Source organism: Lithobates pipiens, unplaced genomic scaffold (genome assembly GCF_037356315.1).
Source record: "Lithobates pipiens isolate NorthernLeopardFrog02 unplaced genomic scaffold, aLitPip1_a1.2 Scaffold_22, whole genome shotgun sequence".
NCBI lineage: Eukaryota > Metazoa > Chordata > Amphibia > Anura > Ranidae > Lithobates > Lithobates pipiens.
Window position 1 is genome coordinate 271,806,075 of NW_027507784.1, and position 72,089 is coordinate 271,878,163.

The following is a 72,089-nucleotide window of genomic DNA, read 5'->3' on the forward strand; positions in this document are numbered from 1 at the left end:
GTCCTTACAGAACAGCAGACTGTACTGCACTCAGGCCTATGTACCGTAGCACCCTATACCAAGTTACCAGTCCTTATAAGAACTTTTGTGGACCAAGCAGGTTGTGTGTTAGTGTTTAGCAGACTGTGCGTCAGTCCCTATACCGCTGAAGGACTGCTGCAGTATAGGGCAGCGGTCAGCAGTAGTGCACGGCAACCCTATGTATTGTGGACCGATAGCGGTCCTTACAGAACAGCAGACTGTACTGCACTCAGGCCTATGTACCGTAGCACCCTATACCAAGTTACCAGTCCTTATAAGAACTTTTGTGGACCAAGCAGGTTGTGTGTTAGTGATTAGCAGACTGTACGTCAGTCCCTATACCAATGAAGGACTGCTGCAGTATAGGGCAGCGGTCAGCAGTAGTGCACGGCAACCCTATGTATTGTGGACCGATAGCGGTCCTTACAGAACAGCAGACTGTACCGCACCCAAGCCTATGTACCGTAGCACCCTAGACAGACCAAGTTACCAGTCCTGATAAAGAGCTTTGTGGAACAAGTGAGTTGTGAATGATTAGCAGACTGCAGCAGAAGGGCAGCAGTCAAGTATAATATTCTTTCTATATTTGGAAGAAAGAATATTATACGTGTACAAGCCTATTACCGTACCACTGATACCAGTCCTGAAAAGAACCTTTGTGGAACTAATAGTAACAGCAAGTCTTTAAAATTATCCTCACTGCCTGACAACACTGCTTCCTGCCTGTCCCTATACAAATTGGCAAAAAAGAGTAGGCTGGAACGATTAGCTGGAACAGCTCTTTTGTGGACCTGATAGTAACAGCTAATGATGATGATGATGATGATGATGAAGAAAGACTAATCTGGCTGAGCTGTCCCTAAAATAGCAGCATACAGCGCTCTGTCCCTTTATCTAAACTGACAAAAGAAACTCAGGCTGCTGACCTAACACCTATACCAGTCCTGAAAAGAACTTTTGTGTACCAAATAGCTAGCGTTTTCTCTGTCCCTACTCCACACAGGATCCTTTCCCTACAGTGACAGAAGAAAGAATGTAAAATGGCCACCGGATCGGGTGTATTTATAGGTTAGGGGGAATGTCCAAGTGTCCATGAGCTGTCATGTCTCAATTGGTTGTCCTGTAACACATGATAAACGTGTCACGAAAGGTTAAAGTTCTTGTATACATTAAACACGTAAGTCCGCCGGGGCGAACGACGGAAAAAGGCGTTCGAACCCGCGGACGGCGAAAGTCGGAAATTCGCCGCGAAACGACCGCCGGGCGAACCGTTCGGCCATCACTATCCAAGAGGAGGTTACTGGGCAGATTACAAACATACATAATGTGGAGGCACGGAGATGACGTACATATTAGGGATACGATACAAACATAGCAAGCTAAAAAATATAAAATACATAAAATCGCATCAAATTATTTAACCTAAAATTAGGGACATAATCTTAAAAAACGCATGGTATTAAGATGTAGATAAATCGTTTTAAAAGATATAAGAAAATTTAAAATATTGACAGAACATAAAAGAACCATAGCACGAAATCGCACATAAAAAAATATATATCATTAGGGGGCTAAAAATCGCTAATGAAGCAGTTCAAGTCGAACTCTATATTTAATCCCCTGGGGGCAAAGGTATCAAGGGTATATATCCATTTGGACTCTATCTGACTTAGAGTCCTCACCTTGTGCCCTCCCCTCCAATGTCTGACATAAGGGACAATACCCCAAAATTTCAAATGCTTGGGGTCTCTATTATGGTAAGTAGCGAAATGTTTAGAAACATTATGTTTATCGTACCCCTTCTGTATATTTTTTATGTGCTCTTTCAATCGAGTTTTTAAAGGCCTTTTTGTGCGGCCTACATACTGCAGACCGCAACTACACTCTAAAACATAAACAGCACCTACTGTGTTACAGGAAATAAAATCTTTAATCTTGTGAGTGTTACCGGTACTTGAGGCTAAAAATTCAAAAACTTTAGTAGGTTTACTCGCTCTAGTGCACGCTAGGCATCTTTTACAGGGGAAGAAACCTTTCCCAGTGAAGAACGTGAAATTATTCACAGGAGGATCAGGTATGTTTTTGACTAGCATGTCTCTAAGGTTAGGGGCGCGTCTATAGATGAACTTAGGTTTAGGAGGTAGAACTTTGTGCAAATCTTTATCGTTCAAGAGAATGTGCCAGTGTTTTTTGATTATACTTTCTATTTTTTTGTATTGGTTGTTATAATCCAAAATTATTGCTCCTTCTACGCCTTTTTTGTCTTTATGTTGCGTTTTCGTATCTTTAAGGAGATGTTCGCGGTCCATCTTCTCCACTTCTAATATTTTTTCTTGAATTACGCACTTGCCATAACCCTTCTCCTGGAATCTATGTCCCATGGATTCGGCTTGTTCAAGGAACACTTCTTTTTTGCTACAATTTCTCCGTAGGCGCATAAATTGCCCCTTGGGGATATTGAAAAGCCAATTTTGGTGATGGCAGCTTGTCAGCGGGAGATAGCTATTTTTATCTACACTTTTAAAGTGTGTCTTAGTTTCTATTCTCCCGCCATTTTGTGCAATTAATAAATCTAAGAAAACTATCTCCTTCTCATCTGAATTCCAGGTAAGTTTTATGTTCAAATTATTCTCATCTAATTTTTGTTGGAACAAATTAAGACTGGCACTACTCCCTTTCCAAAGTATTAAAATATCGTCAATATAACGTCTATATAGCGCTAGTTCTTTAGGTGGGTTTGAAAATACTGCATTCTCTTCCCATCTAGCCATGAATAAACCTGCCACACTAGGGGCAAATTTAGCCCCCATAGCGACGCCTGTAGTTTGGTGATAGAACGTTTTATTAAACCAAAAATAATTATTTTTTAAACAAAAGTCGAGACATTTAACTAAATATTTTCGTTGAGAGCAAATGAGGTCAGAGTAGTTTCTCAGACCCCACTTCACCGCCTCGCATGCTTCATGGTGGGGAATTATGGTATAGAGTGAAGTTACGTCTGCCGTGACCAGAATAAAAGGTCCATCATGTGTGAGCTCTTCTAAAATCTGTAGAACGTGCTTAGTATCACTGAGATAAGCCTTCGTCTTCTGTACTGTCGGCTGTAGAAAGTTATCTATGTAGGATCCCATCCTTGAAGTAAGGGAATCTATCCCATTTACTATGGGTCTAGGTGGAGGGTTGGTCCTGTCCTTGTGAATTTTAGGTAAGTAATAGATAATTGGTGTTCTTGCTGCTTCTGGTATGAGGTATTGGGCTTCTTTTTTGCTCAAGATTGCTTTTTTTAAACCCAGATGGACTACAAGCTCAAGCTCCTTTTTTCCTCTAAAGATAGGGTTTTTTGGTAAGATAGTGTAAGTCTTAGTGTCGCTCAGCAATTTTGTCATAATATCGTTATATTGTGTTTTGGACAAGACTACAATGCCTCCACCTTTGTCCGCTGGGCGGATCACTATATCTTTCCGCTCACTGAGGCGTTTCATTCCACATCTCATATAATTTGGCTCTGTATGTTTCTTAGTGTCAAGGTCTTTTAAATCTTCTGCAACAATTTTCTTAAAAACATCTACAAATTTGTTATTACTGATTTGCGGGTTAAAAGTAGATTTATTCCTAAAAGTGCTATGTTTGATGTCATCAGGTGGGGGGACAGAAGTAGTTCTGGGGTTGTTCAAAAAATATTTTTTCATGTTTAAGCCCCTTATATACTTCTGAATGTTTACGTAGGTCTCGAATTTGTTCAGGTTCTTTTTTGGGGCAAACTTGAGGCCTTTATCTAATACTGCCAATTCTTCAGTTGTTAGCGAGATGCCACTCAAGTTAAATACACCTTCTCCTTTTACTCTCTTTTTCGCTTGAGTTCTCGCTCCTGCTCTTCTTCCTCTCTTCTTTTTGGACTTCTTTCTCTGTCTCTCTGCACATCCCTCACCCTCGGAGCATGATGATCCGGGCCTCTTCCTAAAAAAGCCCTGTTTGCATTTGGATCAGGATAGTAAGTTTGATAGTACTCATCTTCCCTTTCATTCTCTTGATAGTCCCTTAATGGTGCATAATGATTGTAGGTGGGGACTGAATAATGATCATAGGGTCGGTAATAGGGTTGTGCTGGACCCCAATCATCTCTCTCTCTTCGGTTCTGATCGTAATATGGAGCAGAATTCCTTATTTGAGGAGGATAGTAGGGGGCTCGAGGCTGTTCATAAGAGGGGTGATGCCATTGGTCATCCTGATTCGCCCTCTTGTTCTGGGCTTTTTTCCAGTGGGGTTTTTTCCACCCCTTTTTTGGCGTATGAGAATTGTGCGGAGGCCTTTTCTCCGGGTATTGAGGTGTTGACTGTTTGGAATAATTCTGTCCCACATTGGGTCTATTCCTCATTGGAGACGCATTAGATACATTTCTTGTTTGTCCACTTGTAGAAAGTACTACAGTGGGGTTAGTTGGAGGTAATAGAGACTCTATTCTTACAGGTCTCTCAGGTGTTGAGTAGGCAGAAATGGGATCTAACCGTCCCAACTGGCCCTGCCACCTGAACACCTGATCGTTTTTAAAATCCCCCATGTCTCTAGCATATTTTTTGCTCTTCCTTGTTTGGACCTCTTTGTCTTTTTTGATCAGGTCTTTACTAAGCTGTGTTGTCAATGTGAGGAATTCAGCAGAATCTTTGTGTATCTCCAGATCATTTTTGATTTGTTCAATATTATGTTCAACCATCCTGATCTTTCTCTGTTTTCTTTTGATCAAGAATTGTAATAGCTCCAATCCTTTTTCATTAAAGAATTTGAACCATTCATCTATTGACTCCTGGTCCATCAATCCATCATTGGGTGGTACATCCCACCTTAGCCGTCTAGGGACTAACCCATCCTTCAGGTATTGTTCGAAGGTAGTGGTGTCCCACCATAAGCTCACTCTTTTTTCCATATTATATCTCAGTTTTTTGGTAAGTTGCTCAACACTATTATTCTTAGATTTGGTCTCTATGTTGGTGGCATTAAATACTTCTTCTAAATTGATCTTTCTTTTTTCTAGAAAAGAGAAGACCTCCATATTTGCAGCGGAAGTGAAAAAAGTTTATGTAAACGTCTAGTATGTATATCTAAAAACTTCTGCGCTCTATGGAAAAATGGAAAGTAACTCATAGAAAAAAGCAGCAATCACTAAAATGAGTTGTCTCTCACTACTGGAAAAATAAAAATAAAAATGTGATGCGCTAATTTCAAACCATAAATAATCGTGATAAGCCACAAATATGCAATTATAAAATACAAAGTGCAACTGTGCATAAATTAGTCAGATAATGCTTCTGTGCATATATAAAAGTGATAGCTAGTGCATAAACCATAAGGTGACTCTATGTGCAAACAAACGCAAATTTGTCATATAGACTAAAATACATACACATATATAAAGTGCGTAAACTTATTGCAAAATGTATATAGTGAAACAAAGACAAGTTCGGGGTATACGTTGAAGTGATAGCTAGTGCAAGGACCATAAAGTGACTAAATGTGCAAAAAACGCAGATTTGTCATATAAAACCTAAAAAACAAAAACATATAAAGAGTGGATATACTTAAAAAGTGTATAAAATGAAGCAAAACCAGGTACTAAAAAAATTAAACAAATATGAAATGTTCAATTCAAGTGACCAGCGTGATTGAAGATAAAATGTCCCATACACAGTCAGATCATGCAATTCGGTAAATGCACTAAGTAAAACGTGCAACGTGCTGGGCAATCAATCCATCCGTGATGATCCGTGCAATAGAGTGCAAATAATATGCAATTACCTCACTGCTGTGAGTAAACAGCAATATAAATGATGAACACCAGGATGATTGCAGAAAACCAAACTTTAGGAGACTTCTCTAACTTCCTCGTGAATGGCAGGTAAACTCAAAGGAATAGATTAAAGGAGACCGCCATAGTGTAGTATTTAAAACATCTAAGTTTTATTAAACAAGTTTTAAAACTACTCACAAACGAAGCTGATATACACACATCAGACAGACAGCATTAGAGTAAAACCGGATATGGACGTCACTTCCGGGTTCCTACGCGTTACGTCTTGGAGACTTCAACTGGGATAGTTACACAGGGTACAGGAAGTGACTTATAGGTGTACTGGGCGGGGCTACGCCGCCCATTTCATTAATATGCTGATGCAACGCTGTGTAGCCATAGTAATGCTAATGGGGGGCGGGCCGAATGAGTTTAGATGTTCTGGGTGACCTCCCATCTCAATAAAACATTAAACAACAGCGCAGCGGGGAGAGTGAATACAGGGGCAAAACGGAAGAGCGGGGGAGGGGGAGGTTTGACCGGACATTATGCTGAGTGTGGCGAACTGCTTGAGTTATAACTGCGGACTGCGCTATGTCATAGATCCTGCTATATGTTACTAGACTGCTGAAAAGCAATAGAGCACGTCCGGCGGCCATTTTGTTGGAGCTCAATTTTGGATATGCAAGTGGCCATGTTTTTGGTGGTTTAATAACGTCTGGAGCATTGAATTAAATAGCCATAAAGCTAAAATTAAAAAAATAAGGTACGGAACCGCACCAGACACGGGAACCTCAATAGATATCAGTATATCTTATTGGGCCAGCAAAGAGAGGTAGAGAATGGCTAAGGAAAAATGTCTTATATTAGTGGGTATAAAAAGCTATACATAAACAGCTGTATTTGGGAAACAGGAAAGATAATTAAAAACAATTTAAAAATATTGTTCAATTTTAAAATAAAGTAGTGTCCAAGAGGAGGTTACTGGGCAGATTACAAACATACATAATGTGGAGGCACGGAGATGACGTACATATTAGGGATACGATACAAACATAGCAAGCTAAAAAATATAAAATACATAAAATCGCATCAAATTATTTAACCTAAAATTAGGGACATAATCTTAAAAAACGCATGGTATTAAGATGTAGATAAATCGTTTTAAAAGATATAAGAAAATTTAAAATATTGACAGAACATAAAAGAACCATAGCACGAAATCGCACATAAAAAAATATATATCATTAGGGGGCTAAAAATCGCTAATGAAGCAGTTCAAGTCGAACTCTATATTTAATCCCCTGGGGGCAAAGGTATCAAGGGTATATATCCATTTGGACTCTATCTGACTTAGAGTCCTCACCTTGTGCCCTCCCCTCCAATGTCTGACATAAGGGACAATACCCCAAAATTTCAAATGCTTGGGGTCTCTATTATGGTAAGTAGCGAAATGTTTAGAAACATTATGTTTATCGTACCCCTTCTGTATATTTTTTATGTGCTCTTTCAATCGAGTTTTTAAAGGCCTTTTTGTGCGGCCTACATACTGCAGACCGCAACTACACTCTAAAACATAAACAGCATTCATGTAGTAGAAGGGCCTGCCTGATTGCATACACATTGAAACTCCTAAGGTTTGACCTCATATTATATGGTTTTGGTAAATCTGAAGGAAAAACTCAGCAGACAATCTGATAGTGTGTCGGGGCTTTAGGGCACCTAATAATTCTCAGGCAATTTATTGTTAGGATATCTGCACTTTGATTTTTGGGTCTGCGTGCTTGTTGTGGCCATTAAATGGAGTTTCCACTCTACCTGTTTGATTTTTAAAATTAAATTTCATGGAAAAGGAGCTGCTATAGCACGCAAAGGTGGGTGAGAACAGCCAAAACTCAGGAATAGGAACAGAATAGAAAGTTATGGTAGAGACATCTCACTGTTGGAATATCCAAGACATACAGTATAATAATTTAGGGAATAGCTGGCCCCTGCCTGTTATTATATTATCACTTTTGTTTAGTCATGCTAAAGTGTATGCAAGTGTGTATAAAAAAAAGGCATGCCACATGCCTAAAGTGTATCTAATCCCAAAAAGATATACTCTAGTGTAAATTTTTGGATTAAAAGTTGCCTGTTGTTTCCCACAAAAATGCCTAAATGCCGTCTATGGTCTTCTATACAATACTGTCTTTTCTGGTGAAATAATACACTCTAATATTGATTCCCTCATTAAAATTGTCTTTTCTGGTGAAATAATACACTCTAATATTGATTCCCTCAATAATACACTCTAATATTGATTCCCTCATTAAAATTGGTCTGTTGTCTCTCTTTTAATGAGAATGTTACACTTTTGAATAAAATCTACCTGGTATTTTCCACTAAAACTGTGTCCTATGAAAGGTGCTTACATAGTGTGCATGAAGTCTGTACAATATTTCTGACTGATATCTCTGAAATAATACGTTCTATTTTTTATTTCATGCTGACATAGTGTGCATGAAGTCTGTACTTTGTTTTTGGTGTTTCACAAAGAAATCTGCCCTGTCTTTCCCTCAACTGAAACCTAGTAATACTGCTTATATAATATGCAGAAAGTCTGTGCAATATTTCTGGCTGTTGTCTCAGAAATAATACACTCTAGTTTTAATTTCCTGATGAAACTGTATCATCTCTCCCTCTCACATTTCAGCCCAAACACAAAGCTTACATGCACTCTGGCCACTGTAAATATATGTTGTGGACATTAAATGTGGTACTGCAAAAAAAGAGGATCACATGCTTTATTATGAAACAGTTTTGCCACTGGCCGATTGGTATGAAGCTGAAGGCTTTCCTACAGCTTTTAGATCTGTTGTGTTGGCTACTTCCCTTAATCAATTCAGGCCTATTACAACTGGATATAAAAAAAAAACAGGTGTCACAGACAAAATTACCTAAAAAATATTTTTTTCAAGTTGAAATGATTCAGGTATGTGATGCCAGAATACAGTGTCACAGATGTTGTCTTAAAGGTCTTCAATTAAGCATATAATAGAAAGGAATGATGTTTTTTTCCCATGTTTCTTTCAAGATCATTTATTGTTCCATTGATTTACAGTATGTCCCCCATGGTAGTGCCAAGTTCTCTATGCCCTTTGTTTGACAAAACATAACTGATTTTCAAGAATTGTTAGTCATCAGCATACATAATAAAGACAGGTGCATTCATGAGAATACGAATATGAAGTGCTACAGGAATATCCATGGATGCAGTCACTTCCAAAGTGTCATCAGGTTATGAAAACACAGTCACCTCTTCCATGAATATAAGACCACATTTTGCATCCTTTTTTTAGTTGTTACAGAAACCAATCACAAGTGACAAAAGTATAACCAAAACATTTTTCTTGCCTAAAAATGGACATACATGGAATGGGCATAAATTGACTGCATCCACTTACATATGTTCAGATCTGTCTAAATTGAATAGGGTGCAGCCTTGTTCCCTTAAAAAAAAAAAAGACAGACCTGAGTGGACACAGATGTAGGTAGATGTAGATGGATGATCACCCATTTACATATGCGCACCCATAGACATATGTTTCAGACTTAACACCTGTGTGAAAGGACGCTTAAGCTACAGAGATTTAAAGTTCCCTTCTTTCTCAACCTTTCTCCCAGCCTGTTGAGAAATGGTAGATTTTTTTTGAGGGGTGGAGTACCTTTTTTTGGTAGTACCTGCTCCTGCTTCCTTGTTCCTCACCTAGGTGAGGATGATATCACTTTGGACTGCACCTACAGATAGTCCGAAAGGCCTATTTAATGTCGCTGTAAGGGACTGTTGGAAATACTGTATAAATGTATAAAACAAAGAGTTGATATTTTGATTTTGTCACAGTAGTCATTTAAATGGCATTAAAGAAATCATGAAATAAATACATAAATTAGTACAGTGTCATTGCTGACCTTTTCTTGCAAAAAAAATTTAATTACCTGGTAATGAAGCTATCACTTTTGCTTAAAAACAATCTGAAACACTGATTTGGAGCAAAAAAAGAGATAAGGAATTTTGTCTGAGTTTTCATTTGCAGTATACTGGATATTTGTAGCATACAGGCTATACACAGGCAGGCAATCAATGACCAGGAAACAATAGCCATAGCAGCCCACAAGGTAAGGTATGGTGATATAAAAGGGTCAGATTAGAGGCTCAGTTGAGGCATTTTAAAGTGCCCCTAAAGTCACATTAAAAAAAAAAATGTGTAAAGTAGCAGCAGGCAGCCTTTAGCACCACTCATCTTGTATTAATCCATCAGGTGCTTTTTATACTAAGTGATGTCACAGATGCTACAGATTGTACTGTTTTATGAAATTTCTAATCCCGAAGTTTTTTTTTTTTTTTTTTGCTTGGACAGAGTGGAGATGGCTTAGAATAGTGAGGGCGAACCTTGGCACCCCAGATGTTTTGGATCAACAATACTGCAGAGTGCAAGAGCATCATGGGAAACGTAGTTCTAAGCCCTTGTACACACGGTCGGACATTCCGACAACCAAATCCGTCTGATTTTTTCCGACAGATTTTGTCCGAAACTGTTGCATACACACGGTCGGACAAAGTGGTCAGAAAATCCGATCGTTCAGAACGTGATGACGTAATTTCGTTACGACGGGACTGGGACTACGTTCACGCTAGTAGCCAATAGCTTTGGTGTAGGAATTTGATCTGAGCATGCGTGGCACTTTGTCCGATCGGAATTCTCTACACATGATCGGACAAAGTCCGATCAGATCATGTTGTCGGAAAATTTTACCGACAAGTTGGAAAACTTGGTCCGTCATATACTCCGACGGAAACAGTCCGATGGAGACCACACACAGTCGGATTATCCGACAAAACGGTCCGATCGGACACATTCCATCGGAATCTCCGACCGCGTGTACAAGGGCTAAATCATCTGGGGTGCCAAGGTTCGCCATCATTCCCCTACTCTATCCAAAATGAAAAAAAAGGAAAACGTTTTGTCTATATTTCTACTTTAACTATAAGTAGAATGTACCTTCTACAGCTGTCTCTTTCTTTGTTTTATACAGTATATATATCATATTCAAGCTTTCAAGCCAGGTTGCAGAACACTTTACAAAATAAAAGGAGGCAAATAAACATCTCTATAATTACCTGCACTGTGCAAAGGAATTGCACAGAACGGCCCCCAAACCTCCTCTTCTTGGGTCCCCTGCTGGCACTCCTGGCTTTTCATCTCTGTCCAGTGCACTCGCACGTGCATGCTCACTCCAAGCCCCACTGCTGTGTCCATTAACATTGGCTTTGATTGACAGCACTGGGAGCCAATAGCTGCAAATGTGCACAGCACTGGATCAAGAGTGGGGGGGGGGGGGGCGAGGGGCCAAATTCAATGCATTATTTGCATTAAGGTAAAAAGTGTTTAGGCTTCAGAACCACTTTAAGATCAAAGAGCAACATCAACATTTTGCCATGGGGTACCATGATCTGTAGCTTTACCCCTGCAGGCAACTAGCATGTTCAGAAGCAGTAGCGACTCTGATATTTTTGTCACAGCAACTGTACTTTAACTAAATAATATTACAGTTTTTTTGTTTTTGTTTTGTTTTTATACTGATTTGTATTATAGCTGCTGATACATGAGTTATTTAATTATATGGTTAGTATAGGTTTTTAAGGACTTTTCCTACAGTACATACAAGTCATACTTAAAATTCTATCCAGCATTGCTGAGAAAAACAGTTAAATCATCCCAGCTTTGGTTGTAATGAGTTGTAAAACTCATCCAATTGGAGCACCAGAAGACGTAGGCTTTTAAGAGGTAACAATGCCTGCATACATAAACAGAAAGCGAAGCTCCTCTGGGAATCCTCAGTAACATCCTCTCGATAAGTAGCAAGGTGCGTGCATGACTGACAGTGCTGAAAAATGGATCTGAGCTAAGAAATACATCTAAATTAAGCATGGCACATGCTTGAAATAGGATGACACATTTCAAATGTATCGCCTGTACTTTCACAAATACTGCACTTTGCATATTACAATAATGGATTCCATGCTAGTGGGACCTAAGGTTTATAGCATAATAATATGTTACAACCTGACCTTGAGAAATGAGGTCAAAATAATATTTTCAGAGAAGGCTAACATTTATTACATGGGATGTTTTATTGCTACAGTACATGAAATCATTAAAAAAAAGTTTTTATATGTTTAAAGCCCAATTAGAGTCTCAAAGCTTTTTATAGTTCTGTACCTTTGCAGATTATAATTTGCATTTTATTTTTTCTGGAAAATGCTTCAAAATACATTTTTCTTTCTGCAAAAAATACAGCTTCTCGATGTCACATTCTAGTGTTCTATGCTGGCATAAATGAGTAACAGCCACACCCCTCAGTGCAAACTTTATCAGATGGCAGAAAGGGGGGAGAATATGTCAGATGAGATCTGCTGCTGCACGCTGATTACTGAGAGCATCAGGTTTAACTAAGGGCCGGTTCACACAGGGGGCGATGCGAGGCGACACCGACTTGCCTCGCCGCGACCTGCCGCGACCTCAGCGGCGACTTGCAAATGACTTCTGTATAGAAGTCAATGCAAGTCGCCCCGAGGTCACCCAAAAGTAGTACAGGAACCTTTTTTCTGAGTTGGAGCGACTCGAGTAGCTCCTCTCAGAACGGTTCCATTGTACAGAACGGGGGCGACTTGTCAGGTCGCGGCGAGGCAAGTCGTGTCGCCTCGCATCGCCCCCAGTGTGAACCGGCCCTTAGTGTCTACTGGACTAAATAGTCATATTTAGACACCATGTAGAACTGCTATTATATAAAAGTGGGTGTAAGCATATCGGTTGATGTTGTTTGCACATATTGACTGCATATGTACTTCTGTGACTTAAATTGGGTCTTAACCTCCCTGCCGGTATGATTATTTCAGATTTTAGGTGCTGAAAGCGGTACCATTATTTTGCATGGAAATTTGGCGTTTTATATTGTAGGCCTGTAGTTCCTAGAAATAATTCACTTAAATCCTTCCAAGCAAGAGTCTAATAGACTCCCTGGGTATGATAAAATATGAAATCATAAATTATAATATATATATATATATATATATATATATATATATATATATATATACCGTATATACTCGAGTATAGGCCGACCCGAGTATAAGCCGAGGCCCCCAATTTACCCCCAAAAAACTGGGAAACCTATTGACTCGTGTATAAGCCGAGGGTGAGATATGCCTGTCCATCCCTGTGTGTGTGTCCATCCATCCATCCATCCCTGTGTGTGTGTGTGTCCATCCATCCATCCATCCCTGTGTGTGTGTGTGTCCATCCATCCATCCATCCCTGTGTGTGTGTCCATCCATCCATCCATCCCTGTGTGTGTGTCCGTCCATCCATCCATCCATCCATCCCTGTGTGTGTGTCCATCCATGTGTGTGTGTGTGTGTGTGTGTGTGTGTGTGTGTGTGTGTGTGTGTGTGTGTGTGTGTGTGTGTGTGTGTGTGTGAGGCCTTGTGTGTCCAGCCTACCTGTGTCCCCAGCCTCCGTCCGGTCCCGAGCCTCCGTCCGGTCCCGTCCCGTCCCGAGCCGAGCCTCTGTCCGGTCCCGTCCCGTCCCGAGACTCCGTCCGGTCCCGTCCCGTCCCGAGCCGAGCCGAGCCTCCGTCCGGTCCCGTCCCAGGATCACCGCTCTTCGTCGGCGCCCATTTTCCTGTTCAAATGCCGCGCCTCCCTGTCTGTGATAGGCGGAACACAATTTCCCAGCAGTCTGTGTTCCGCCTATCACGGCCATCCTTTCATCCTCGTCCGTAGTACGAGGATGAGCGGATGTCCGTGATAGGCGGAACACAGGCTGCTGGGAAATTCAGTGTTCCGCCTATCACAGGCGAAGGCGGAGCCGGAGGCGCGGCTTTTGAATTAGAATAGAATGGCCGCTGTCTGTCTGCTCGACACGCTGATCGAGCAGGCAGACAGCGATGACTCGAGTATAAGCCGAGGGGGGCACTTTCAGCCTCAAAAAAGAGGCTGAAAATCTCGGCTTATACTCGAGTATATACGGTATATATATATATATATATATATATATATATATATATATATACACAGTACATATAATAAAATAAATAACTATAAATAATTATAACAAATAATAATATTAAAAATGATTCAATAATGTAATCAAATCAAAAACACTGAAATTTGCTGAGTTGCAGAATTGTCACTGTCATTACTTTTAGTGGTTGATGACGAATTTCCCCACAAATTATAATCGCTCAATTCTGCGAGTGATTCTAATTTATTATCGCTGTTTTCTAGCTGGCCTATAACCACTTTTGGTTGCTATGGACAATCTCCAGTTTCCTGGCATAAAGAACAGTATTTATAATATAAAACAGCATGCAGGACACTGGACAAACCACTAGGGACAAAGGGGGTGTGCAATTATTTGGTACAGTACTATAATCTGTAAGATTACAGTATACTGTATCTATACTGTGTTTTTTAATTTTTGAATTTGGCGCCGAACTCCGTCCCCATGCATCGCAACGCTCGCAGGGAACTGAGCTCTGCTCTGTCACAGATCGAGTGAGACACGGCGGCTCGCTGATCACAGCTTGGAGACATTGCTGGATCCAGGGGACAAGGTAAGTAACCCTTACATGGATCCAGCGATGCGATCCCAAGTCTGGCTCGGGAATACCGCTTATGGTAATTAAATCTCACCCCGAGCCAGACTCGGGAATACCGCCAGGGAGGCTACATAATTCCACTTCTTTCCTCTTCTTGAAATCAAATCAAAACACTTAGGCTAGGTTAACAGATGTCCGGTGTGAAATTCCCCTCAGTTTTCACTGCATTTTTCCAAAGCAGCTTTGATTTAGATGTGATTCTGAGCTGGTGGACACCAGTATTAATAACATTAGGTGATTGTTAAGGAGCAGGCCGGGAAACTTGCCATCATATCTTTAAATGGATGACTCCTCATGTGAAAAAAAATATTGCTGGCAATAAAAAATTGTGAAAAAAAAAACAGTGTGAGGGGCCCTCTATACATACCACTACCTTTTGGGTCTGGTGCAGATTTAAAGGGGAACCCCATGCAAGAACAGAAAAAAAACAATGTGCTCCCCCCCTCCATCCCTTAGGTCTGGTATGGATTTTGAGGGGAACCCCAACGCCAAAACTGTAAAAAAAAAAAAAAGGTGGGGCCCCCCAAAATTCATACCAGACCCTTATCCAAGCATGCAGCCTGGCAGGCCAGGAAAGGTGTGACGAGCTAGTGGTGGGACAGCGGGAGCCTTTGGCACAAGCAAAGCTTTTTTTTTCCGGGTTGGCAGTGGCTGTTAGTGTCATGATTGATGGTGGATCTACACAGGGGGGCATTGTTTTTGTTATTTTAATCAAGGAATTGTCAAAAACTCTGAACTTTTTATTTCTTTTTGACACTTTTTTTGGTGAATGAGTAGGGAGTCAATGTACCCCATACTCATTCACATGGGGGGCGGGATCTAAGGGGGCCCCCTTGTTAACCACTTAAGCCCCGGACCAATTGTCAGCCCAAGGACCAGAGGTCTTTTTACAATTTCGCACTGCACTGCTTTAACTGGTAATTGCGCAGTCATCCAATGTTGTACCCAAACGAAATTTGCGTCCTTTTCTTCCCACAAATAGAGCTTTCTTTTGATGGTATTTGATTGCCTCTGCGATTTTTATTTTTTACGATATAAAAGGAAAAAGACTGAAAATTTTGAAAAAAAAAGATATTTTCTACTTTTTGTTATAAGAAAAATCGAATAAACTAAATTTTAGTCATACATTTAGGCCAAAATGTATTCAGCCACATGTCTTTAGTAAAAAAAATGTCAATAAGCCTATATATTGGTTGGTTTGCGCAAAACTTATAGCGTCTACAAACTAGAGTACATTTTCTGGAATTTACACAGCTTTTAATTTATGACTGCCTATCTCATTTCTTGAGGTGCTAAAATGGCGGGGCAGTACCCCCCCATTTTGGAAAGTAGACACCCCAAGAAAATTGCTGAGTGGCATGTTGAGCCCATTGAATATTTTTTTTTGTCCCAAGTGATTGAATAATGACAAAAAAAAAAAAGTTTACAAAAAGTTGTCACTAAATGATATATTGCTCACACATGCCATAGTTATATGTGGAATTGCACCCCAAAATATATTCTGCTGCTTCTCCTGAGTACGGGGATACCACGTATGTGGGACTTTTTGGGAGTCTAGCCGCGTACGGCACCCCGAAAACCAATCACTGCCTTCAGGATTTCTAAGGGTGCAAATTTTTGATTTCACTCCTCACTACCTATCACAGTTTCGAAGGCCATAAAATGCCAAAATAGCACAAAAACCCCCAAATGACCCCATTTTGGAAAGTAGACACCCCAAGGAAATTGCTGAGGGGCATGTTGAGCCCATTGATTTTTTTTTTTTTGTCCCAAGTGATTGAATGATGACACAAAAAAAAAGTTTACAAAAAGTTGTCACTAAATGATATATTTCTCACACATGCCATAGTTATATGTGGAATTGCACCCCAAAATATATTTTGCTGCTTCTCCTGAGTACGGAGATACCACATATGTGGGACTTTTTGGGAGCCTAGCCGCGTACGGGACCCCGAAAGCCAATCACTGCCTTCAGGATTTCTAAGGGTGCAAATTTTTGATTTCACTCCTCACTACCTATCAGTTTTGAAGACCATAACATGCCAAAATAGCACAAACCCCCCCCCCCCCCCAAATGACCCCATTTTGGAAAGTAGACACCCCAAGCTATTTACTGAGAGGCATGCTGAGTCCATGAAATATTTTATATTTTGTCACAAGTTGTAGGAATATTACAAACTTTTATTTTTTTTTCACAAAGTATTCACTAAATGATATATTGCTCACACATGCTATGGGCAAAAGTGAAATTACACCCCAAAATAAATTCTACTGCTTCTCCTGAGTATGGGGATACCACATGTGGGGGACTTTTTGGGAGCCTAGCCGCGTACGGGACCCCGAAAAACCCGGCAGAAGTTTTTTTTATCTTGATGCATTCTATGCTTTAGGATAAAAAGCCTTCGATGTGCAGCAGCCCCCCTCAGCCCCCCCAATAGGAACCTGAGCCCTATTTCCACCCAGCAATGTTGCACAAGAGACTCGGCTGTCCAGGACTCTCCTTCCTCATTTGCTGAGACAACAGCAAAACGCTGTAGGCGCCTGCTGTCAATCAAATTCAGTGAGCCAATGAGGATAGAGAGGGGTGGGGCCAGACTGTGGCTCCGTGCCTGTATGGAAACAGGGGGCTGCAGCTTGGCTCGGTGCCCCATAGCAAGCTGCTTGCTGTGGGGGCACTTAACAAGAGGGAGGGGCCGAGCTGGTGAGGGACCCGAGTAGCAGAGGATCTGGGCTGATCTGTGCAAAACAACTGCACAGAGCAGGTAAGTCATTTTTTTTGTTAAAAATAACAGGCTTTAATATCACTTTAAGTTATGCTATGTGAATGGGGGCATGTAACAATATAAAGTAGGTTTTATCCTAATTTGGCTGCAAGCATGGAAGTAGACTTTAACCACTTCCCGACCAGCGCACGATGATGTATGTCAGCAGAATGGCACGGGCAGGCAAATTGGCGTACAGGTACGTCCATTTGTATTTGCCGCCCTGCCATCAGGTGGGCGGCGCGTGCACGTGCCGGTCGGGACCCCCGGGAGTCCAGTCGTGGGTCCTGTGGACTCGATCGCCGTGAGGATACCCGTGATTGTCTCATGGGGAGGCTGAATGGGGAGATGCCGATGTAAACAGCATCTCCCCATTCTGCCTAGCAACAAGTGAGACTGATCTCTGCTCCATGTGATTGGAGCAGAGATCAGTGTTCACTAACACACAGCCCAGCCCCCCACAGTTAGTAACATGCCCCTAGGACACACTTAACCCCTACACTGCCATTCCCTGGTTAACCTCTTCACTGCCAGTGTCATCACACAGGAATCAGTGCATTTGTATAGCACTGATTGCTGTATAAATGACAATGGTCCCAAAAATGTGTCAAAAATGTCCGATGTGTCCGCCATAATGTCACAGTCACAATAAAAATCACTGATCACCACCATTACTAGTAAAAAAAATGAATAAAAATGCCATAAAACTATCCCCTGTTTTGTAAACGCTATAAATTTTGCGCAAACCAATCAATAACCGCTTATTGTGAGTTTTTTTAGCAAAAATATGTAGAAGAATACGTATCAGCCTAAACTGAGGAAAAAATGTTTTTATATATTTTTGGGGAATATTTATTATAGCAAAAAGTAAAAAATAATGCGTATTTTTCAAAATTGTCGCTCTATTTTTGTTTATAGCGCAAAAAATAAAAACCGCAGGGGTGTTCAAATACCACCAAAAGAAAGCTCTATTTGTGGGAAAGAAAGGACGTCAATTTTGTTTGGGAGCCACATCGCACGACCGCGCAATTGTCAGTTAAAGCGACGCTGTGCCGAATCGCAAAAAGTGGTCTGGTCTTAAGCCAGCAAAATGGTCTGGTCTGAAAGTGGTTAAAGCCTTTAGAATGCCCTTTAGTTCCAATCTGTGAGTTTTCAATTTAGATCCTAGTACCGGATATAGATTTAAAAAAAAGAAAAACATTTGCATACATGTTAATTATCACCATTTGAGGGTATTGAAGAAGGCAGAGCAGTAGGGCTTACGTACACTCAAAACGGTTTATTATTCATTGCTAATATTAGCAAGCAGATCTTCCACTTTCACTTCACACTCTTACACACAGTACATCAATTTATATTAGGGTAGAGCATCACTTATCAATTTTAAAACTGTCTGCAGTTAGGAGGCCTAATTATCTTTCTATACTGGTATGACAGCTCTTTAGGAACACCACAGGATACTTCTAAACATCATTCCTGTGAAAAAAAAAAAAACTATTTCAGAAATTAGTTTTCCATGATATAAGGAGATGCAAAGCCTAGCTTGCCAAAAAAAAAAAAAAAAGTAATTGTTTCCAATACTGCTGGATCTCAAGGCATGACCATAAGGCAAAGAAGATTGTTGTTGAAGATAATTCACATTTTAAACATTTAGAATCCTCAAGCAATCCCATTTTGCACAACTGTTCAAGGGTTTAATACAAACAATGTATGAACTAGAATTAGATAATTGGTCTGTAGTGCTTACAGGTTTGGTAAATGCCGTTTCCTCGGCTTCTTCCCAGTCATCCTACATGTAAGCACAGAGGCTGGTGACAGCCCTAATCTATCATTATGTCTCACAGCAGAAGATTATTGTGGATCTAAGCAAAGAGTGCTGAATTAAGCTTGTATTGCATAGAATGGAAGGTACCTGTAAAAGCCTTATTTTAACCACTTCAATACCTGACACTTTTACCCCCTTCCTGCCCCGGTCAATTTTCAGCTTTCAGCACTGTCAAGTTTGAATGACAATTACTCGGTCATGTAACACTGTACCCAAAATACATTTTTACCATTTTTTTTTAGACCGATAGAGCTTTCTTTTTGGTGGTATTTAGTCACCGCTGTGTTTTTAGTTTTTTGCTAAATAACTGAACAAAGCCTGAAAATAAAAAAAATAAAAAAAATAAAAAAAACATTTTCTTAATTTCTGTTATAAAATTTTGCAAATAAATAATTATTCTTCATAACTTTAGGACAATATGTATACTTCGACATTTCTTTGGTAAAAATAACCCAAATCAGTATATATCAGGGATATACAATTAGCGGACCTCCAGCTGTTGCTAAACTACAAGTCCCATCATGCCTCTGCCTCTGGGTGTCATGTTTGTGGCTGTTTGTGGCTCTCATGGGACTTTTAGTTCTGCAATAGCTGGAGGTCCGCTAATTGCATATCCCTGGTATATATCATTCAGTGTGTGTGAAAATTATAGTCAACAAACCATAGTATATAAAGTCATGGCCAAAGATATTGCCACCCTTTTCATTTCTGTCAGATAATGCACCACATCGCCCAGAAATTGTTACAATGACAAATGTTTAGACATTCTCATGTTTATTTCTTTTGTCTGTATTGTTATGACACAAAAAAGTGGAGAAACAAGAAGCCAAATCTGACACCTTTCACGCAAAACTCCAAACATGGACTGGACAAAATTGGCGCCTTTTCAAAATTGTAAGAAATAATTGCATTCCAAGTTCGTGATGCTCCTGTAAGTTGTAATTCAACTCACCTGTATCAATTAACAGGTGCTGACAATATAGAAATCACACCGGCAACCAGTTAAAATGGTGAAAAATTGCCTTTCTTTTGTGTGTCTCTATATGCCATACAGAGCATGGAGAAGAGAAAGAGCAGCAACGAATTGTGTGAGGAGTTGAGAACAAAAATTGTGGAGAAGCGTGGACAATCTCAACTCCATCTCCAGAGATCTTAGGCTGCTTGCACACCGGTCATTTGAAGAGTACCAAAGAATTATGGGGTGCAATGTAGGGCCTAGTGGCAGACAGTTGGGTCTTTGTAAAAGGTTCATGTGTCTTACAGCAGGACAATGACCCAAAGCACACATCAAAAAGCACTCAGAAATGGTTTAACCACTTCCCGACCAGCTCATGTATGTATATGGCGGCAGGATGGCTCTCCTGCATGAATCGCACTTATATGTATGACGGCTCCTTTAAGAGCTATAGCAGGTGTGGTGCACCCACTGAATGGCAGGGAACCCACTGCTCGTGACCGGCAGGCATGATCGTTGGTCAAAAAAACATTTGGGATATTATAGCAAAAGGTAAAAATGATTGTGTTTTTTTTAGCAAAAAATAAAAACCACAGAGGTGATCAAATACCACCAAAAGAAAGCTCTATTTGTGGGAAAAAGAGACATAAATTGTCAAAAAATATCCTGGTCAGGATTCAGGAAGGGGGTAAATTCTTCCGGGGCTGAAGTGGTTAAGACAAAGTGCTGGATAGTACCAAAGTGCTGGACAGTACTTAGCTGGTTAGCAATGAGTCCAGATATAAATATCATAGAACACCTGTGGAGAGATCTCAAACCAGCAGTTGTGAAAAGAAACCCTTCCAATCTGATAGACCTGGGGCAGTTGGTGTAAGAAGAGTGGTCCAAGGTTTAAGAATCCCATTAATGGTTACAGGAAGTCATTGATTTCAGTTATTTTTTCCAAGGTGTATGTTACCAAATACTAGATTGAGGGTGTCATACATTTTGCCCAGTCCATTTTTGGAGTTTAGTACTGTCCAGTACCAAAGTGCTGGACAGTAGTTAGCTGGTCAGCAATGAGTCCAGATATAAATCTCATAGAGCACCTGTGGAGAGATCTCAAACAGCAGTTGCGAAAAGAAACCCTTCCAATCTGATAGACCTGGGGCAGTTGGTGTAAGAAGAGTGGTCCAAGGTTTAAGAATCTCATTAATGGTTACAGGAAGTCATTGATTTCAGTTATTTTTTCCAAGGTGTATGTTACCAAATACTAGATTGAGGGTGCATTACATTTTGTCCAGTCCATTTTTGGAGTTTTGCATGGAATGCGTCAGTTTGGCTTGTTGTTTCTCCACTTTTTGTGTCATACCAAAACAGACAAAATAAATAATGGGAGAACATCATATTATTATGGGACGAGCGGGAAGCTTTCAGGGTGTACCCACTTCATCAACCATGGGCACTGCTTAGATCGTAGAAGAAAAGGGGAGACCTTGAAAGCTCTTGAAAACAAGAGTGCAAATAAAAAAGGTATTATGGACAGTACACATATTTTTACAGCATACTCCTTCTAATCTGCACCATCTTGAAGTTTGTAAACCTACTTTGTGAAGTTCCCCACACATTTACTTTCTTGAAGTCTGTGAAACATATTCACTATGTGAGTGGGCACTTCTGTTTCACAGAATTCACAAAGCCTGTCTTTTGAACAACAGAGGCACTGATGGGAGGAGTTTCAGGAGGTGGAGTCAGCACAGGAATAACTGCTTGCATGCAGCAAGGTACCATGGGATATGTAGTCCTTATAAATTAAAAGTCAACAGCAGTGGAGAAGTTGCAAAGCATGCAAGAAATTACAATCAGGAAGTTGTGGAAAGAGATGGCAAGCAAACAGGCAGAGCTCTCAACATTAAAAGATATTTTTAAGAAGGTTATATTGGATTGTCAAAATTATTGTTTGTACTACTTTCACCATGTTGATATTATAAAATAAAGGTATACTGTATCCTGTGACTATAGATCTCCTTTCATTTTTAGTGCTCATTTAAAAAGTACATAAACAATACTAAGATGCCACCTAATAGCACATTTGCAAACCATTTTTCACTACATATAACCTTTACGTCAGTTAAGCTCCCTTTAGAAGAAAGAAATCATTATGTTATCCAGAAAGCTAGGAAATAGCAAAAGAAATTCAGACAGGCCAGCCCACCTAACTCTTTTGAGAAAGATTCTTTCTATTCTGATCTTGCCAGATAAAAGATGTAATACAGAAACTGAATTTATAAAAAAAAAAAAAGGATTGACTATTAAAGATAAGTGCTGATTTAGTATTTAAAGGCATTTGAACAAATATATAGTTTTAAAAGAATACAGTACTTAGTCCTATTAGAGTAAGAGGTAGATTCTTAAGAAACCACAACGGATTCTCCATAAGGAAAAAGGGGGGGGGGGGAACACTGCGCTACCTAACAACTTTACAATAAAGAAATTAAGTGAATAATATAAGCCAGCAGCTGACATAAAAACAAACCAAGTCAAATAACTGTGTATAACAACAAATGCAGCGCTAGAAAAACATAAATAGTGAAATGACCGATACAAGTGACTTTTCAGCCCAAAAAAATTAACAGTGAAAAGAAAAACTATTTAGTGACAGCAAGCACGATTAAAGTCGTGCTGCCAAGTAACAACAACATTTTTTTTTGGTGAAAGTAGTTTGTGAAATAACAGAATGATGGCAGTCAGTCCTTAAACCAATAATTACAAAATGTCCACCAATGAAAAAAGTAGGCAAGATGGATTCAAATATTCCGTTGACCCGGACAGAAAAAGACCTTCAGACCTCAACACAGATTTTGGGTGATTTTTCACAGATAAAGGTAGGTACTCTTACCAGACGTGTTGGACACAAAATACCTTACAGCAAACGTGTCATTCAGGCTTATAGAGACCCCACCTGTCTCAAAGGACACGAACACGCTGAATCCTGGATCACAGTTGAAGCAGTTGGTATCCTCTCTGTTGTCCAGCTTCTAAGCAGAGTTACCAGGGCGTAAAGATTCCACACACTTTAACGAGGTTCCAGTTAATCTCCGATAATTTCAATCCGAAATGGCTCAAAAGGGACTCACCATGTAAAGGAAAGCATGAACACAATGCCTTGCATAGTGAAGTTCCACCGTTTGCATAGTGAAGTTCCACCGTTGAAGGTTTATTTATAAAAAATGTGTATTACATAAAAACTAATCAATCACGTGATCAAACAATTTAAAATATAAAAGAAAAGCAATATGGGGAGCAGGAAATGCTAGCATATGGGGCATATGATTACAATTTTAAATATAATATTTCACAACAGGGCCCGTACCTGCACCCACCAAAAGTAACTGTGAGGGCTTACAGTGTTCTGGTAATAACAACACCTAAGGACCAATTTTCTGCAGAATATATAGGGCAGGCCATATAGTATATATACTGCTGTTCAGAGTATATAGTAGCTGGGGGCCTTGGGGGCCCCCACACCATTTAAAAAAAAATGTGGGTGTCAGAAACCATGGATCAGACTAAGACAGAAGTACAGTTAACTCACACTTGTTTAATAATAATAATTTAAAAAGGTAAACAGAGGAAACATAGCAAGAGTTCAGGAACTGGAACAGATAGCCAGACAAGCCAACATGTCAGGGAGCCAGAGATGAGCATAGTAGAACAGCAAGCAGGATCTGGAACCAGAAGGAACATCAGCCAAGCAAGTCTTTAACAGGAACACGGAAGAGCGTCTCTAGAGATATGACCAAGGTGAAGGCAGAGATCATCTGCACTGGACGGCTTAAGTAGGCAACACTGACGAGCAGGATATCATCAACAGGTGAGTCACTGTGGAGAGAAAGGAGCTGGCAATTTGCCTACAGCTGAGCGGCCAGCTTTGAGAAGAAAGGGCTGAGCCCAGCTCTGACTTTCCATTCCCCCTTAACCACTTGACCACTGAGCACTTAAACCCCCTTCCTAACCAGACCAATTTTCAGCTTTCGGTGCGCTCACATTTTGAATGACAATTACTCAGTCATACAACACTGTACCCATATGAAATGTGTATCCTTTTTTTCACACAAATAGAGATTTATTTTTGATGGTATTTAATCACCGTTGGGTTTTTTATGTTTTGCGCTATAAAAGAAAAAAGACTGAAAATTCTGTATAAAAAGGACATTTTCTTTGTTTCTGTTATAAAATTTAGTAATTTTTCTTCATAAATTTTGGCCAAAATTTATACTGCTACATATCTTTGGTAAAAATAAGTACAAATTGGTGTATATTATTTGGTCTTTGTAAAAGGTATAGCATCCACAAGCTATGTTGCCAATATCTGAATATTGATCACACCTAAAGTATTGACAGCCTAATTTCTTGAGACCCTAACATGCCAGAAAAGTACAAATACCCCTCAATTTACCCCTTTTGGAAAGAAGACATTCCATGGTATTTATAAAGAGGCATGGTGAGTTTTTCGAAGTTGTAATTTTTTCCCACAATTCTTTGCAAAATCAAGATTTGTTTTTTGTTTTTTTTTCACAAAATTGTCATATTAGCAGGTTATTTCTCACACACAACATATGTATTCCACAAATACACCCTAAAACACATTTTGCTACTAATCCCCAGTATGGCAATACCACATGTGTGAGACTTTTACACAGCATGGCCACATACAGAGGCCCAACATGCAGGGAGCACCTTCAGGCGTTCTGGAGCACCCACATTTCACATTTCTCTCCTACACGTAAAAATCATCATTTATTTGCTATAAAATTACATAGAACCCAAAAACATTATATATATATATATATATATATATATATATATATATATATATATATTAGCAAAGATCCTAGAGAATACAATGGCGGTCGTTGCAACTTTTTATCTCGTACGGTATTTGCTCAGCAAATTTAGATCGCATTTTTTTGGGGAAAAAAACAGTTTTGGGCTTTAAAAAAAAAAAAAAAGTTAAAGTTAGCCCAATGTTTTTGCATAATGTGAAAGATGAAGTTACGTTGAGTAAATAGATACCTAACATGTCACCCTTCAAAATTGCCCACGCTCATGGAATGGCACCAAAGTTCGCTGCTTTAAAATCCCCATAGGCGACGCTTTAAAATTTTTACTGGTTACGTGTTTTGAGTTACAGAGGAGGTCTAGGGCCAATATTATTGCTCTTGCTCTAGTTTACAGCGATGCCTCACATGTGTGGTTTGAACACCATTTTCATATGTGGGCGGGACTTTTGTATGCGTTCGCTTCTGCATGCAAGCACATAGGGACAAGGGTGCTTTAAAAAAAAATGATTGTCCATTTTACTTTATCTGTTTTATTTTGATACATTTTTTGATCACTTTTATTCCTATTACAAGGAATGTAAACATCCCTTGTAATAGGAATATGGCATGACAGGTCCTCTTTACAGTGAGATATGGGGTCAATAAGACCCCATATCTCACCTCTAGGCTGGGAAACCTGAAATAAAAAAAATAAAAAAAACATCCTGGCTTTTATCATAGCTGTGATTCGGTAGAAGCACCGAAGGGCGGCGGGAAGGGGGACGTCCACTCTCGCTTTCTGTAAGAATGATCAAGTGGTGGGACAGCCGATATGATCATTCTTATGGTGTAGGGAATCGCTGGCTGAAAAATCTGATATCTGAATTATCCCTGTAGCTGCAGGCATCATTCAGATATCCCAGCACAAAGTCAAGGATGTCATATGACGGCCATCGGGCGGGAATTGGTTAAAACACTTTTTTTTTTAACACAAAGTTGTCAATTTATACAATATTTCTAACACATAGCATGTACATACCAGAAATGACACCCCAAAATAGATTCTCCTACTTCTCCTGAGTATGGCGATACCACATATGTGAGACTTCCACAGCCTGGCCACATACAGAGGCCGAGTACAGCCGAGTATGGCTGAGCATAGCCGAGTATGGCTAAGCATGGCTGGGTATGGCTGAGTATGGCTGAGTATTGCAGATAGGGATGAGCTTCGAGTTCGAGTCAAACTCATGTTCTACTCGAACATTGCCTGTTCGCCTGTTCAGCGAACAGTGAACAATTTGGGCTGTTCGCAGCAAATTCAAAAAGCCGGAACACCCTATACAAGTCTATGGGAGAAATCTAAAGTGCTAATTTTAAAGGGTAATATGCAGGTTACTGTCCTAAAAAGTGTTTGGGGACCCGGGTCCTGCCTCAGGGGACATGGATCAATGCAAAAAAAAGTTTTAAAAACGGCCGTTTTTTCAGGAGCAGTGATTTTAATAATGATTAAAGTGAAACAATAAAAGTGTAATATTCCTTTAAATTTCGTAGCTGGGGGGTATCTATAGTATGCCTGTGAAGGGGCGCATGTTTCTGGTGCTTAGAACTGTCCCTGCACAAAGTGTCATTTGTGCAGGAAAAAAAGTCTTTTAAAATCACTTGCGGCTATTGTCGGGTCCCGTAATACAGAGAACACTCAATGAGTGGTCTCTGCATTAGCCGACAATTCATTCATTCATTGATAAAAAAATAAAAAATAATAAAAAAAAAAAAGCGTGGGGGTTCCCCTAAATTCAGGTCTGACATGGATATTAAGGGGAACCCCGTGTCAAATTAAAAAAAAAAATTGACGTGGGGGTCCCCCTAAATATCCATAACCAGACCCTTCAGGTCTGATATGGATATTAAGGGGAACCCCGCATCAAATTTAAAAAAAATTGACGTGGGGGTCCCCCTAAAAATCCATATCAGACCCTTTATCCGAGCACGCAACCTGGTAGGCCGCAGGAAAAGAGGGGGGGACGAGAGAGCGGCCCCCCCTCCCTCCTGAACCGTACCAGGCCACATACCCTCAACATTGGGAGGATGCTTTGGGGGTCTGTGACCCCTCAAAGCACCTTGTCCCCATGTTGATTAGGACAAGGGCCTCATCCTCACAACCCTGGCCGTTGGTTGTGAGGGTCTGCGGGCGGGGGGCTTATCAGAATCTGGAAGCCCCCTTTAACAAGGGGACCCCCAGATCCCCCCCTGTTTGAAATGGTAAGGGGGTACAAAAGTACCCCTACCATTTCACAAAGAAAGTGTCAAAATGGTTAAATAAGACAAACACACTTTTGAAAAATTCCTTTTTTAAAAATAAAAAAAATAAAAAAAAGATTCCAGCGGTGCTAATCCACTCTTGCTATCCAGCGACGGGTCTCCGGGGTCCAGCGATGTATGATCATATCCAGCGACGGGGGATCTCTCAGTCCAGCGCTGTCCATACATCCTTCTTCTGTCTCCACTCGGGAGACACTGCAGAGAGCCCAGCGCTGACGTTTCTTATATTAGGAGGGCGGGGCCACCCGTCACCTGACCCCGCCCCTCTGACGCTGGAGAGGGAAGCCAGGGGTTCCCCAGTGACGTGTGGGTGACTCCGCCCCCTCTGATGTAATGGAAATCTGCGTTACATCAGCCCGCAGACCCTCACAACCAACGGCCAGGGTTGTGAGGATGAGGCCCTTGTCCTCATCAACATGGGGACAAGGTGCTTTGAGGGGTCACAGACCCCCAAAGCATCCTCCCAATGTTGAGGGTATGTGGCCTGGTACGGTTCAGGAGGGAGGGGGGGCCGCTCTCTCGTCCCCCCCTCTTTTCTTGTGGCCTGCCAGGTTGCGTGCTCGGATAAAGGGTCTGATATGGATTTTTAGGGGGACCCCACGTCAATTTTTTTTTAAATTTGATGCGGGGTTCCCCTTAATATCCATATCAGACCTGAAGGGTCTGGTTATGGGTATTTAGGGGGACCCCCACGTCAATTTTTTTTAAAATTTGACACGGGGTTCCCCTTAATATCCATGTCAGACCTGAAGGGCCTGGTAATTGAATTTAGGGGAACCCCCACGCTTTTTTTATTTTTTTTTTATCAATGAATGAATGAATTGTCGGCTAATGCAGAGAACACTCATTGAGTGTTCTCTGTATTACGGGACCCGACAATAGCCGCAAGTGATTTTAAAAGACTTTTTTTCCTGCACAAATGACACTTTGTGCAGGGACAGTTCTAAGCACCAGAAACATGCGCCCCTTCACAGGCATACTATAGATACCCCCCAGCTACGAAATTTAAAGGAATATTACACTTTTATTGTTTCACTTTAATCATTATTAAAATCACTGCTCCTGAAAAAGCGGCCGTTTTTAAAACTTTTTTTTGCATTGATCCATGTCCCCTGGGGCAGGACCCGGGTCCCCAAACACTTTTTAGGACAGTAACCTGCATATTACCCTTTAAAATTAGCACTTTAGATTGTGAACGTTCGAGTCCCATAGACTTTAATAGGGTTCTAAAGTTCACACGAAGTTTAGGTCTGTTCGCAGGTTCTGCTGCGAACCGAACAGGGGGGTGTTCGGCTCATCCCTAATTGCAGAGTATGGCTGAGTATTGCCGAGTATGGCTGGGTATGGCTGGGTATTGCAGAGTATGGCTGGGTATCACAGAGTATTGCAGAGTATGGCTGGGTATTGCAGGGTATGGCTGGGTATTGCAGGGTATGGCTGGGCATTGCAGAGTATGGCTGGGTATTGCAGAGTATGGTTGGGTATTGCAAAGTATGGCAGAATATGGCAGGGTATTGCAGAGTATGGCAGAATATGGCAGGGTATTGCAGAGTATGGCAGGGTATGGCAGGATATTGCAGGGTATGGCCGGTTATTGCAGGGTATTGCAGAGTATGGCTGGGTATTGCAGAGTATGGTTGGGTATTGCAAAGTATGGCAGAATATGGCAGGGTATTGCAGAGTATGGCAGAATATGGCAGGGTATTGCAGAGTATGGCAGGGTATGGCAGGATATTGCAGGGTATGGCCGGTTATTGCAGGGTATTGCAGAGTATGGCAGGGTATTGCAGAGTATGGCAGGGTATTTCAGAGTATGGCAGGTTATTGCAGAGTATGGCTGGATACTGCAGAGTATGGCTGGGTACTGTAGAGTATGTCTGGGTATTGCAGAGTATGGCTAAGCATGGAGGGATGGCTGAGCATGGATGGATGGATGAGGCTGCAATTGTCACTGAGCGGTGCTGTGGACACTACAGATCCAGCCACAGCGCTGCTGCCATCTGCTCTCTCCCCCTCTCCTCTCACACTGTACCGATCGGTACACAGATGGGAGGGAGGTTTGTTTATTTGACAGAGCGATCGCGTGGTAAACGACCGCTATCAGCAGCCATTTACCATGATTCATAACTTCAAACTTTTTTTTGCATTGGTGCATCTCCCCTAGGGCAGGATCCAGGTACACAAACACTTTTTATGGCAATACCTTGCATATAAGCCTTTAAAATTAGCACTTTTTTTTTCACGTTCATGTCCCATAAACGGTGTTAGCACGTTTTACCAGGCCTCTTTTTCAGATTTGGTGTTTACATGTTTAAAACAGTTTTTTTTGCTAGAAAATTACTTAGAACCCCCAAACATGTTATATTGTTTTTTTTTCTAACACACTAGAGAATAAAATGGCGGTCATTGAAATACTTTTTTTTCACACCGTATTTGCGCAGCGGTCTTACAAGCGCACTTTTTTGGAAAAAATTCACTTTTTTTGAATAAAAAAATAAGACAACAGTAAAATTAGCACAATTTTTTTTATATTGTGAAAGATAATGGTACGCCGAGTAAATTGATACCCAACATGTCACGCTTCAAAATTGCACCTGCTCGTGGAATGGCGTCAAACTTTTAACCTCAAAAATCTCCATAAGCGACGTTTAAAAATTTTTACAGGTTGCATTTTTTGCGTTACAGAAGAGGTCTAGGGCTAGAATTATTGCTCTCACTCTACCGATCGCAGTGATACCTCACATGTGTTGTTTGACCACCGTTTCCATATGCAGGCGCTGCTCACGTATGCACTCGCTTCTGTGCACAAGCTCGTCTTTTTTTTCTTATTTATTTTAATTGATTTTATTTATTTTTACACTGTTTAAAAAAAAATAAAAAAAATGGATCACTTTTATTCCTATTACAAGGAATGTAGACATCCCTTGTAATAGAAAAAAGCATGACAGGTCAAAAAGTCCTCAGATCTCATATTTGGACTAAAATGCAACAAAAAAAAAAAAAGAAAAAAATGACATTAAAAAAAAAAATATACCTTTAGGCTGGGTTCACACTGCTGCGGGGGGAGATCCGGATGTGATTCGCACAGCAAATCACATCCGATCTCCGTAGCACTGCGAGTTCAGCCATACAGATAGTATGGCTGAACTCGCAGCTGTCCCGCAGCAAACTCGCACAGGACCCTTTTTTGGGTCCGCAACGGAATCGGATCGCATGGAGGTTCACACCATGCGATCCGATTCCTGTGCGAGTCGGCAGATCGCACTGCGATATGCCGACGGATCTGGGGGTGTCATTAACATAACATTGACACCCCCAGCCGTCCGCATAGGGCAGTGTGAACTGCCGGCGGGAGGTATGCGATGCGGGAAAACGCCGCGGATTCGCGGCGTTCCCGCATCGCAATAGTGTGAACCTAGCCTTAAGAGGTATGGGCGGAAGTGACGTTTTGACGTCACTTCCGCCCTCCTATGGTATAGAGACGAGTGGGGGCCATCTTAGCCTCACTCGTCTCCATACCCAGCTAGCGAAAGGACCCGATCGCCTCCGCCGCTACCGACGGCTCCGGTAAGCGGCGGAAGGTGCGGGAGGGCGGCTCATCCGTATTAGTCTGGTTGAAAAAAGACACAAGTCCATCCAGTTCAACCAATTAAAAGATGAACAAATTACACAATCCTATCCCCACAGCTGATCCAGAGGAAGGCAAAAAACACCAATAAAGCATGATCCAATTTTCTCCAGCATGGGAAAAAATCCTTCCTGATCCTCCCAAGAGGCAATAAGATGTTCCCTGCATCCACTTACCTATAAATGTAGGCGGGGGGCGTGTCCAGCCGCGGTCGAGTGCGGGCGTACAGAGGCAGAGCTCCGAGAAGGCGACTGCTATCCGCCGCCATCCGGAGCCCGTACGACCCGGACGACCGACCATCCCGCACGGGGCAGCTGCGGTAGCCATCGGACGACTCCTCGCGGGGTCATTTGGCAGCCGGGTACGGTTGCGGGGCCGCAGGACGCCGCGAGGCGTACGGACTGTCGGGCGCCATCTTGAGGCCTAAGGACAGGCCGCATCGCGCCACACGCCACCAACGCATACCGGGGCCTCCACGGACCAGCGATCCGCCATCCATCCATCCGCCAGCCAACGGTGCCCACAGAGCGGCCGTGGATCGTCTCCGGCGGGCCCCTCTTTCCACCCGGGGCGGCGTGTATGAAGTAGGCCGCAGCGCGGCAGCCGACCCCCACGGGCGCCATCTTGGGGACTAGGTACCGGCCGTTCCGCACTACCCTCCACCACCGGGCACCAGATCCACAGGCATCTCCTCACACCAGCAGAGACGAAGCACCCGACAACCGCTGCTGAGGAGTCCCAGGATACAGCCAGGACCCGCGGAAACGCCACCCACGACTTGGGCCTTCACCCTGGGCACGCAGTGAGTAACAAGGAACCCATCTCGCCCCCCCCCCACCCCCACAGCCACCGTTGCCCAACACCCGGTTCCACCTGTCACCCCTCCCTGCAAGCCCTAGATCACTCGGGGAACAGGAGCTGCCAGTGGGACAACAAGAGCCAGCAGGCCTATTGACAGAGTACCAGCGGCCATATTGCTACACCCTGACTGCTGAACCCACTTCTAAACCTACCTGCAATAGACTGACCTGGCTGTTCGGGACACAAGAGTACACCTGTAAGGGTTGTACATAGGATATACCCCCTTCAATCGCTAATCTGCCACATACTTTCAGAGCTAGCAATAGGGGTAGCGGCCTGGTGTATAGCCTATATGCTATTGATGTAAAACCCTGTTGACCTGGGGACCTGAGAAGTGAAAACGGATCATTTTGACTATGTCAACGCACTCACGGAGAAGTACACATACCCATACCCTACGCTCTCTGGGGACCCCGCAGAGCAGTTCATCATCCGCAAACCTAAGCAAATTTAAATACTCGGGCAGCAGCAAACATACCAAAAAGGCGCCCCCGCAGGACAACGGTATCATAGAAGACATGGAAGACGACGAGGTCTCACTGCCTGCTTCTGAAGACTCTGTTGCTGGCGCCAATAAGGCTGACCACCTGCTCACCTATGCGGCCATGACTGACATTGCGGCTGACATTAAAAGCTCCTTCACAGCAGCAATAACGGACATTAAAACTGAAATTCTACGCCTAACAGAACAACTAGCAATAACCGATCGGGCAGGGAAGAGAAGAGACAGAGCCCTGGTTAGACTAGATGACATCGCAGCCTCGCATTCCCAGCACCTGATTGACATGAATCGACAAATTGAAGATTTAGATAATCGAGGACGCAGAAACAACATAAGAATTAGAGGAGTGCCCGAGACTGTCCCCCAAGAGCAAATTAAGCCGACTCTCACAGCCATATTCAACACCCTCATGGAAAGGCCGGAACAATCCCCTATTGATTTTGACAGGGCGCATAGGGCCCTCAGGCCTAGGGCACAAGATGGAAACCCCCCGAGGGACATCATCTGCTGTTTACCCAACTATTGCCTGAAGGAAGACATTCTTCAAAAGGCCAGGGCCAGAGACCGGATCGTACATGAAGACGCTGTGATCCAACTCTTCCAGGATCTGTCGCCAATTACGCTCAAAAACAGGAGAGCCCTGAAGCCACTCCTGGAAGTACTACGGCACAAAGGAATTAGTTATAGATGGAAGTTCCCGTTCGCGCTTCAAGCAAACTTCCTGGGGAAACAACACTTACTCAAAGTACCGGGGGATCTCAACAAATTTTGTGATGAACTTCAGATTGACACCGTGGAACTCCCGGAGTGGTATGCCGAATTCCGCCCACCTCCAGAAGTGAACAATCCGCAATTCTCGCCGGGACCGGCACATGCGCAGTCACCCTACCAACCTGGTAGACACCGCAGGAACCCGGATAGGAACAGTTTTGAACCTCCGTACCCTTCCAGAAATGCCAGAAGCCCGAGAGGAAGAGACGCAAGGGACTACTGACCTGATGGGGCTGCTCATAAGTTCTGTATCTACAACATGTGTTCTGCTGTCACACATTGAACACGGCGACCGCCCGATTGCCTAAAGACGATGTGCACAATAATAACGTGACCGCTGCACTCATGTGTAACCTGCACTCAGTATGCCACTGGGCAGGGTGATTTACGACTGCACCTGGTCTCTAGTTTCCGACTGAACTGTAAGTGCTACACGCCACACCCGCTGATGCCTCTCTGGTGCAGTATGGTAAGGTACACACTCGACCCGGTCAACCGGGTCCCTCTTACAGCTTCTTGAATTTTGTGCAGGTCACCCTGACCCCGCCATAGCGGAGACTTAGGATGCCTACGCATGACTGTAGCTGAATCGTATTAATATATATTTCGGGCCTACACTCCTTATCCATAGGTTTGATGGGCCCGTTGGTTTGTTAAAGAGTTAAACTATTTACTGTTTGTTGTTCCATATCGGGTTGCAGAATGTTATGCTACCAAGGTCCAATATCTCAGACGATTTTATACGTTCTTCATGGTTATGCACTGTTGATACAGGTTTTTTCTTAACATTATCTGTTAAATTAGGCAATGTCCATATGCAGTGTCATTACCCCTAGCGATACCACCTGCGGCTATTACTTCTCACCAACTTAGCCTCCCATCTGATCCCAGACACCTTAATCTCGAGGGGGGAACCCCCCCCAGCCTGAATTCTTAGGTCCTCAGGTCCCATTGGACCTTCCCATAGGGTTAACCACTTCTAGTACCACACTGCGCTGCTACACAGTGCAACTCATACCACTACCTGCTATCGCACCTCCCACTACCCCCAGCAGGGGAGGTACCACCGTTCTTTAGAACGGGCCAGACACCGATCTGACCAGTTCCACAGGGTGGGCAGATCGATCTGCCCCACCAAACCACCCTACTTGTTCCACCCCCCCCCCCCACTTACCCGGACTCCCTATTTACATAGTCTCTCCCTCGTGCCTACACTATCCCTACCCGTCTACACCTCACGATAACAGTGGGTCCGGACCATATTGACTGACTACTTTGTCCCCTTACAACTTATCACTCTAGAAGTCACGCCTTCAACATGGCATACGCTTTCCTGGGGAAAGCCCCTACCATTCTCTCCCACAATGTGAACGGTCTAAACGTGCCCGAAAAGAGGTCTAAACTATTGAGGGAACTTAAAAAAGCCCGACCTTCAGTTGTCTTCCTACAAGAAACTCACTTTAAAAGCAGTACTATTCCTAGGCTCACTGACCACACCTTCACCACAGTATACCACGCCACCAACTCCCTGGCCAAAACTAAGGGAGTATCCATCCTCTTCCACAAAGACGCTCCTTTTATGCTGCAGCAACAATTGGCAGACCCAGAGGGGCGATTTCTATTCCTCAAAGGCTCATGGGAAGGGTCCCCTATAACCTTTGCGAATGTTTACTTCCCAAATACCTCCCATATATCTTTCTGCAACAAAATCATAGAAGAGCTCAAATGGTTTGCAGAAGGATGTATCTTTCTTGGAGGAGATTTTAATGTCCCCCTAGCACCCCTACAAGATACTTCCACGGGACACACGCAAGTGCCGTACAGAACACTTAAAAGAATAAAAGCCCTCCTGCAATCACTAACACTAGTGGATACATGGAGATCCATGCACCCCACAGGCAGGGACTATTCCTTTTTCTCCGCACCACACAAAAAATACTCGAGAATAGATATGATATTCATTTCGCAAAGGGACCTCGGTAATCTGCTCTCAGCGGAAATAGGCATTATAGCCCTCTCCGACCATGCACCTACGGCGGTTACACTGCAACTAAAAGCGCCACGCAAGTCTGTATTTAACTGGAGACTAAACTCCAACCTTCTCACTGACCCAATCATAAAAGAGGACATCCTACACGCCATTAACACCTATTTCGATCACAACATTGACTCTGACACATCCCCTCTGAATAATTGGGAGGCACACAAATCTGTGATTAGAGGCGAACTTATTAAATGGGGTGCCAGGAAAAAGAGGGAAAGGGAAAATGAAATTAATAATCTCTCCCAGCAAATAGCAAACCTCGAATTACAACACAAACAGTCCCATTCACTCAAAGTAGAAAGCCAATTAACTCAACACAGGACCGCCCTAAGACTCCTGTTAGACATGAAACTCAAACGCTCCCTGTTCTTTAAGAAAAGCATTTTCTACGAACATGGTGACAAAAGTGGTAAACAATTGGCCAAAGCTTTAAAAGACGCCATGCTGGCGAACCATATCCACGCGCTAAAAGATAGAAAGGGCACTTTGAAACACAACCCAGAGGAAATAGCATGTATATTCCATACTTATTATTCTGAATTGTATAAACTCCCAATCCAACACAAACCACCTCACCTTACACACACGAAACGGGATAACATGCAGGATTTTCTACAGAATAGCGGACTCCCATCACTGTCCGTAGAGGATACAAACGCACTTGAGGCCCCCATAACTGCCACTGAAATCTCAAACGTGATTGCAGACTTAAAAGCAGGGAAGAGCCCCGGACCCGACGGCTTCACATCACAATATTATAAAACTTACACCACTGCCCTAATAAAGCCCCTCCGTTCAGCCTTTAATTTCTTGGCAAAAAACCAACACGACTCCCAATCCTTTCTCATGGCGCATATAGCTGTGATTCCCAAGCCCAACAGAGAACACACTGACTGCGCAAACTTCCGTCCCATCTCACTCCTTAACATAGACCTAAAACTCCTGGCCAAAATCCTAGCCAACAGACTAAAACCCCTTTTAGCGAACATAATCGGCCCTGAACAAGTGGGGTTCATGCCGGGGAGGGAGGCCCGTGACAACATCATTAAGGCCTTAAACTTGATACATTTTGCGCACAAATCCGGCACTAAGGGCATGCTGCTCTCTACCGATGCCGAGAAGGCCTTTGATAGGGTCTCCTGGGAGTACATGATGGCTACATGCTCGCACATTGGCCTTGGAGGAAACATGTTGTCATGGATCTCTGCTCTCTATCGGAACCCCCAAGCCAAAATCAAAATTAACAATATTTTCTCAGAACCTATATCCATCCATAACGGTACACGACAAGGCTGCCCCTTGTCACCCCTTCTCTTTATTCTGACCCTGGAGCCTTTAATCAGAACTATTAACCTAAACCCGGACATAAAGGGATTTACATTAAAGGATAGAGAATATAAAATTGCTGCTTATGCTGATGACCTCCTATTCTTTCTCACTAACCCCCACATCTCGATACCCAACCTACACAAAGTTTTTCAAACATTTGGGTACATTTCCAACTTTAAAATAAACCAGTCTAAATCAGAAGCACTGAATCTCACCCTGCCACAGAACCTCCTCGACAATCTACAAACCAATAACTCCTATAAATGGGAACGGGGCGCCCTTAAGTATTTGGGTATAAAGTTATCCAGCGACATTGGAAATTTATATGATGCAAATTATAAACCCCTCCTTGCCACGATTAAAAGAGACCTCCTTAAGTGGAATGCAAAAATGTTTTCCTGGTTTGGGAGGGCCGCCATTTTAAAGATGGCGGTACTCCCTAAACTTCTGTATGTATTCAACGCCCTACCAATTAACATCCCAGAACTCTTCTTTAAAACATTAAACCAAATTCAGAGGCGATTTTTGTGGGCTGATAAGAAACCTAGAATCCAATTCCGACATTTAACACTGGCTAAAGGAGATGGGGGTATAGGATTGCCCGACTTCAAAAAATACCACCAGGCCACCCATGTCACAAGAGTAATAGACTGGCACTGCCACGGCCCGAATAAGGATTGGGTTCAAATAGAAAACAGTTTGGCAAACCGCGGCACCCTCTACCTCCCATGGTCGCTTCATTCCAGACAGCCCAAACTTATAGATCACCCACTAGTTGAAACTACAATAAAGATTTGGCAAACATTGGTAAAGTCACACAAGATCGCAACAAACCCAGGTCCCTTGACGCCAATCGCGAATAACCCCGACTTCATCCCTGGCCTGCACCACAACTTACCACAAGACTTTCTAGTACACACTTGTATATCAGGTACACAAGTTAAGTCATTTGAAACCTTGAACGAGGAGGTGGGGGAGCTGTTTCCTGGAAGCTGGTTCTACATCCAATTAAAGGATTTCCTGGTAAATAACAAATACAAAAATCAATTTTGCCTCCCATTGACTCAGATTGAGAATATATGCCTACAGAGATCACCAATCACGAACACCACATCTCTTGCATACTCACTGCTTAGTCAAGCATCACAAGCTGACAAAAACAAATTCAAAACAAAGTGGGAACGTGATCTCCAGACAAGCATATCTGAGGAGCAATGGAATAAGGCATGTGTGCTGGCACACAAGTGTTCCTTAAGCTCCAAATACCAGGAAATATCCTACAAAATTTTAGCTCAATGGTATATTACGCCACAGCAAACCAGGAGATGGTCTCCCTCCACCTCAGACATGTGCTGGAGATGTAAAACTCACAAAGGTACCTTCCTGCACATATGGTGGGAGTGCCCGCTAATACAAGCCTATTGGGATGCAATCAAATCCTGGATAAAACACATAACAGAAACTCGCCTAGAATTGAACGCGGCCATGTGCTTGATCAATCTAGTCCCCACCAACTTAAGCCGCTACAAAAAATCATTGTCCAGACACTTACTCACGGCCGCTAAAACACTGATACCAATCCACTGGAAAACAACCAAAACACCAAGCATTACAGACTGGTTAGACAGAGTGCAATATATCTATAAGATGGAGGAGATCGTGGCGACCAAACATGAAAATAGCACGAACTTTATCAAAACATGGCAACCATGGCTGATCTTCACGCTCTCCCCTGAATTCCGCACCCTTAGGGATTAAACTCCTCAACAGCTTTTGACACTCATCACGGAGGGAGCAAAGCTTAAGCCGACATAGAACCTTTCGAATTAACAGAGTTTCATGAATGATAGCAATGGGCTGATCACACCCCATACCACCCCCCTTGCCCCCACCCCCCCCCCCCCTCACCCTCCACACCGTTCTCAATTGTCCCCAAACATCATGCGCCACCTTGCATCTTCAAATGTGTTCTTACTCCAACCTTGCCACTAACCGAATCTGAACACAGAGGAGATGTACTTATATGTTATATTGTTTACAGATTGATTGCATTGCTATTTGTATTCAGACTTTGACTGTAAACCTGATCTCATTTTCAATAAAATCTTTGATTGTGAAAAAAAAAAATAAAAATAAATGTAGGCATTCTTCGGTCAGACTTCCTTGCATTAGTTTAAAAAAAAAATATTTGGTCCAGCAGTGGCAGCGGCCGTCATGATTGATGATGGATCTATATTCGGGGGACTTTTTTTTAAAGAATTATTATCAAAAACTCATCCACATGGGGGGACTTAAAGGGGGCTTACAGATTCTGATAAGCCCCCTGCCTGCAGACCCCCACAACCACAACCCAGGGTTATCAGGAAAAGGCATTTGTCCCCAGCAACATGAAGACAGGGTGCTTTGGTGTGGGGAGCCATTTCCCCTTTCTCCCCATGTTGAGGGCATGTGGCCTGGTATGGCTCAGAAGGGGGGCTTTCTCACCCCCCCTTTCCTAACCTGCTGGACTACAAGCTTGGATAAGAGTCTGGTATGGATTTTGTGGGGACCCCACGCTGTTTTTTTTTTTTTTTTGGTGTGGGATTCCCCTTAAAATCCATACCAGAATTGAAGGGACCCCGTGCCTTTTTGTTTTAACATTTTTCTATTGGCAGCAATTTAAATGTAATTTTCTTTCTTTAAAAATGTCAGTTTTGCTGCGGCAGGATCTCTACTCATAATCAAGGTCCTCCAGTCCCCTTATTAATTTAGTTGCCCTTCTATGAACTCTCTCCAGTTCCAGCATATCCTTCCTGAGGATTAGTGACCAAAACTGGATGGCATAGTTGCCAACAGTGCCGATTCTCCTAGGACAATCCCGATTTTGGGACCCTCGTCCCAATTTAAGCTTGTCCGATTTGTTTTCCTGGGATTTTGGTTTTGTCCCTAGAAAATCTGAAATGTTTTTGGCAAAAAATGGCAACGGCTACACAAAAATTGCCACCGTCGCCTCCACGAGTGTTGTCTCCCCTTGTGTTCAGTGCAGAGGAGAGGGGCAGCCAATCGGCTTCTCTCTTCAGTTGACAAATAGAAAATTCTATTGTACATTGAAGCCTATTGGCTACAGGGTCTCCACTGAACACAAGGAAATGTTCAGTCTCCACCTGCTGCTGACGCCAACCCTCCTCTCTGCCCCGTGTGTCCAACGAGCACCACTGATGGAAGGACCGGGCCTCGCTGGCTGGGGCCAGCGAACTGATGGTCCTGGCTCCCCCCTTGCGATAAGCGGGGACACAGTCACACTGTCACACTGATGGAAGGACCAGGGCTCCCCTGGCTGGGGACAGTGCACTGATGGTCTTGGCTCCCCCTTGCACCCGCTCCCCATGTCACCACCATACCTGCACCCCCTCCCCCATGTCACCACCATACCTGTTCCCCCCTCCCTGTGTCACCACCATACCTGCACCCCCCTCCCCCATGTCACCACCATACATGTTTCCCCCCTTCCCCCATGTCACTACAATACCTGTCCCCCCTCCCCGTGTCACCCCCCTTACCTGCACCCCCTCCCCCCATGTCACCACCATACCTGTTCCCCCCCTCCCCGTGTCACCACCATACCTGCACCCCCCTCCCCCGTGTCACCACCATACCTGCATCACCCTCCTCCCCGTGTCCCCACCATACCTGCACCCCTCTCCCCCGTGTCACTACCATACCTGTTCCCCCTCCCAGTGTCACCAACATACCTTCTCCCCCCTCCCCCTGTGTCACCGCCTGCACTCCCCTCCCCTATGTCACCACCATACCTGCTTCCCCCCGTGTCACCACCATACCAGCTTTCCCCCCGTGTCACCACCATACCTGTTTCTCCCCTCCCCCGTGTCACCACCATACCTGCTTCCCCCCTCCCCCTGTGTCACCACCATACCTGCTTCCCCCCTCCCCCTGTGTCACCACCATACCTGTTTCCCCCCTCCCCCGTGTCACCATCATACCTGCTTCCCCCCTCCCCTGTGTCACCACCATACCTTCTTACCCCCTCCCCCCATGTCATCACCATAACCTGCAAGCCCCTCCCCCATATCACCACAATACCTCCAGCCCCTTCCCTCCATATCACCACCATACCTGCCCCCCATGTTATCACCATACCTGTTCCCCCTGTGCCACCACCATACCTGCACCCCCTCCCCCCATGTCAACACCTTGCCTGCACCCACCTCCCCCCATGTCAACACCATGCCTGCACCCGCCTCCCCCCATGTCAACATCATGCCTGCATCCCCCTCCTTCCATGCCTGCACCCCCTCCCCAAGTCACCACCATGCCTGCACTCCCTTCCCCAAGTCACCACCATGCCTGCACCCCCTCCAGCATAGTCACCACCATGCCTGTACCCCCTCTGGCATAGTCACCACCATGCCTGCACCCCCTCTGGCCTAGTCACCATCATGCCTGCCCCCCCAGGTCACCATCATGCTTGCACCCCCAAATCACCACCATGTCTCCACCCTTCTCCAAGTCAGCCTGTAACACTCCAAGTCACCATGCCTCCACCCACACACCTCTCCGCCCTTGTCACCACTCTTGAGGAGATGTAGCTAGACTGCAGCCAACACTCTGTCTGCAGCCAACACTCCGCTGGGGGCACTGATTTGAGGCACTCCGCTAGGGACACCTGATGTAATAGGCACTCTGCTGGGGACACCTGATGTAAGAGGCACTCCACTGGGGACACCTGATATAAGAGTCACTCCGCTGAGGACAGCTGATGTAAGAGGCACTCTGCTGAGGACACCTGATGTAAGAAGCACTCCACTGGGGACATCTGATGTAAGAGGCACTCCGCTGAGGACACATGATGTAAGAGGCACTCCACTGGGGACACCTGATGTAAGAGGCACTCCGCTGGGGTCACCTGATGTAAGAGGCACTCCGCTGAGGACACCTGATCTAAGAGGCACTCTGCAGGGGACAGCTGATGTAAGAGGCACTCCACTGGGGACACTTGATGTAAGAGGTACTGTCCTAGTCAGACTGTGCTGGGGGCACCTGATGTAAGGACGGACTCTGCTGGGGGCACCTGATGTAAGGACGGACTCTGCTGGGGGCACCTGATGGCATCTGGTGGCAGGCAACGTGATAGGTGACATGCTCAGGGGTCCCACTGTTTCTGCATTATGGTAAGTTGAATGATTTAATTTTATATTACAATGTAATAATAGAAATAATGCGCTTCAATCATCCTGACACCATAACAACCATAAAAAATTTTTCTTTCTAAAAACTAATCACAAAAAACCATCAATAGTCATGAGAAAAAAATAGTAATTTCTGGTGACAAAAATAGATGCAAATAATTAGATTAATTAAATCAACCAATTAACTAAATACAAATAATTAAATTATATAAGTGAATAATATCTTTTCATCGTATAAGTGAAAAAAGTGTTTTTAACCACTTCCCGACCGCCGCACGACGATGTACGTCGACAGAATGGCACGGGCAGGCATAAGGGCGTACATGTACGTCCCTGCCTTCCCGCGGGTCGGGGGCCCGATCGGGCCCCCGCCCGGTGCCTGCGGCGGTCGGTATTCGTTCGGGAGCGATCCCGGACGAGGGGGGCGGCCATTCATTCATGGCCACCCCCTCGCGATCGCTCCCGACGAATAGAAATCCTTCGTGACATCACTTCCTCTCCTGTAATGTAAACACAGGAGAGGAAGTGATGTATTCTCTCCTCCGTGTCGGTATTTTTCGTTCCGACACCGAGGAGAGAGGATCGGTGAGTTGCACCAACACGTCACTACACAGTAGAACATGCCAGGCACACTCACACCCCCCCCAATCACCCCCCCAATTACCCCTGCCCCCCAGTCACAGTGACACCAATGTCATTTTATTTTTATTTTTTTGCATTGGTGTCATTTGTGACTGTAATAACTGTTAGGGCAGTTAGGGTTAGCCCCCTTTAGTTCTAATGTACCCCCCTAACCCCCCCAATAAAGGTTTAACCCCGTGATCACCCCCCGTCGCCAGTGTCACTAAGGCTGGGTTCACATTGCAGCGGTTTATGAGAACGAATGTGATTCGCACCGCACTGCAGTGCAAATCACATCCGATCTCTGTGCGATTCGAGTTCAGCCATACAGATAGTATGGCTGAATTCGCATCGCACCCGCCGCACCCGCCGCACCCGCCGCAAATTCGCACGGGACCCTTTTTTTGGCCCGCAGCAGAATCGGATCGCATGGGTGTTCACACCATGCGATCCGAGTTTGCAGATCGCACTGCGATATGCGAACATATCTGGGGGTGTCATTAACATTTCACTGACACTCCCAGCAGTTCGCATAGGGCAGTGTGAACTGCCGCCGGGAGGCATGCGATGCGGGAACCCGCCGCGGATTCGTGGCGTTCCCGCATCGCTCCAGTGTGAACCCAGCCTAATAAGCGATCATTTTTCTGATCGCTGTATTAGTGTCACAGGTGACGCTAGTTAGGCAGGTAGGTATTTAGGTTCGCCGCAGCTTTTTATAGCGCCAGGGACCCCCATATACTACCGCATAAAGCCCCCTAGTTAACCCTTTCACCAGTGATCACCATATAACTGTTACAGGTGACGCTGGTTGGTTAGTTATTTTTTTATAGTTTCAGGGCACCCGCCATTTATTACCTAATAAAGGTTTAACCCCCTGATCACCCGGCGGGTGTCATTTGTGACTGTAATAACTGTTAGGGCAGTTAGGGTTAGCCCCCTTTAGTTCTAAGGTACCCCCCTAACCCCCCCAATAAAGGTTTAACCCCGTGATCACCCCCCGTCGCCAGTGTCACTAAGGCTGGGTTCACATTGCAGCGGTTTATGAGAACGGATGTGATTCGCACCGCACTGCAGTGCAAATCACATCCGATCTCTGTGCGATTCGAGTTCAGCCATACAGATAGTATGGCTGAATTCGCGTCGCACCCGCCGCACCCGCCGCAAACTCGCACGGGACCCTTTTTTTGGTCCGCAGCAGAATCGGATCGCATGGGTGTTCACACCATGCGATCCAAGTTTGCAGATCGCACTGCGATATGCGAACTGATCTGGGGGTGTCATTAACATTTCACTGACACTCCCAGCAGTTCGCATAGGGCAGTGTGAACTGCCGCCGGGAGGCATGCGATGCGGGAACCCGCCGCGGATTCGTGGCGTTCCCGCATCGCTCCAGTGTGAACCCAGCCTAATAAGCGATCGTTTTTCTGATCGCTGTATTAGTGTCACAGGTGACGCTAGTTAGGCAGGTAGGTATTTAGGTTCGCCGCAGCTTTTTATAGCGCCAGGGACCCCCATATACTACCGCATAAAGCCCCCTGATTGCCCCCTAGTTAACCCTTTCACCAGTGATCACCATATAACTGTTACAGGTGACGCTGGTTGGTTAGTTATTTTTTTATAGTTTCAGGGCACCCGCCATTTATTACCTAGTCTCACTAGTGTACCCCTAAATTTAGGGGTGTCTACTTTCCAAAATGGGATCATTTGGGGGGGGGGGTTTGTGCCATCTTGGCATTTTATGGCCTTCAAAACTGTAACGCCCTTAGAAAGCCTGAAGGCGGTGCTTGGTTTTCGGGGCCCCGTACGCGGCTAGGCTCCCCAAAAGTCCCACATATGTGGTATCCCCGTACTCAGGAGAAGCAGCAGAATTTATTTTGGGGTGTCATTTCACATATGCCCATGGCATGCGTGAGCAATATATCATTTAGTGACAACTTTGTGAAAAAAAAAAAAAAAAAAGTTTGTAATTTTCCCGCAACTTGTGGCAAAATATAAAATATTCCATGGACTCAACATGCCTCTCAGCAAATAGCTTGGGGTGTCTACTTTCTAAAATGGGGTCATTTGTTGGGGTTTTGTGCCATCTTGGCATTTTATGGCCTTCAAAACTGTAATAGGTAGTGAGAAGTGAACTCAAAAATTTACGCCCTTAGAAAGCCTGAAGGCGGTGCTTGGTTTTCGGGGCCCCGTACGCGGCTAGGCTCCCAAAAAGTCCCACATATGTGGTATCCCCGTACTCAGGAGAAGCAGCAGAATTTATTTTGGGGTGTCATTTCACATATGCCCATGGCATGCGTGAGCAATATATCATTTAGTGACAACTTTGTGAAAAAAAAAAAAAAAAGTTTGTAATTTTCCCGCAACTTGTGGCAAAATATAAAATATTCCATGGACTCAACATGCCTCTCAGCAAATAGCTTGGGGTGTCTACTTTCTAAAATGGGGTCATTTGTGGGGGTTTTGTGCCATCTTGGCATTTTATGGCCTTCAAAACTGTAATAGGTAGTGAGAAGTGAACTCAAAAATTTACGCCCTTAGAAAGCCTGAAGGCGGTGCTTGGTTTTCGGGGCCCCGTACGCGGCTAGGCTCCCAAAAAGTCCCACATATGTGGCAAAAAAATAAAATATTCAATGGGCTCAACATGCCACTTATCAATTTCCTTAGGGGGTCTACTTTCCAAAATGGGGTCATTTGGGGGGGTTTTGTACTGCCCTGCCATTTTAGCACCTCAAGAAATGAGATAGGCAGTCGTAAACTAAAAGCTGCGTAAATTCCAGAAAACGTACCTTAGTTTGTAGATGTGACAACTTTTGCGCAAACCAATAAATATACAATTATTGACTTTTTTTTTACCAAAGACATGTGGTTGAATACATTTTGGCCTAAATGTATGACTAAAATTGAGATTATTGGATTTTTCTAATAACAAAAAGTAGAAAATATCATTTTTTTTCAAAATTTGCGGTCTTTTTACGTTTATATCGCAAAAAATAAAAATCACAGAGGCAATCAAATACCATCAAAAGAAAGCTCTATTTGTGGGAAGAAAAGGACGCAAATTTTGTTTGGGTACAACATTGCATAACCGCGCAATTACCAGTTAAAGCAGCGCAGTGCCAAATTGTAAAAAGACCTCTGGTCATTGACCAGCAAAATGGTCCGGTCTGAAAGTGGTTAAATCAGAACCAATAATGAAATTAGCATAAATTGTATACCCCTTATATATAAATCATATACATTAGAAAAGATAAACCTACACACCAATAAATTAATTGTAGTGAATAAGCAAAGAAAAAAATTAACAAAAAATATGCATTGAATAAAAAAGAAGAAAAAAAACAGAAAAAATTGTCCAAAGAATAGTGTTGGTTCTTCAAAGGTGATATTATGGAGTAGACACCCACAGATTCCTGTGTGAAAAACAATCCAAACAATCCTCCACCAGTGAGATGAGGGGCCGCTTACCAGAGTTATAGATCTCAGTGTCAATGAGATCAACAGAGCAACAGCACAGAAGTTATGGATGAACCGTCACAGGCACCACACAGCTTTTATCTCCAATACGAAGCCTCCAGACAGGGAACGAGGGTATCGTGGATCATATAAAAAATCAAAAGGCACTCGCATAGCGTAAAACCACTTACTTTAATGGAATAAAATATAAAATATTACACTCACATGTGCATAGAAGAAAACGATCGTATAAATAAAACGAGCCGGCCGGGACTCGTGTGCCGCCCGCACTTCCTAGTTGGGCGTAGAACGCGGAGACGTCAGAACGCCTATCTCCCTACTCGCGTTTCGTCTCGAACGGACGCGTTCACGGGATGCGGGACGGCGTTCTGACGCACTGCCTATATACCAAATCATAAACAAAACAGCCTCGGTCTGAGCTCCATGCTGTCTCCCAATCCACCATATTAGGTGAGGGAAAGAGGACAAAAATACCAATATCATCACCTAATCCGCCATTTTGCATGAGGGAAAAGGAATAAAAATTTGCCCTACTACCACATAAAGCCAGACCTCTGCCCATAACCATCAGAGTTACCTGGGAATCATAAATTAAAAACAAAAAAAATCATAAAAAATACATTAAATATGAAAAACTTTTTTATAAGAAACTTTTCATAAGGAAAAAGGGCTCGTCTCTTATCAGAGGGAATCCCCTCCTCCCCTCCCCCTCTCTCCGGACAAACATCCCACAGACCCATATCGATATACATGTGTCCAAAGAGAGGAAAAAAAGGGGAGGGAAAAAAAAGGGGAAAAAAGGAGGGAAGGGGGGGAGGGGAAAAAAGAAAAAAAGGGGGGGGAAGGAGACCACCCCCAAAAAAATTTAATTTTAGTAAAAATTTGTATTAATTAAAATAATATTTAATAAAAAAATATATACACAAAATAATATTAAATGTGAATCAACACAGGCAAAACAATCCGAATAGATAGGCAAAGGGGCTTATATGGCAAAGATATATAATATTTTATATATCTGAATATTAATACATTATTAGTTGTATAATTAAAATATGCCAACACCATAGAAAAAATATATGATGATACCCCAGGTAAAAAGCAAAAACAAAAAACGGTAAAAACAAAAATCCCTTAGCGAGGACTCATGGAACTCACACCAAGTTTACAATCCAAGAAAAAACAGGGAGCCTAAATTATATAAGCTATTCAAACCAGTTATATGTTGTTCAAGCATTGTCAATGAACGCATTTACGTCTACTTCAATGTTAAGGCCATGAGGGGTATAACTTTTTAATTTATGAATTCACATCATTTCAAGCTTTGAGATACTTCTCACCAAATGGGTTCCCCTCCAATGGGGGTTGAACTTATCAATTCCCAAAAAAATTGTGTTGGTAGGGTCTCTGTTATGCACCAAAAGGTAATGTTTGGAGACCGAATGTTGGGTGTACCCCCTACGGATATTCCCAATGTGTTCATTCAAACGCACATGTAGGGCACGTTTGGTCCGCCCTACATACTGGAGGCCACAAGGGCACTCCAGCATGTAGACCACCGCCTCCGAACAACAGGTAATGAAAGGCTCTATGGTGAAAGACTTGGAAGTAACAGTAGATCTAAAAGTGGTACTTCTCCTGGACCGACAGCCATTTATGTTACATACCGGGCACTTCCTGCATTGATAATACCCAGTGAGGTTTGAGAAGAAATGCGGGCGGTTAATGGGTGGGTCCAAGACATTAGGAGCCACCCTATCCCTCAAAGATGTCACACCTCTATAAACTACTTGAGGTCTGTCAGGCAAAATGGTTCCCAATATTGAGTCATTCCTAAGTATGTGCCAGTGCTTTTTAAGTATATGTTTAATCCTAGTGTGTTGACACGAATAATTGGTAATGAAGGGGTGGCGAAAATTGTTTTGACGACCCCCTTCGCGTTCCTTTAATAGCTCAGATCTTTCAATATGGCTGATCTCGTCTACCAAGCATGTCAAGGGTTCAGACGGATAACCTTTATCAATGAACCTCTGGGTAAGAACACGGGCCTGTTGTATAAACACATCCTGTTCTGTACAGTTGCGTCTCAACCTCAAAAGTTGGCTTCTAGGTACTGATTTAAGCCAGGCTGGGTGGTGGCAGCTAGCGGTGGGTATAAAGGAGTTCCTATCGGTGGCTTTAAAGAAAGTTGATGTAATAAAACTCTCTCCTTTAATCGCAATAGTAAGATCTAAGAAATTAATCTTAGTAGGACTAGTGGTCTATTTACGAGGTTAAAAAACCTAATAGTATCTGAGATCCATACCCAATGGGATGTTGCGTTTTTGGAAACGTATATAAAACAGCAGATGGTCCCTCGCAGCTTGAGGTGGGAGGTCTGCCCCCAGAAAGGTGAGGTGGATCTAGAGGGATGGTACAAATATTTTAATGAAGCTGGTGTTGCCTTTCTACGTTTTCTTGTGGAGAGGAAGAGCTTAAAACTTAATCGCTTAGATATTGAGATTAAAAGTTTAAAAGATAAAATATTGCCCTTTAAAAATAATGAGGAATATCTAGATAGATCCAAAGGTCTTCTAAAGTTATTGGAAAAAGAGGAAAAAGAACAAAAACTAAAAAAGAAAAAGAAGTATAATCGAGATATTTTGGACTATCAATCTATGACAGTTTTTGAGTGGCAAAAGAGATTATTGGCAGAACAAATAGATATCTCTGGTCCAGCTATGGACACTACCCCGGTGGTTATGTCCCAAGGTGGGATACCACCCCAGTACATACAAAATCAGACAGCACCATCTGTGAATTCTCGTTTTCGCTCCCCTGGTGAGGGAAAGAGAAATTACAGCCAAACTAGAGGTGGCAAACGTGGACCCCCTCAGGGGCATGACAACAGAGGGAGAGGACGAGGTGGGCAACGTCAGAATGTCCCCCTCCCCCCTCAGACATATGCCCAAGCTCCCTCTCTCTATTATGGTCAGGCTGCTCCCCCTCCAAATTGGAGACAGGAGAGACCACTTGCACCCCCCCCTGGATGGATAGGAGGCCCTAATTCCAAACAGGGTTACTTCCCATCTCCTGCTTACAACCAATTACCCCTTCCTTCTCAATATTTAAAACCCAACCCACCAGCAGCTTATAATAACAGCCAAGTGGTACATTATGATGTTGACTATCAATCTCAATTTAATATTCCTACACAAAACAGTTTCTTGCCTTTACAGAATTCTGTGTTTCCACTAGAAAGAAACTATATGTCTACGGATTGTATGGCAGACTTGAGGCCCAATAATATGGGTCCCTATGTTGAAACCCAGGGAGACTCTAGCAATGGCAACTTGGGCGCCAACCCAGGCCATATTAGTTGGGGTTTTCCCAGGCCAAACCAGGGCATCAAAAGAGTGGTCGAACTAAGAAAGGAACTAGAGGGGGGAGGCGCACTCAGCCCAAAAAGATTAAGAACGTAATCGGTGCGGGTATTTTTAACCTTAGTTCGGCCACTCTTAACAACTGCGAACTGAGTGTCCTGGATAAGGGCCTTAAGTTTGCTCCAGCCAAGAATATGAATAAATTCCAAACATACATGGATATTCATAAGTATGTAAGGAAGCTTAACCACTTTAAGACCGGACCATTTTGCTGGTAAATGACCAGAGGTCTTTTTACACTTTGGCACTGCGCTGCTTTAACTGGTAATTGCGCGGTCATGCAATGTTGTACCCAAACAAAATTTGCGTCCTTTTCTTCCCACAAATAGAGCTTTCTTTTGATGGTATTTGATTGCCTCTGCGATTTTTATTTTTTGCGATATAAACGTAAAAAGACCGCAAATTTTGAAAAAAAATGATATTTTCTACTTTTTGTTATTAGAAAAATCCAATAAACTCAATTTTAGTCATACATTTAGGCCAAAATGTATTCAGCCACATGTCTTTGGTAAAAAAAAAGTCAATAATTGTATATTTATTGGTTTGCGCAAAAGTTGTCACATCTACAAACTAAGGTACGTTTTCTGGAATTTACGCAGCTTTTAGTTTACGACTGCCTATCTCATTTCTTGAGGTGCTAAAATGGCAGGGCAGTACAAAACCCCCCCAAATGACCCCATTTTGGAAAGTAGACCCCCTAAGGAAATTGATAAGAGGCATGTTGAGCCCATTGAATATTTTATTTTTTTGCCTCAAGCGATTGAATAATGACAAAAAAAAAATTTTTTTTTTTTTTTTACACAAAGTTGTCACTAAATGATATATTGCTCACACATGCTATGGGCGTATGTGAAATGACACCCCAAAATAAATTCTGCTGCTTCTCCTGAGTACGGGGATACCACATATGTGGGACTTTTTGGGAGCCTAGCCGCGTACGGGGCCCCGAAAACCAAGCACCGCCTTCAGGCTTTCTAAGGGCGTAAATTTTTGAGTTCACTTCTCACTACCTATTACAGTTTTGAAGGCCATAAAATGCCAAGATGGCACAAAACCCCCACAAATGACCCCATTTTAGAAAGTAGACACCCCAAGCTATTTGCTGAGAGGCATGTTGAGTTCATGGAATATTTTATATTTTGCCACAAGTTGCGGGAAAATTACAAACTTTTTTTTTTTTTTTTTTTTTTTCACAAAGTTGTCACTAAATGATATATTGCTCACACATGCCATGGGCATATGTGAAATGACACCCCAAAATAAATTCTGCTGCTTCTCCTGAGTACGGGGATACCACATATGTGGGACTTTTTGGGAGCCTAGCCGCGTACGGGGCCCCGAAAACCAAGCACCGCCTTCAGGCTTTCTAAGGGCGTAAATATTTGACTTCACTCCTCACTACCTATTACAGTTTTGAAGGCCATAAAATGCCAAGATGGCACAAAACCCCCAAAAATGACCCCATTTTAGAAAGTAGACACCCCAAGCTATTTGCTGAGAGGCATGTTGAGTCCATGGAATATTTTATATTTTGCCACAAGTTGCGGGAAAATTACAAACTTTTTTTTTTTTTTTTTTTTTTTCACAAAGTTGTCACTAAATGATATATTGCTCACGCATGCCATGGGCATATGTGAAATGACACCCCAAAATAAATTCTGCTGCTTCTCCTGAGTACGGGGATACCACATATGTGGGACTTTTTGGGAGCCTAGCCGCGTACGGGGCCCCGAAAACCAAGCACCGCCTTCAGGCTTTCTAAGGGCGTTACAGTTTTGAAGGCCATAAAATGCCAAGATGGCACAAACCCCCCCCAAATGACCCCATTTTGGAAAGTAGACACCCCTAAATTTAGGGGTACACTAGTGAGACTAGGTAATAAATGGCGGGTGCCCTGAAACTATAAAAAAATAACTAACCAACCAGCGTCACCTGTAACAGTTATATGGTGATCACTGGTGAAAGGGTTAACTAGGGGGCAATCAGGGGGCTTTATGCGGTAGTATATGGGGGTCCCTGGCGCTATAAAAAGCTGCGGCGAACCTAAATACCTACTTGCCTAACTAGCGTCACCTGTGACACTAATACAGCGATCAGAAAAACGATCGCTTATTAGGCTGGGTTCACACTGGAGCGATGCGGGAACGCCACGAATGCGCGGCGGGTTCCCGCATCGCATGCCTCCCGGCGGCAGTTCACACTGCCCTATGCGAACTGCTGGGAGTGTCAGTGAAATGTTACTGACACCCCCAGATCAGTTCGCATATCGCAGTGCGATCTGAAAACTCGGATCGCATGGTGTGAACACCCATGCGATCCGATTCTGCTGCGGGCCAAAAAAAGGGTCCCGTGCGAATTTGCGGCGGGTGCGGCGGGTGTGGCGGGTGCGGCGAATGGCTGAACTCGAATCGCACAGAGATCGGATGTGATTTGCACTGCAGTGCGGTGCGAATCACATCCGTTCTCAAACCGCTGCAATCTGAACCCAGCCTTAGTGACACTGGCGACGGGGGGTGATCACGGGGTTAAACCTTTATTGGGGGGGTTAGGGGGGTACCTTAGAACTAAAGGGGGCTAACCCTAACTGCCCTAACAGTTATTAGTCACAAATGACACCCGCCGGGTGATCAGGGGGTTAAACCTTTATTAGGTAATAAATGGCGGGTGCCCTGAAACTATAAAAAAATAACTAACCAACCAGCGTCACCTGTAACAGTTATATGGTGATCACTGGTGAAAGGGTTAACTAGGGGGCAATCAGGGGGCTTTATGCGGTAGTATATGGGGGTCCCTGGCGCTATAAAAAGCTGCGGCGAACCTAAATACCTACCTGCCTAACTAGCGTCACCTGTGACACTAATACGGCGATCAGAAAAATGATCGCTTATTAGGCTGGGTTCACACTGGAGCGATGCGGAAACGCCGCGAATCCGCGGCGGGTTCCCGCATCGCATGCCTCCCGGCGGCAGTTCACACTGCCCTATGCGAACTGCTGGGAGTGTCAGTGAAATGTTACTGACACCCCCAGATCAGTTCGCATATCGCAGTGCGATCTGCAAACTCGGATCGCATGGTGTGAACACCCATGCGATCCGATTCTGCTGCGGGCCAAAAAAAGGGTCCCGTGCGAATTTGCGGCGGGTGCGGCGGGTGTGGCGGGTGCGGCGGGTGCGGCGAATGGCTGAACTCGAATCGCACAGAGATCGGATGTGATTTGCACTGCAGTGCGGTGCGAATCACATTCGTTCTCATAAACCGCTGCAATGTGAACCCAGCCTTAGTGACACTGGCGACGGGGGGTGATCACGGGGTTAAACCTTTATTGGGGGGGTTAGGGGGGTACATTAGAACTAAAGGGGGCTAACTCTAACTGCCCTAACAGTTATTACAGTCACAAATGACACCAATGCAAAAAAAAAAAAAAAAAAAAAAAAATGACATTGGTGTCACTGTGACTGGGGGGCAGGGGTAATTGGGGGGGTGATCGGGGGGTAAAGGGGGGGTGTGAGTGTGCCTGGCATGTTCTACTGTGTGTGTAGAGTGTTGGTGCAACTCACCGATCCGCTCTCCTCCGTGTCGGAACGGAAAATACCGACACGGAGGAGAGAATACATCACTTCCTCTCCTGTGTTTACATTACAGGAGAGGAAGTGATGTCACGGGGGATTTCCATTCGTCGAGAGCGATCGCGAGGGGGTGGCCATGAATGAATGGCCGTCCCCTCATCCCTGATCTCTCCCGAACGAATGCCGACCGCCGCAGGCACCGGGGGGGGGCCCGATCGGGCCCCCCACCCGCGGGCAGGCATGGACTTATATATACGCCAATATGCCTGCCCGTGCCATTCTGCCGACGTATATCGTCGTGCGGCGGTCGGCAAGTGGTTAACATTCAAAGATATGTAGCTTCAAATCCCATTAATTTTCTTAGGAATGCCTCTGGTGATTATTGTCACACGGGACTTTCTAATGCATCACTTTTCAACCCACCTGGGCATTTGTGTCCCTCTCTAAAAGTCTTTCGCGATCTGGCCCTCAAAGATCTTGAAGACTTACGCATTAAAAAAGTCAAAAATAAAGAGGTGATCGAAGCTGGCATTGAATCCCTTTGTAATAATAAAAATGTGGTCATCCGCCCAGCGGACAAGGGGGGGAGGGGTAAAGTCATCTTGAATAAGGATGACTATATAGGCGAGATGAATCGCATTTTAGGGGATAGGGCTACCTATATCTCCCTACCTTCTAATCCGAATGCACAATATAAAAGAACTCTGGAGTCTCTTGTTGCAGAGGGATTCGATCAGGGAATCTTGAATAAGAAAGAGAGGGCCTTCCTTGTTCCAAAAACTCCCAGAATCCCTATAATCTATTACCTACCTAAGGTTCATAAGAGTCTTGCCTGCCCCCCGGGACGACCCATTATTAGTGGGATTGATTCCATTACTTCCCGGGTGGGTAGGTACATAGATTTATTTTTACAACCTTTAGTGCGTCGAATGCCATCATTCATTAAAGACACGAGACATATTATCAATCTCCTCGAGGGACATCATCCCAAACAAGGGACCCTGCTGGTAACTGCAGACGTTGCGTCATTATACACGAGCATACCCCAAAATATGGGTTTAGAAGCCGTTTTAGATTCCTTGGAGAGGTTTTCTGATCTCCCTCCAGAACAAATTGATTTCATCATGAGACTCTTAGGCCGCGTACACACGGGCGGACTGTTCGCCCAACTTTGTTTGTCAAACAGTTTCGGCAAACAGTCCGCTCAAAATTAGCATGGACGGACATGGCCACACACGGCACTTTTTGAGCGGACTGTTTCAGCGAACTGTTTGACAAACAGTTCGCTCAACTTTTGAAATGAACGGACTCGCCCACGTAAGGCGGAGGCAAATCCGCCCATTTCGAGCGCGTGTACAGGTAGGCGGGGCCCGCGAAGGAGACGTCGCGGGCTCCGCCGCCTGGAATGGACTTAAAGGGGAACCCCAACGCCGAAAAAAATCGGCGTGGGGGTCCCCCCAAAGTCCACAACAGACCCTTGTCCGAGCACGCTACCCGGCCGGCCAGGAAAGGGGGACGAGCGAGCGCGTCCCCCCCTCCTGAGCCGTACCAGGCCGCGTGCCCTCAACATGGGGGGTGCCTTGGGGAAGGGGGGGCCGCGCGGCCCCCCCACCCCAAAGCACCTTGTCCCCATGTTGATGAGGACAAGGGCCTCTTCCCGACAACCCTGGCCGTTGGTTGTCGGGGTCTGCGGGCGGGGGGCTTATCGGAATCCGGGAGCCCCCTTTAAGAAGGGGGCCCCCGGATACCGGCCCCCCACCCTATGTGAATGAGTATGGGGTACAATGTGCCCCTACCCATTCACCTGTGAAATAAAGTACAAAAAAAAACACAACACAGAGAAAAAATATTTTATTGCACAGCTCCGGGGGTCTTCCGTCTTCGGGGGTCTTCTCGCCGGACTCCTCCGCTATCTTCGTGTAGCTCTTTTACTAGCGGAGGAGCCCGGCTTTCTTCCTCCCCGCCGCCGGCCTCTTCTCCCGACTTCGGGGGTCTTGTCCCCCTCTTCGGTTCTTCTGCCGGGCCACCGCGCCTTCTTATAGCTCTTTTACAGGCGGTGTCCCGGTCTTCTGTCGCCGCTGCCTTCCGTTGTTCTGTCGCCGCCTTCGGTTCTTCTGCCGGGCCACCGCGCCTTCTTGTAGCTCTTTTACAGGCGGTGGCCCGGTCTTCTGTCGCCGCTGTCGCTGTCGCCGTCGCCGCCTTCCGTTCTTCTTCTTCTTCTTGTTCTTCTTCTTCTTCCCCAGGAGATGTTGACACGTCGCTCTCTCCGGCCGGAATGCCAGAGCCGCGCTGTGCGGTCACTTATATAGTGACAATGGGGCGGTGTCACATGGTATATGTCACATGGGTTGGCCACATGGTGACCCCGTCCCCTTACGATGTCATAGTCCCCATGTGACATCAACCCATGTGACCAACCCATGTGACATATACCACCGGAGCTGTGCAATAAAATATTTTTTCTCTGTGTTGTGTTTTTTTTTGTACTTTATTTCACAGGTGAATGGGTAGGGGTACATTGTACCCCATACTCATTCACATAGGGTGGGGGGCCGGTATCCGGGGGCCCCCTTCTTAAAGGGGGCTCCCGGATTCCGATAAGCCCCCCGCCCGCAGACCCCGACAACCAACGGCCAGGGTTGTCGGGAAGAGGCCCTTGTCCTCATCAACATGGGGACAAGGTGCTTTGGGGTGGGGGGGCCGCGCGGCCCCCCCTTCCCCAAGGCACCCCCCCATGTTGAGGGCACGCGGCCTGGTACGGCTCAGGAGGGGGGGCGCGCTCGCTCGCCCCCCTTTCCTGGCCGGCCGGGTAGCGTGCTCGGACAAGGGTCTGTTGTGGACTTTGGGGGAACCCCCACGCCAATTTTTTTTCGGCGTTGGGGTTCCCCTTTAAGCCCATTCCAGGCGGCGGAGCCCGCGACGTCTCCGTCGCGGGCCCCGCCTACCTTCACACGCGCTCGAAATGAGCAGACTCCTCCGAGCGGGAACAGTTTGCTCATTTCGAAAGTAGCCTACACACGGGCGGACTGTTCGCTCAAACACAGTTTCAGCGGACAGTTTTTCGGAATTTCCGAAAGACTTTGTCCGTCAAACTGTCCGCTGAAACTGTCCGCTGAAAGCCCACACACGAGCGGACTGTCCGCCCAAACACTGTTCAGCGGACAAGGTTGGGCGAACAGTCCGCCCGTGTGTACGCGGCCTTAGAGTATGCGGCTACGCATAATTTTTTCTGGTTTGGAGGGGACTTTTTCCGCCAGATCAAGGGGGTAGCCATGGGGGCCAAATATGCCCCCAGTTTGGCGAACCTCTTTATGGCGAGATGGGAGGAGGATGTTGTCTATGCCCAGGTCAGGCCACAGCTGACCTTTTGGGCTAGGTACATAGACGACATCCTCCTCCTATGGGATGGTAGTGAATCAGACCTTTCCCTGTTTATGAGTGAGCTTAACTCTAACACCAGGGGTATACACCTGACTTATGAAGCTAGTCCTACTAAGATTAATTTCTTAGATCTTACTATTGCGATTAAAGGAGAGAGTTTTATTACATCAACTTTCTTTAAAGCCACCGATAGGAACTCCTTTATACCCACCGCTAGCTGCCACCACCCAGCCTGGCTTAAATCAGTACCTAAAAGCCAACTTTTGAGGTTGAGACGCAACTGTACAGAACAGGATGTGTTTATACAACAGGCCCGTGTTCTTACCCAGAGGTTCATTGATAAAGGTTATCCGTCTGAACCCTTGACATGCTTGGTAGATGAGATCAGCCATATTGAAAGATCTGAGCTATTAAAGGAACGCGAAGGGGGTCGTCAAAACAATTTTCGCCACCCCTTCATTACCAATTATTCGTGTCAACACACTAGGATTAAACATATACTTAAAAAGCACTGGCACATACTTAGGAATGACTCAATATTGGGAACCATTTTGCCTGACAGACCTCAAGTAGTTTATAGAGGTGTGACATCTTTGAGGGATAGGGTGGCTCCTAATGTCTTGGACCCACCCATTAACCGCCCGCATTTCTTCTCAAACCTCACTGGGTATTATCAATGCAGGAAGTGCCCGGTATGTAACATAAATGGCTGTCGGTCCAGGAGAAGTACCACTTTTAGATCTACTGTTACTTCCAAGTCTTTCACCATAGAGCCTTTCATTACCTGTTGTTCGGAGGCGGTGGTCTACATGCTGGAGTGCCCTTGTGGCCTCCAGTATGTAGGGCGGACCAAACGTGCCCTACATGTGCGTTTGAATGAACACATTGGGAATATCCGTAGGGGGTACACCCAACATTCAGTCTCCAAACATTACCTTTTGGTGCATAACAGAGACCCTACCAACACAATTTTTTTGGGAATTGATAAGTTCAACCCCCATTGGAGGGGAACCCATTTGGTGAGAAGTATCTCAAAGCTTGAAATGATGTGAATTCATAAATTAAAAAGTTATACCCCTCATGGCCTTAACATTGAAGTAGACGTAAATGCGTTCATTGACAATGCTTGAACAACATATAACTGGTTTGAATAGCTTATATAATTTAGGCTCCCTGTTTTTTCTTGGATTGTAAACTTGGTGTGAGTTCCATGAGTCCTCGCTAAGGGATTTTTGTTTTTACCGTTTTTTGTTTTTGCTTTTTACCTGGGGTATCATCATATATTTTTTCTATGGTGTTGGCATATTTTAATTATACAACTAATAATGTATTAATATTCAGATATATAAAATATTATATATCTTTGCCATATAAGCCCCTTTGCCTATCTATTCGGATTGTTTTGCCTGTGTTGATTCACATTTAATATTATTTTGTGTATATATTTTTTTATTAAATATTATTTTAATTAATACAAATTTTTACTAAAATTAAATTTTTTTGGGGGTGGTCTCCTTCCCCCCCTTTTTTTCTTTTTTCCCCTCCCCCCTTCCCTCCTTTTTTCCCCCTTTTTTTCCCTCCCCTTTTTTTCCTCTCTTTGGACACATGTATATCGATATGGGTCTGTGGGATGTTTGTCCGGAGAGAGGGGGAGGGGAGGAGGGGATTCTCTCTGATAAGAGACCAGCCCTTTTTCCTTATGAAAAGTTTCTTATAAAAAGTATTTCATATTTAATGTATTTTTTATGATTTTTTTTGTTTTTAATTTATGATTCCCAGGTAACTCTGATGGTTATGGGCAGAGGTCTGGCTTTATGTGGTAGTAGGGCAAATTTTTATTCCTTTTCCCTCATGCAAAATGGCGGATTAGGTGATGATATTGGTATTTTTGTCCTCTTTCCCTCACCTAATATGGTGGATTGGGAGACAGCATGGAGCTCAGACCGAGGCTGTTTTGTTTATGATTTGGTATATAGGCGGTGCGTCAGAACGCCGTCCCGCATCCCGTGAACACGTCCGTTCGAGACGAAACGCGAGTAGGGAGATAGGCGTTCTGACGTCTCCGCGTTCTACGCCCAACTAGGAAGTGCGGGCGGCACACGAGTCCAGGCCGGCTCATTTTATTTATACGATCGTTTTCTTCTATGCACATGTGAGTGTAATATTTTATATTTTATTCCATTAAAGTAAGTGGTTTTACGCTATGCGAGTGCCTTTTGATTTTTTATATGATCCACGATACCCTCGTTCCCTGTCTGGAGGCTTCGTATTGGAGATAAAAGCTGTGTGGTGCCTGTGACGGTTCATCCATAACTTCTGTGCTGTTGCTCTGTTGATCTCATTGACACTGAGATCTATAACTCTGGTAAGCGGCCCCTCTTCTCACTGGTGGAGGATTGTTTGGATTGTTTTTCACACAGGAATCTGTGGGTGTCTACTCCATAATATCACCTTTGAAGAACCAACACTATTCTTTGGACAATTTTTTCAGTTTTTTTTCTTCTTTTTTATTCAATGCATATTTTTTGTTAATTTTTTTCTTTGCTTATTCACTACAATTAATTTATTGGTGTGTAGGTTTATCTTTTCTAATGTATATGATTTATATATAAGGGGTATACAATTTATGCTAATTTCATTATTGGTTCTGATTTAAAAACACTTTTTTCACTTATACGATGAAAAGATATTATTCACTTATATAATTTAATTATTTGTATTTAGTTAATTGGTTGATTTAATCGAATTATTTTTGTCACCAGAAATTACAATTTTTTTCTCATGACTATTGATGGTTTTTTGTGATTAGTTTTTAGAAAGAAAAAATGTTTTTGTTTTTAGCGCAGCTCACTTTGTTCACCTATTTAGTTTGTTATCGGAGTATTACGATTAGGGTTGCTGCTTGTAGGGAATTTAAATAATATTATTTTGTGTTTGAATAGCGCGGTTTACTCTATATATCGTGTTTGTGAACCATAACAACCATGTTCCGGGATGATTGAACCACTAACACCAGGTGTTTGGAGTATCTTTATATGCTGATGGCTAAACGCTGGAATACATATTGTTATTGTGGTGTAGGATCTGGGGCTGCTGTCCCTCCATCCCTCTCCCTCTATCCCCTTTCCTCCTTTCCCTCTCCATCCCTCATTCATCTCAGACTCTAACCACAGCCCATTTGAGCCACACCCATTTAAGCCACACCCAATATTTTGCATAAACCACACATTTTTATTTCCCTATGCCACATTTACAAATGCATACCACGCCCCCTAATTATAGTGTGACTCTGCCTACAGCCAAAAAAGTGTCCACAAATTTTTGTTTACAATGTTGGCAACTATGGGATGGCATACTCCAGATGTGGCCGACCCAGAGTTTTATAAAGTGGCAATATTATCATTTGATCTCTGGAGTAAATATCCTTTTTTATGCATCCTAATAGACTGCTGGCTTTGCTTGCTGCAGCTTGAAATTGCATGCTATTGCTTAGTCTTTCTTTTACTAGGATTTCAGTCTCTATGATGATGGTAGTATGGTAGGTCAAATATAGAGGGTATGCAGGCAGTGTAAAAACCTCACAGACTTGCAAATTAATCCCTACTCTATACAATTTAAAATAAAAGACTTTTGATACACTTTAATCCTACGACAATATCTGTATCCAGCATTGACTCCTATACCAGAACAAAACACATGCATTGAATAGCATAGGAAACATTATTTCACATGGAAAGGGACTACAGCCAATCCCTTCACACTCTACAAATTCCCTGACTAGATTCCATTAAAGCAAGCTATAAATAAAATATTAGAATTCAGCCCTCACTTCCTTTTAAAAATGACAATGCACAAAATGAATCACTGCATCTACAATGAAGCCACAGCCAGGAAGAAAAGAAAATTATCTTGCAAGAACAATTCTGTCCGCCCCTCACAGGTTCTCTGTAAAACTGATGGAGTTGTACAATGTAGGCACAGCTAGGTTTGTGTGATAGCTGAATTAAAAGTCCTGCAATTCTTTTGGTTTGATCACTGGTAAACCTGAAAAAGTGTCTTGCTTCAAATCTTTTTTGAAAAGCTGTCTTCCTGGGAGTTACAGGATGTCACAAGGGCCAAACTATTTCATGTTTAATGAGGCCAGAACAATATGTTGTTACTCTCTTTGCACTCTCCAATGCTTCATACACTTTGATATGGGCACAGAGCAACACTGGGCCATTGTTTCTATTTTATATTAGCACTTTTATTATATTCGCATGAGAAATGCAACATTTGTTGAGTTTACAGATCTTCCTAGGTCTTTAATGAATGAACGAAGCATATTCTCCTGTTAAAGGGTAAATGTTTTATTCTATAAGAGAGCTAAATACATTTCTTGCATAGAATTTCACATTAACATTAACAGAATATGAAAAAAAAATGCATTTAAAGGGGGTGGGGGTCACTTTATTCCAACAAGCAGGACATCCATTTAATAATTCACTTGTATAACAGTAGGGGTCCTTCACCAAGGCTGCCAACTGTATTTAAGGTAGACCAATAAAAATGGATCTGATTTTATGGCAGCTCATGACAGAAATGACCCTGTTTTTTAAAAATCCCCACCTCTCTGCTGGCAATATTGGGCATGTGTATTGTACAACATGGCAACACAGAAACTGGGCTCTTCTTTCATGCACTATATGTTTGTATATATTTGTATTTATGTTTATAGCAGGCACCTCCTGTGAAACCTTTCAACCTCCTTTTGGTACCATGTTGTCAGGGCTGGGCTCAGCCCTTCCTTCTCTGAGCTGGCTTCTCTGCTGCCGGCTAATTGCCAGCTCTCATCTCTCTCCACAGTTACCCAGCTGTTCCTGATCCTGCTCGTCTGACCTGTCTACTTAAGCTGTCCAACTCACTTCATCTCTGCCTTCGCCTTAGTCACATCACAAGAAACTATCTCCTGCATACCTGTTAAAGACTGCCTTTGCTGACATCCCTTCTGGCTCCTTTACCTGCTTGCTGTTCCACTTGGATACCTGACTTCTGGCCTGGCTAATTACCCGATCTGGTTACTGGACTCTGGCTATGCTTTGACTACGCTTACTCTACTTACCTTTATTAATAAACAAGTGTGATTTAATTGTACTTCTGTCTCGGTCTTATTCACGGTTTCTGACACATGTAGGAGAGAAGAAGGATTATTAGACATCTCTCACTGCCCCTCACCCCCTCCACTGGGTTGCCCTGGTTGTGGAAAAGAAGGGGATTAAAACACTGATAGTAAGAGCTTCGTTTTCTCTGTGACAATTTTCCCATTAAAAAAAGTAGTGTGTCCATCATTTTTTACTTGGTCCACTGTTAAAATTGAAAATTTTGATAGGCAGCCCTGTTCCTACATACATTGATCGGCCATAACATTATGACCATCTTCCTAATATTGAATAGTTGCCTCTTTTGACACCAAAACAGCCCTTTTGCTGTCAAAATAGCCCTGACCCATCAAGGGATGAATTGCACTAGACATCTGAAAGTATATTGTGGTATCTAGCACCAAATCATCAATAGCAGATACTTAAGAGCCTGTAATGCCACATACACACGATTGGAAGTTCAGCCCACAAAAGACCAATGAGAGTTTTTCATCAGAAAATGTGACCTTGTGTATGCTTCATCAGTCTTTTGCTGGCAGAATTCCAGCCAGCAAAAGATTGAGAGCATGCTCTCAATTTTTCGGTTGGGAAAAGTTCCTATCTGAAAATGCGATTGTCTGTGGAAATTTCGACGTGCAAAATTCCTACGCATACTCGGAATCAATTCAAGGCATGCTCGGAAGCATTGAACTTAATTTTCTCGGCTTATCGTAGTGTTGTCCGTCACCGCATTCTTGACGGTCGTAATTTCAGCTAACTTTTGCGTGACCGTGTGTATGCAAGGCAAACTTGAGCGGAATCCCGTCGGAAAAACAATCATATCTTTTTCCGATGAGAAATCCGACCTTGTGTACGCGGCATAAGTTGTGAGGTGGGGTCTCCATGGATCAGATTTGTTTTTCCAGCACATCCCACATGTAGGCAGGCAGCCTACTGTGTGTGTGTAGTTGGCACCTGGCTGCCCAGGTCAGGCGGAAAAGGTTAATGTTTTGCCACCTTTCCTCTGTGTGTTCTCTGACTTTTGCCAGGGGGCAGCCACCCTCCCATGTTCTATAAAAGGGAAGAGGTCTGCATCCTGGAGGGGGCTCCAGGGAACACTTGGGGAAATGCATGGGGAACCTGCACTAAAGACTTGCTGGGACCTATAGTCCTCTTGGAATGTTGATTTGCCAGAAGAACCCTGGAACATGGACTTCTCTGTTAGAGCACTGCTAAGCTTGGACTTTCCTCTAAGAGACTTCACCTGTTCAGGTAACCTGGGGCACCATTGGGTTTAGTTAGGGCTTAGGAATGGAATGTTATTGCATGGTATACATGTTTACCAAGTTACAGTAAACACTGATTCAACTGCTCAGAGCCTGGTCTAAAGTTATTCAAGAGGTGCAGATGAGGATTTGGCATGTCATCAAGAGCTTGGGTCCTTAACCACAGTATGGGGTAAGTGTAATATCACTATAGTAGCAGTTCATGAGTAACTACAAGGAGAAACAGCAACCGGTCATTGGTGTGGTACCTAATAGGTGACAGGTTCTCCAGCAGCGAGGCGGTTGGTACTTGAACTCCCTCCTTAGCAGTCCATCTCTGTTGGTCACTGAGAGTGGACTAGCATTTTAGGAGATCTATGGCCTGGGTACTAGGTATGGAAAGAGAAAAGTTAATTGAGAGCATGTATGAGGTATGTGCTACACGCTTGGTGGGACCCCACTTTATCAGAGTGAGGTAACAGATGCATGCTGACTGGTGGAGTGGGCAGAAGCTCAGCCTGTCCCTCCAAATGCATGCATACATCAGTATAAGTGTGTAGGACATGGGACGAAGAAGTTCAAGGAGGAATTAAATATCTTGGGTACTGCAGACATGTGGCTTATCTCTTAGTTGGGAGACTGCTTGAGACTGGGTTCACACTGCTGTGTGGAGTGGCTCCTAGCAGGGGTCCGGTGGGTCCCTGTTAACTGCTTAGGGTCTGATTTTGGTCCGCTTTATAGCACTGATTCCTGTATAATTGTCAGTGATTTCAAAAATGTGTCAAAAGTGTCTGATGTGTGCACCATAATGTTGCATTCCAGATAAAAATCGCAGCTCACCGCCATTACTAGTAAAAAAAAAAATAATAATAATAAAAATGCCATAAATCTGTCCCCTATATTGTAGACGCTATAATTTTTGCGCAAACCAATCAATATACGCTTATTGTGAGTTTTATTACCAAGAATACATATCGGCCTAAAAAAAAATTGGGGGATATTTATTATAGGAAAAAGTACAAAATATTGTGTTTTTTTTCAAAATTGTTGCTCTTTTTTTGTTTATAGCACGAAAAAATAAAAACTGCAGAGATGATCAAATACCACTAAAATAAAGCTCTATTTGTGGGGGAAGAGGGATGCCAATTTTTTTTTAGTACAGCGTTGCACGACTACTCAATTGTCTACTTCAGCTATTAACAGTGGTCCCTGGTAACAAGGTGGATGGTCCCTTAGTGGCGACAGCTTCCCCCTACCTCCGACCATGACAGATTCTCCAGAACCATCACTTCTGGTTGGACTGCAAGCCACAATCCCAGCCCTGCGCTGCTCGCTCTTGCTTCTGGATAGGCCCTCAGACAGCCTAGCAGCCAGATGTCCCCTCAGGCTCTGGCCTAGCAGCCCGGGGCAGCACAGCATACATCCACACAGACAGCCATCCAGGTGGCACAGAAGCCCGATCACCTGACCTCACCCAAATAAATAGGCTCTCCCAGCAGGCCAAGGGACCCAAGATCCCTGTCCATTGGCTGGTATACCCCATCTATTTCTAATCTGTCCTTGCAATGCCCTTGTCTTATCTAATGGCACCAGATAACCGCCATATAGTGACAGAAGAGAGAAGTGCAGCAATTCTGGAATTAGGGTGGAATCAATTGATCCCCTATCAATTGGCCAAGGCAACTATACCTAGGAGGTACATTTACTAGCAACCCTGCCTAAACATCAGGGTGCTACACATAACACAAGTAACAGCCACAAGGTTTCCCAGCATACCATTGTCCAAAGCATCACACTGCCTCTGCCAGCTTGCCATCTTTGCATCCTGGTGCCATCTCTACTCCAGGTAAAAGACACCCACAAACCCAGCAATCCACATAATGTTACAGAAACGTGACGTATTAGACCAGGCCACCTTTTTTCCATTGATCTGTTGTCCAGTTGTTTGCATGTCTATTGTAGGCACTTTTGGCTTTGGACACGGGTCAGCATTGTCACATGCCAGTTTACAGCTACACACACACACACAACGAAAACAACCTGCAATGTCAATTTTTTATGCTTTCAATGCATCAACTTCAGGGACAATATGTTTATTTGCTGCCTAATATAGCCCATCAGCGTTTAGATGCCATTATAACAAGATAATAAATGTTAATCACTTAACCTGTCAGTGGTCATAAAGTTATGTCTGGTTAGTGTATATTACTGTAACTACAATTTCTGAATATATAATCAAATTTAACAAGGCACCATTATTTTCTTGTGATGGACCAATAGCAAGGTGGTAGAGGAGGGAGCAAGCAAGCTCCAACACAAGGTAGAAGTGCCAGAGCTTTGCCTGTTCAAAACAGCAGAACATTCTTGTGAATAGGAAGAATACCTACCAGCATCTCTATATTTTTCTATGTCCCACATTACTCTAGAAGTGACAAAGAAAACACATTTCCGTTCCCTTACATCTCTATTATAGACTAATTTCTCTGATGCCTCTTCTATACTGTCAGATCAGAAAAGTAAGGCAAGGAGGTGATGACACTGTATTCTTCCAAAGCCACAAAGAACATGATGTCACTGCAGTCTGTCAGAGATATGTGCTTTACAAAATTGGCTGGCAATGAAAATATTTTGCTATTTTAAAGTGGAAATCCAGGCAAAACCTTTTTTTAAGGGTTTTTCTCATATTGTGTTCTTAAGACCTCACTGGAAGTGGCATGGATCTCCCCAACAGGCTGCAACTTCTCACAAAGAATAGCCAATCATGTACAAGGAAAAAAAAAATGCTTGCACATGATTGGATGATGGAAGTCAGTAGAGTTACTGCTCATTTACTAAGCTCTGGAGCTACTGCTCTTGCAGAGTGTAACTGCACTTTGTAAAGCACACAGTCTATTTGCCTTTAGTAAATCAACCTCTAAATTTGCTAAAAATGTTGTGTATGATAAAAAAATAATGTAAAAAAAACTCCTTTATTTCTTTTTTAATTATGCACTTCAGCAATGGCTCCATGACATTTCTCAGAACAGATTTCCCAATGGTAACAGCAATGGTGGATCGTACCTACATATTGCAGAATGAAATGGCTTTCACTGGGGTTAAGAGACAAGGACAGAGCATTATCAACGTATTACATACAACAACCTATTACACTGTCTGAACAAAGACCTTTATACCAGAATCATCAGATATCATTTTAATGAAAGATACAGATTAAAAAAGATTTCAATTAACTACATTTGTATGAGATTTTAGTAATTGGGTTTACGCATACTTTAATCACTTTCAGACCGGGCCATTTTGCTGGCTTAAGACCAGACCACTTTTTGCGATTCGGCACAGCGTTGCTTTAACTGACAATTGCGCAGTCATGCGACGTGGCTCCCAAACAAAATTGACGTCCTTTTTTCCCCACAAATAGAGCTTTCTTTTGGTGGTATTTGATCACCCCTGCGTTTTTATTTTTTGCTCTATAAACAAAAATAAAGCGACAATTTTGAAAAAAATTAATTATTTTTTACTTTTTGTTATAATAAATATCCCCCAAAAATATATATTAAAAAAATGTTTTCCCTCAGTTTAGGCCGATATGTATTCTAGTTCATATTTCTGGTAAAAAAATTGCAATAAGCGATTATTGATTGGTTTGCGCAAAAGTTATAGCATTTACAAAACAGAGGATAGTTTTATGGCATTTTTATTAATATTTTTTTTTTTTATTGTGACTGTGACATTATGGTAGACACATCGGACATTTTTGACACATTTTTGGGACCATTGTCATTTATACAGAAATCACTGCTATACAAATGCAGTGATTCCTGTGTAAATGACACTGGCAGGTAAGGGGTTAACCAGTGGGTGGCAGTGTAGGGGTTAAGTGTTCCTAGGGGTGTGTTACTAACTGTGGGGGGCTGGGCTTTGTTTTAGTGAACATTAATCTGTGCTCCAATCACATGGAGCAGAGATCAGCATCACTTGTTGCTAGGCAGAACGGGGAGATGTTGTTTACAACGGCATCTCCTCGTTCAGCCTCCCCGTGAGACGATCGCGGGTATGTCCGTGGCGACCGGACTCATGGGGGTCCCGAGGTATGTACCTGTACGCCAATATGCCTGCCCGTGCCATTCTGCTGACGTACATCGGCGTGCGCCGGTCGGGAAGTGGTTAAAATTTTCTGGACAAAAGACATCTCAAAGCTCAGTTGACTGCTAAAGCAACTCCTTTGCTTATCTTGTAGAGGTCTGTGAAGAGGTGGTCATCATGACACATAAACATTAACACTTAATTTACAGTAAATTTGTAATAACGTGTATAAAATGTAACAAATGATAAAATTAAGGTTTATATACCAAGAACTACCTATTTGCTAAATTGCAAGTCCACACTTAGTAGAGACTTTAACTTAAAGAATGTCATTAAAATGGAAATAATCAGTGTTCCTCTCTAGTGGTCTGTGAACAGATACAAGATAAGTGGATGGCAAAGCAGCAGAAGATTCCGTTAATACAGATCTCTGTTTATCCATGCAGTTTTTAGTGTTGAAAGAGTGACATTTTGCATAAAAAATGATCATGACCTTTCAAAGACTGTGCTTAGGAAGCATGGCTATCCTCGAGCTGTCCTGCTACATTTACTACATCAGCAGGCTGTAAAAGCAAGCTCTGACTGAGAATAAGATTTTAGGCATCTACAGTAAATTGAGATATAGTTTTATAAAGCCTTATTGTCAGTTCTGATGTTAAAGCTGGTACAAACATATATCTGCTTTAAAGTCCAACTCCACCTTTCAGAAAAAAAAAAAAAACGTCCCTCTTGGTGGGTCTGAAAAAAAGAAGAAAAAACATCTCCTACTGCAAAAATCCCTCATTGGCACCATCCACTGCTGACTTAGCCAGGGCCGTCTTTAAGGCAGGGCAAAAGGGACAGCTGCCCTGGGCCCTGCCATTGTTGTGGGGCCCAAAGCAGCTGCCTCATACTTGCCAACTATCCCAGTTTAAATTCCCTTGTCCCTTGAATTTTTAGTCCTGTGCTGTGTCCCGATATTAGCCCTTGTACACACGGTCGGACATTCCGACGGAAAATGTCCGATCGGACCATGTTATCGGATAATCCGACCGTGTGTGGGCTCCATCAGACTGTTTCCGTCTGAATATCCAAACGACAAAGTTTTAGAGCTGGGCTATAAAATTTTCCAACAACATGGTCCGATGGGACTTTGTCATATTGTTTGTAGGGAATTCCGATCGAACAAAGTGCCACGCATGCTCAGATAAAAATTCCTAGACCAAAGCTATTGGCTACTAGCCTGAACGTAGTCCCGTCATAATGAAATAACGTCACCACGCCCCTGAACGATCGGATTTTCCGTCAACTTTGTCCGACCGCGTGTATGCAACACAAGTTTCAGACAAAATCCGTTGGACAAAATCCTACGGATTTTGTTGTCGGAATGTCCGACCATGTGTACAAGGGCTAAATGATATTCAATCCAACACCAATCCTCTTACAGCCAAGCAGAGGAAAACCTGCAGGAACTTCCCTCTGACACTGCTAACATTCAGCTGGCTGGGACAGAAATCAGCAGCTAAAGTGTCAGCAACAACTGCACTGGAGACCCGGGGACACCACGCAGGAGATGTCGGCAAATGCTCCGTGCTAGTAAACGCCGACACTGTAGCAGCCCACTGGAGCCCCCCTCGATGCTCGCATACTTCGCCCGAGACTGGAGCCCTCCCGGCCCCCGCCTAGTACCAGCCCCTGGTGTTACCCCTCTGGCGGGTGTCATCCGGGTGTGGCCCGCACCCCCATAGCAACGCCACTGGTTCCCCCTGAGGAAGATACGTTATTTCCCGGTATTGATGCATGTTAGGGAGGGGACAGGACAGTTTGTGAGGCAATGGAGTGTTCTCAGAACGGGAAAGGACACACCAGTACAGCGTCTTCATATTTGCTTGGCTTGTTACAGAGTGGTGTGCTCATAGCACCTATTAAATGTGAGTACCCTAATATAGGGAATATTGGCATTTTGAATAAAACTTTTAAAACGGTAATACACTATCCAATTTTCTCTGTTTTCCATATGAATATTGTTGCAAGCAACCATCCAAGGATCTGAAAGCTGACCATAAACCCAGAGGTGGTTTAAAAGCATGGTTTGACGGAGCTTGAGGTGAGCGCATACACCAAAGGGGGAGCACAAGAGTGGACACAAGCACTTTACCATTTTATCATCTGTTTTACCAGCTGCAATGAGTATCAGAAGAATGGAGTAGTTATGAATGGACTTTATATTGCGATTCTGTGGACACAGATTAACTACTTCCCATCCAGGCCATTTCTGACATTTCTCTCCTACATATAAAATTCATAATTTTCTTTGCTAGAAAATTACATAGAACCCCCCAAACATTATATATTTTTTTTAGTAAAGACCCTAGAGAATGCAATGGTGGTTATTGCAACTTTTTATCTTGCACGGTATTTGCACAGCAATTTTTCAAACAGGTTTTTTTTGGAAAAAAAAAGTTTCATGCTTTAAAAAAAAAAAAAAACATTAAAGTTAGCCCAACTTTTTTGCATCATGTGAAAGATGAAGTTATGCCGAGTCAAAAGATACCTAACATGTTATGCTTTAAAATTGCACAAACTCGTGGAATGGTGCCAAACTTCGGTGCGTAAAAATCCCCATAGTCGACATTTTAATTTATTTTACATGTTTTGAGTTACAGAGGAGGTCTAGGGCTAGAATTATTGCTCTCACTCTAACGTTCATGGCGATATCTCTAATGTGTGGTTTGAACACCGTTATCATATGTGGGCAGGACTTACATATGTGTTCACTGCACACGGGGACAGGTGGGTTTAATTTTTTTATTTTTTTTAGTTGTTACATTTATTTCAATTTTTTTAGTTTGACACTTTAAAAAAAAAAATTATCACTTTTATTCCTATTATAAGGAATGTAAACATCCCTTGTAATAGGAATATGGAATAGGAATGGAATATTTTTACGTATGAATGGAATATCCCAACACTATTATTTAACTGTAGTCAGTAATATTAGGATTTAGTATGATTACCATATGATTTTATTTGGATAGTGCAGCATTATTCAAAATCGCATAGGAAATGCCTTCATACACAGCCTGTTCTGAGAGCTCGCTGTGCTGATGCTGGGAGGGATGAATAGATAGCCCTGGTAAATACAGCACTACATGAAAGTCACGTGACTTCAAACGACATTATCACACAGAAAATGTCCTCTTTACAGTGAGATATGGGGGTCAATAAGACCCCACCTCTCACCTCTAGGCTAGGAAGCCTGAAATAAAAAAATAAAAAAATAGAACGCTCTTGGCTTTCCAGCCGAGGCACCGCCATTCATTTGAATGCAGAGGCCGGTGTGACATCATAACATCGCTCCCGCCCTCCTGAACGATCATAGAGACTCCAGCGACCATCTGGTCTGCCGGAAATCTCTATGATCCCCATCCGGGGTCAGCGGATCCAGTAGAAGCACCGGAGAGCAGCGGGAGGGTGGACGTCCCCTCTGGCTGCCCGTATGATCAACAGCCACTATGATCATTCTTATGGTGTAGGGAATCACTGGCACTAAAAGATGATGATATCTGAATGATGTCTGTAGCTGCAGGCATCATTCAGATATACCCCCCCCCCCCCCAAATTCAAGGACGTCCCTGGACGTACCTTGGGCGAGAAGTGGTTAATGCATGAATTAGTTTGGCAAAAGAGCACTTTAAACATGGGTCACTTTATTTGTATATTGATTATTGTATATTGATGCACTTTTATATAAATTGATGTAAATTACAGGTTGTCACTGCAATTATCGCATTTATCGCAATTATCGCACAGGGTTGCAAATTTCTCTATTGCATATGAATGCAACATGTGTATATAGAGGTGTGTATGCTACATAGATTGTCATTGGGAGGATTGAATAGGATTATAATTTTTAATTGTGTATGATCACAACTTTTAATCGCATAAGATTGCATTATTATGTTTACTAGATTTTTTACGTAGGAATGGAATATCCCAACACTATTATTTAACTGTAGTCATTCATATTAGGATTTAGTATGATTACCATATGATTTTATTTGGATAGTGCAGCATTATTCAAAATCGCATAGGAAATGCCTTTATACACAGCCTGTTCTGAGAGCTCGCTGTGCTGATGCTGGGAGGGATGAATAGATAGCCCTGGTAAAAACAGCACTACATGAAAGTCACGTGACTTCAAACGACACTATCATTATCACACAGAAAATGTGTGATTTTTCTTGCAGATTGCCCTGCGTTCGGAAATGTGTAGATGTGAACCTTAACCCAAGCATGTGTTTCCAAGGGTTTTCGAAAAGCACAGCAAAGCACACGTTTTCTTTGCTGGTTGGCAGTTGTTTGGAAATACTCAGATACGAATGCAGCCTAATGCTGTGTACACAGGATTGGAATTTTGGTCGGAAAAAGCTCTGATGGTTTTCCCAACGGAATTTCAACGGGATTTCACTCAAGCTGTCTTGCATACACACGATCACACCAAATTTCCGACCATCAAGAACGCGGTGACGTACAACACGTACGATGGGACTAGAAAAAGGAAGTTCAATACCCAGTAGCCAATAACTTCCATCTCGTAGTTGAATCTGAGCATGCGTGAGTTTTTGCGCATCGGAATTGCATACACACGATCTGATTTTCCGAGTCTGAAAAATTGAGAACATGCTCTCAAATATTTGCTGGCGGAAATTCGGCCAGCTAAATTCCGATGGAGCATACACATGGTCGCATTTTCCGATGAAAAGCTCTCATTGGTCTTTTGCTGGCCGAAATTCCGTTCTTGTGTACGCGGCATAAATGGTAACACGTTGCTATGCCTTTTCAAACAAAGACAAAGCATGTGTTTTTTTGCGGCCTGCTGTGAATTTGGAAATGCGCAAATGCAAACAAATGGTAACGTAAGCACAATGCGCATTGCTGCTCATTTTTGAAAAGCATGGCATGGTGTGCATTTTTTTGTGGGTTGCCGTACATTCAGAAATGCACAGATGCACATGAATGGTAACGCAAGCATGTCGTGCATTTCCTTGTGGATTACCGTGCATTTGGAAATGTGCAAATGTGAACGAATGGTAATGCAAGCACATGTTTTCTTTGCTGGTTGCTGTGCATTTAGAAACATGTAAATGAGAACACAGCGGTAACACTGATGTGACACACATTGCTGCACAATTTTGAAAAGCATGGCAAAGGGTGCGTTTTGTTATTGCAGGTTGCCATGCACTCAGAAACACACAGGTGCAAACAAATAGTAATGCAAGCAAGCCGCACGGTGCCATGCATATTTGAAATGCTTACCAAAGCGTGCGTTTTCTTGTGAATTGCTGTGCATTCGGAAATGCACAGATGCAAACGCACAGTGACAAGTGATATGTGCATTGCCGTGCATTTTCAAAATGTGTTTTTGTTGCCATGTGTTTTTGAGACGCAAAACAAAGTGTGTGTTTTCTGTGCTGGTTGCATTCAGAAACATGGCGTACATTGCTGCGCATTTTCGAAACACACCGTAAAGAATATGTTTTTTTTTAAAATTTCGGGTTGCTGTGTGTTTGGAAATAGGCGAATGAATGGTAACGAAAACGTGATTTTGTTTTCGAGACACATGGCAAAATGTGCATTTTCTTGCAGGTTGTCATGTGTTCAGAGTGTGCACATCAAAGTGTGTATTTT